At 38.6% G+C, this 61,979-nt stretch overlaps 3 protein-coding genes across 3 annotated transcripts; 2 read left to right on the top strand and 1 right to left on the bottom strand.

The window, feature by feature from the left end:
• The first annotated feature begins 1,708 nt into the window (after positions 1-1,708).
• LOC134203569 (uncharacterized) lies at positions 1,709-29,515 on the top strand. The gene is made up of 4 exons (XM_062678425.1): positions 1,709-2,947; positions 28,202-28,484; positions 28,567-28,809; positions 28,883-29,515. The coding sequence occupies exons 1-4, from the start codon at positions 2,007-2,009 to the stop codon at positions 28,961-28,963; spliced, it is 1,548 nt and encodes a 515-aa protein (XP_062534409.1). The 5' UTR covers positions 1,709-2,006; the 3' UTR covers positions 28,964-29,515.
• A 1,235-nt stretch (positions 29,516-30,750) lies between these two features.
• Positions 30,751-40,764, bottom strand: LOC134201879 (ADP-ribosylation factor-like protein 3). Its single transcript, XM_062677155.1, has 5 exons — positions 40,639-40,764; positions 33,417-33,545; positions 31,900-32,031; positions 31,598-31,834; positions 30,751-31,505 (listed from the first exon to the last, which is right to left on the bottom strand). The coding sequence occupies exons 1-5, from the start codon at positions 40,639-40,641 to the stop codon at positions 31,467-31,469; spliced, it is 540 nt and encodes a 179-aa protein (XP_062533139.1). The 5' UTR covers positions 40,642-40,764; the 3' UTR covers positions 30,751-31,466.
• Positions 40,765-40,788: 24 nt separating this feature from the next.
• On the top strand, positions 40,789-42,254 carry LOC134228185 (E3 ubiquitin-protein ligase HERC2). Its single transcript, XM_062709994.1, has 3 exons — positions 40,789-40,929; positions 40,986-41,469; positions 41,533-42,254. Exons 1-3 carry the CDS (start codon positions 40,863-40,865, stop codon positions 42,041-42,043), a joined length of 1,062 nt encoding a protein of 353 aa, XP_062565978.1. The 5' UTR covers positions 40,789-40,862; the 3' UTR covers positions 42,044-42,254.
• Positions 42,255-61,979: the final 19,725 nt, after the last annotated feature.

Below are 61,979 nucleotides of genomic sequence, written 5' to 3'. Positions count from 1 at the left end.
CGGAAAAGTTCCATAAACATGTCGGCTGAATGAATTTACTTTATGTGGTGCTAGCAGCATGTTGCAGAACTTGTTCAAATTGATTAAACAGCGTAAAATCAACTGGACAGTATCAGTTTCATCGAATGATATAAAATTCTCTCAGGGAACTTTGAAACATTTTATCTCGACTTTCGGCTTTTGGTGAAAACGGCTCGAAAGTTCAACTCAAGCACCATGCCAAATTTTCAAGCAGTTACGTCTGTTTGTCTGTAGTTTAATGTTTGAGTGCCAAAATTAACACTGTTCATCACATCGAACTCGCATCAAATGAGTTTATATGCCGAGTTCGTGCATTAGATCAGTGACCTATATATGAGTGGAAACTAGCCACTGGTGCTCCTCAGTCGCATGGAACGTTTCTTTGTGCGAATTTAGTTGCGTTACGTTACGAATTTAGTTGCGTTAGAACGGTCAACTATGATCAGCTAATTTTACATTTCTATTAGACAATCTCTAAAATAAAATAATGTTTTTGTACAATTAGATTTTTATGCAAGTCAGCTATCAAACATTTGCAAAATTATTGAAACTGGTGATGTGCCAAGTATCTCAGACTTTTCCTTCAGTTTTATCACCTATTTTTTATCACGTCTAGAAGATACAGGAAACGGCTATCCGATAGATGCTGCACTCAATCCATATGTTTAGTAGAGCGTACGCCCTAGTCACGAAGATCGGTGCTAATCACCGGACCCAAACCAGCAGAACCGGTGTCGTGGTGTAGTTCACCTCTTTTCTAATGCCCCCTATATGGGATGTTCGACAGCAGAATGCCAAACACTGGAACTGATTATATGTAGGCACCTACCTTTTTCCTATCTACCGTCAGAGAGCGGAGGTAGCTGGATGGTTTTCCTCTTCGGCAGCGTGTGCAGTGATTTGTGTGCGCTTTGGACGACGTAAGCAACGAACCCTCATCGCACCACATCACACCAGGAGAGAACAAATTCAGCTATAGTCGTCGAGCAAGGGTGGTCGAAAAATCTGGTTTACATGAATATTTCTTTAGCACTCAGAACGTTTAGAAAAGACCACGTGGCATTCTGTGTTATGGACGAAGCAATTTTCTGCGGAGAAGATTCTCTACGTTTGATTTGATTATTGGAACAGGTTGCAATTCTTCAAGGGCCCTCCTTCCCTTAGCCGTGCGGTAAGATGCGCGGCTACAAAGCAAGACCATGCTGAGGATGGCTGGGTTCGATTCCCGGTGCCGGTCTAGACAATTTTCGGATTGGAAATTGTCTCGACTTCCTTGGGCATAAAAGTATCATCGTGTTAGCCTCATGATATACGAATGCAGAAATGGTAACTTGGCTTAGAAACCTCGCAGTTAATAACTGTGGAAGTGCTAATTGAACACTAAGCTGCGAGGCGGCAATGTCCCAGTGGGGGATGTAATGCCAATGAAGATGAAGAAGTTGCAATTCTTCGTAGTTGAAAAATAAAATTGACGACGCTCGCTGGATTTTTTTGACCCACCCTAACACCCAGCCATCTAAGACTAAGACCGGGTAGACGGGAAGAGAAAGAATTACTGTTATAAAGTTGCTTTTTCTTGTCTTCACCTCGCGGTTCCATCCGCCAACCTGTTTCGTCGGGATGGGCACGGGATGGGATAGGAAGAGCGCACTAACCATGCCACCGAGAGCGAGACTTCTTGAACGTCTTACGTATCCCGGACGGCTCAGTGCTGTGCTAGATCTTGATCGGTTCGAATCGTACGTGAGCGAGCGGCGGAGTTTCAACTCCCTCTGGTTTGCCTTCGTCATCAGAAGGGAAGTAGGGCTACTTTTGAGGGCGTGACAAAGTTGGATTATTTTTACTTTCGGGGGGAAAAGAAAACGATTCCAGAGGTTTGGAATAGCAGTGACAGAAGTGTGAAATACTCAGCAAACAGATTCGATTAGCGATCACGTTCCAACCCATTTCTTAGCTAGTGACCTACTTTTAGTATAGAAGAAAGCATGATGAAGATTAACGGTAAATACCTAAGCGTGATATCGTTGGTGATATTTTCGATTAGTGGCAGTGCTTATACGACGCAACGATCGCACATGCGGGAAGATGAGGGAAGTCCGTTCTTGGATATGGCCTCGGAGTTCTTGCAGTCTCTCGGAAACCAAAATGGAGGGGGTGGAAACGCGGCAGCAGGACTTTCGGGAATCGCTTCCATGCTGTTGCCATTGATGGCTAATGCCAATGCAGGAGGTGGTGGCGGTGCTAAGTCCAACAATGACGGCGTTGGAGCTATCCTGTCGGGAATTGGAAGTATGTTGGCGGGAGCCAATGGTGGTAATGCTGGAGGCGGTGGTGGTGGTGGGTTTGATCCCGCTCTGATTGGCAATGTGATCCAGATGTTCGCTGGAGCGAACGAGGAACAGCAGCCTCAAAGGCGGTCAAACAAACGCCAAAAGCGCCAACAGAAAGCTGACGAAGGTAATCCAATCCTGGATACCGTTTTGTCCGTTGCCCAAACCTGGTTGGCCAATCAGAACAGCGTAGACCATGATGAGGAGCGTGAGCCACAACATCCCGGTGTCAATGGAGACACAATCATTAATCTGCTTCCACTTGCCGTTCAAGCGTTCCAAGCTTTCTCGGGTCCTGACATGGAAAAGACCCAACAGAAACACAAGGACCACTCGTGGGTTCTGCCCCCATTCCTCGAGCACATCCACGTTATGTGGGACCAGTTCACTCAGTCTGAGCTGGCACAAGCTATTTGGACCAAAATCGGTTTGGATACGGTATTCAAAGGATTCGTAGGTCGTGATGGAAAGTTGGATTATGATAAACTATTCGTCACGCTGCAGAACCAGAGTTTCCGGCGCCGGTGGATCAAGGCCGCCACTATCTATTTAGCTGATTGGGCTAACTACATCGCCAACCCGGAGGTGTATCAGAGGTGAGTAATATAGCGGGATGGTGACGAAATTCGATTTCACTGGGTTAGTTTGCGTGGAATGGCACCACCTGACTTAAGAAAATTACTCATCGAATGGAGAATTGGGGGCGCAATTTAACCAGGGTTAAAGAGGGTTACCTGTTGAAATTGATTTTAATCAGCATTTTGTCGCATAATACGTTTTGAATAAACATTAATATATTTTCAGTCTTTCTTCAAATTTTAGAAATGATGAAAAGTCATCGTAGTAAAATAACTCAAAATTTAAAACTGAATGCTGCACTTTAGTGAACATTAAAATTTCGATCAATACTTATGATGAATTGCTTTCAAGTATAGTATCATTCTTAAGTTTGACTAATTTTAATCAGGTATTTATTAGAAACTAGTAGAACCCGCCCAATCTTGCTCGGGTTTGTATTTTGACGTAGAACTACGTCTGTCTTTTCTATATTGGGGTACACTTTAAAATTGCAAAAAATCAAAAAACGTCACGAAAATATGATAGACTTTGATCGTTAATATCTCAGCCGTTTCTCGATGGATTTTCCATTTTCTTGGACCATTCGGTTTTTTACACGAATCGCTTTTTATGCGATTTTTTTTCACTCGAATTTTGGGACTTCTGCAGTTTATTCAGACATATTTTGGAATATACGCGGGTTTTTTCGTTGTTTTAATTCACGCGGCACATATCCTCTGCGTAAAAAGTGACTCCAGTGTATTACAATATTTGTGTATGATAATATTTAGTATTGAAACTTGCTAACAGTTTAGGAATCGGTTTCGGTGAATCAGTCAATCTCATAAGTGCATTGCAAGCTTCTTCTTCCATAGCACTACATTCCAACTGGAACTTGGCCTGCTTTTCAAAGTAATCTATTAGTATTTCTTTATTTATGAATTGAAAGCTTTCCTTGCCGCCATAGCATTAGAATGTTTCCCACCTGAAACATCTTAGATCAAATCGAGAATCGATCTCGCCATCTCCGGATTCTGCGCTTTTGTTCTCAAGTTCCCCTCTAACTGGGGCCCTCTGGCCAGCATAGACGTCAAATTAATGCAACTTACAGGGCTTTTAGCTCGTTTCTGCTAACTTACACGCGCGTTTTCTCTCTAAAGCATGGGGGCATTTGACGATAGCTTCTCGCCTACGTCTATTGATGCCAGTAGAGAGTATCGGAATCTTCTTCGCTGCTGCAGTGGATGCGTTCTGGTATTTTTTTCGGCTCGTTTTCACTGATTCCTAGGTGTAAATGCAAAGATTCCGGAGTAAATCCAAAGTCCGGCGCAACTCACGTGAAGGAATGATAATTATTATCAATAAACTTTCAAACTGTCAAGCAGTGGTCAAGGCAGCGGCACACTATCAGCCAGATTATTGCAATCATCATTCAATGATAACTGATCAGGTGTGAAAAGTAGAAGAGTTGTCATCGGCGATAACTTTTCAAATCTTGCAATCTATTAATAATAAACACAAAATTATTATTTCAATGTAAACCTAACTAATTCCAATTGAATGTCAACAATGAAGCTCAATCGGATGTTTGACATTGTGTATTGGTGTTATGTAGGAAAATAAGTTCAAAAGTAGCATTTACCAATAATGCTTCGAATCGAGATACAATTATCGAACGATCGGTTGAGAGTGTTATTCATCCTCGTTTATTTGAAAATTTTATTTTTATCATCTTTTTTAAATGTTGGTCTAAAAATTATATACATCACTATGGTTCGTAATGTCCACTCAATCTCAGGAGAACAGGATAAACAACGAAAACAGATTCGCCATGGGCTTGAAAAACGCTTGCTTTAATTGGTCTCATCGAACGGAAAAGTAGAAAACCTGTACCATATAGCTACGTAGTTCAACGTCACCTATGCGTACAACCCGATTGGGCTGCACCTTTGAGTTTTTTGCTTTTAAACTGTCAATAGTTGAGATCTTTGTAGCGCCGCACTCTAGATCGACTTCAGTGCAAGCATGATTGTTTTGTTCACAACACATCAGACCGTTGCATTTTCATGATTATCCTGCTTTCCCTTTTCCAAATATACAAACACAGCGGATTCCAAGACGAATCGATAAGTGTGAAAACCGTTCAGATCGGTCAACCCGTTCGTGAGTTTTATTGTTCCAAAGGAAATGCAAACTCAATTTTTGCCCGATCTTGCTCGAGTTGTTTTTTTTTTGCTCTCGGTCTAACTGTCAATCGTTTAATTGATTGCAGCGTCGCACTCTAGATCGATTTCAGTTCGAACTTGATGGCTTTCTTCAGAACACATGATACCATTGCATTTTGACAATTTTCCAACTTTCCCCGTCAAATGTATCAACTCTTAGTATGTACAAACGCAGCACAGCCCAAGACGAATCTATTAGTGAGGAAATCTTGCAAATCGGTCCATCCGTTCGTGAGTTATATTGCCTCAAAGGAAATGTAAACTCATTTTTACATATAGAGAAGAAGATAGAAGTATTCATTTATTTGTTATCGAAAGTGAGCACATCGTCAATCCCTCTACGAATTGTGACAGACGAAGTATAACCCCTTTTTCAAAATAGCATTCAGAAGAAATGATTTTTGCCAACTATTAGTCGAATACTTGTCAGAGATGGATTTTCGTCGCTTGTTCAAAAGATTTTTTATGTATTGAAAAAACTTCAATAACCGCAATATGAATCGTGGTAGAGCTTATGTACTGATTGGAGAAAGGGTTCTCAATCGTTGTAATCACGTACCTTCGGGTAGGGACACAACAGGTATTTCTGTCCATCGTCGTAGGGGCTAAAACCAACGAAAGCAACGTACATTTGCTAGAACTCCACTATAGCAGAACGTTTCTCCTGAGCTTACGATTTGGTACGTAGGTATGAGTTTTACAAAAAAGCGTCTTTTTATTGGTTTTCGAGACTATGACGAACAGACGAAAATACCTGCCGTGTCCCTATAGGATGGTTACTTGAATCACAGATGAAACGTTCACGAGATTGAAGTCTTTCGGTGAAAATTCGGTGAAAATTTACTGGAATGCTAATATTGTGCGATACTTCTGTTCGTTGGGCATTATGGTCATTTTACATTCGAGTTATTGTTCCTTTTCCTTTCGAGTTGATGTTCCCATTTAATCCCCATTTGATCGGATTATTTAAGCAATGTTTGTAACGAATCGATGCTCAACGGTTTGAAACTATTTGTGCTAAAAACCTCCATGAAATGTAGGGTTTTCGATGCGAAAGCGTTTTACTACCCTTGATGCTAATTGGCAGTTGATAGATTTTTTGATGCAATTCGGCTATACTTACCTAGTACTTAATTCAACTTTCTTGATCGCACTTTCATTTTTGTTACTGTTACTGTTGCAGTACTGTTGCAATGTGTTCATGTACACTATATAGCCTCCGCAACTGAGGCCTTGTACAAATTCAATTCTTCATCCTATCGGCTTCTTCTTCTTCTTCTTCTTGGCATTACATCCCCACACTGGGACAGCGCCGCCTCGCAGCACTTTCACAGTTAAACCGTCTAAGACGAATTAAGTACTGTCCATTTAATTCCACTACCACAATTAGTGGAATTAAATGGACAGTACTTAATTCGTCTTAGACGGTTTAATACATTCCACTAAAAGAGCTTAATATATTTTTCTGACTTCCGAAGTTGTTCACAGCGAGGTTTCTAGGCCGGGTTACCATTTTTGCATTCGTATATCATGGGGCTGACACGATGATACTTTTATGCCCAGGGAAGTCGAGACAATTTCCAATCCGAAAATTGTCCAGACTAGCACCAGGAATCGAACCCAGCCACCCTCAGCATGGTCTTGCTTTGTAACCGCACGTCTTACCGCACGGCTAAGGAGGGCCCACATCCTATCGGCTACAGAACATGATTATGCTGAAGCTGGCTGAGTTCCATTCCCGGTTTTATCGTTTTTTGAATGCAAAATAATAAAATAGTTTAGAAATTGCGCTGTTGACAATTGGTTAATAAATACTAAGCTAAGCAATGTCCCAGTGAGTAGTTTAATGCCAAAACGAAATATATGAAGGTCAACTTTTTCTGTGAACCCTTACTTTTATATGATTCTAATCATTTAAATAATTTCAAAGTAGTAATGATTTCAGGAATAGAAAATTAAAAAATTATAAAAGAAAGTGAAAGTGAAAGAATCTGATGAATAGCCCAAATTGGAGTGTAGTGCTTGTTTGGTTTTTTGTTTTGATTTTTTTTTAAATAGGATGTCTGAGAAAATCACCATAAATAAATAAAAGAATAGAGATGATATTTACATTGACCAGATATAGGTCAATTGTCTAACATTTGTTGTGTACCTATATTCTTTAGGTGTTCTGTTATAGTGGACGCAGGTGGATCAGCCAATAAGAGCATCGTCACCTGCGCAGCACTGTTATTTTAGTTTAGTCACACTTTTTCGTATCGGTCACTGTTTTCGACAATTTTGTATTTTAGTTATGACCGTTAATTCTTTAAAAACCGACAGAAAACCAGAAAAATGCTAAGATACATCAATAAAGCATCCTTTTGAGCTAAGCTTAGCTTAGCTTAGACTGACTGTACATATCAATGGTTGCTACTCCGTGATTGATCAGAACTGGCGTAAATTGCACTTCGATCTAAGTGAGTAGAGCTTGGGATCCGAGAATACCTCTGCATATCCACAGCAACCACCGGAAAGGGGGTTTTATTAGTTGGAAAGTGATGTGATCTATGCAACTTCTACACTACTAATAAGAACGGATTTCGCAAAATAAGGATTAACAATCAATGGCACAAAGTGGGCGATTGCTCATTTTAACGCGAAGAAAGTTGATAAAGAAAGGGCGTCAATAGTAAGGCTTTGACGTTGTTACAATATCCTCTTGTATCGATTATTTGTGCCTAATCTGTGCCAATGGTTATTTGACTTGAACACAAACTTTCACTATTCTTATGTTTGAAATAATATAAAATTAATACGTCATATAACTTACCTCTCAAATTCAGTCTGTGTCCAGCACCATTTTTATCTTACCATAGAAACATCTTTTTTGTATGAGAACTCCGGTGTTATTGAAGGCGAGGCGCCGGCCGTTTGCGCTTTATCCACGTCTAATTGTGCAATACGTTCCATCAGCTCTTAAATGTTGATTAACAACGGTGCCATCCAAATCATCTGTATCTCTACAATTACCACGGGAAGGAAGTTGTGTTTGTTGGGTGTGGTATACCAAAACATAGATCGGGATTCACCATGTTTAGTGATGTGATCTATGCAATTTTTATTCTATTAATTAGTACAGATATTTAATTGTACAACAGTATTAGAGATTATTTGTACTGATATCCAAGGTTCAATAAAAACTTCCATAAGACCTTTGAGAGAATAATCGCAAGGCTCATGCAACCAATTCCTGCTCGTTAAGCAAGATCGATCCCTCCAGGGTCATCGAAAACATAACGCGTACAGATCAATTGTTCATATTTTTTTAATGTAGCTTTTTTATTATTATGCATTCACGTCCTCATCCGTTTACTTTACTGTTTGGTTAGTTTCAAAAATAATAAAAATAATTTTCATTGTATATCATTACTGCCAATTGTAAGTTATAAAGGCGCATCCCCCTATTAGCAAGTAGAAGATGCTATGATACATTATTAAAGCATCCTTTTGATATCAAAAACTAACAAACTAAACTAAATTCATTGAAATTAGGGTGGGTGTACCAATCGTCGCCATACTTAAGAAAAACTATTTTTAAATAAATAAATAAAAAGCATGTGGATGGTATGTCAAACGAAAGGTTTCCTCTCCTCCTAAACGCAAAGTCAAACGCAAACTTGTCCGCACTATTTGAACAATCTCAAACTTTGCGGACAGGTTTGCGTCAAAAAATAAACAAATCACGAGAAAATGATTATTCATTTTTTACTTCCACTGGAAAAACTCTAAGGAAATTCCCTAGGAAATTGAAAGAATGGTTCATGGGTTCATTGAAACTATTCAGGAAGTCCTCCGGAAGTTACTTCAAAAATTCCTGCAGAAGTTCCTCCAAGATTTTCTCCGGAAGTTCTTACAGGAATTCTTCCGAAAATTCCCCCAGGAATTCCTCCGGAAGTTCTTCCAGGAGTCCCTCCCCCCCCGAAGTTCCTCCAGGAATTCCTTTAAAAATTCCTCAAAAATTTCCTTCGGAAGTTTCTATAGGAAATCCTCCAGATATTTCACCAGGAATTCCTTCGGAAATTCCTCCAGGAGCTTCCTCCCAAGTTTCTCCAAGAACTCCCCTGGAAGTTCCTCCAGGAATTCCCCCGGAAGTTCCTTTAGGAATACCTCCAGAAATACCTCAAACATTTCCTTCGGAGGTTTCTATAGGGAATCCTCCAGAAATTTCTACAGGAATTCTTTCGGAAGTTACTACAAAAAAAAGTTAGGAAAATTCTCCGGAAGTTTCTCCAGTAATTCCTTTGAAAGTTCCTCTTCCGAAAGTTCTCCAGGAATTTCTCCGAAAGTTCCTTCAGGAAGTCCTCCGAAGATGCATCCAGAAAATTCCTTCGGAGGTCCCTCCAGAAGTTCCTCCAGGAATTCCGCTGGAAGTTCGTTCAGGAATTCCGCTGGAAATTCGAACAGGAATTCCGTTGGAAGTTCATTCAGGAATTCCGCTGGAAGTTCCTTCGGGAATTCCTCCGGAAGTTCCTCCAGGAATTCCTCCAAAAAATCCTCAAAAATTTCCTTCGGAATTTCTATAAGGAATACTCCAGAAATTTCTATAGGAATTTCTTCGGAAGTTTCTACAAAAAATCCTTTGGAAAATCCTCCAGAAATTCCTCCAGAAGTTCCTCCAGCAATTCCTCCGGAAGTTCCTCCGGCAGTTTCTCCAGGAATTCCTCAGGCAGTGCCACCAGGAATTCCTCCTGAAGTTCCTCCAGGAGTTCCCCCCGAAATTTCTCCAGGAATTCTCCTGGAAGTGTCTCGAGCAATTCCCCCACAAGTTCTTCCAGAAATTCCTCACACATTTCCTTCGGGAGTTTCTATAGGGAATCCTGCACAGAAGTTTCTCCGGAAGTTCTCCCAAGAATTCCTTCAGGAATTTCGGAAGAACTTCCGGAGTAATTCCTGGATGAACTTCTGGAGGAATTTCTGGGGGATTTTCTGAAGTTTTTTTTGTAGAAACTTCCGAAAGAATTCCTGTAGAAATTTCTGGAGGATTCTTTATACCCGAGCAGCACAAGTTAGACAAAAATGGTTTCAGCAACTTGAGTGTGACTGAATTTGATTACATTCGAGTTGCAGTAACCAATAAGAAACATGTGTGCTACTACGGTATTTTCTTCTGGATTTTCCAAAAGATTTTTAGTTGAAACTTCCGAAGGAATTTCTGTAGAATTTTCTGGAGGATTTCCTGCAGATTTTTTGAAGGGATTTCTGGAGAAACTTTCCGGGGAATTCATGGAAGAGCTTCCGAGGGAGCTCCTCCCGAGTAGCACACTTGTCATATACCAGTCATTGTGACTTATATGCAACTAAATCCAGTCAAATTGGAAATGCTGCAACAAAATCAATCGGAAATATGCTATTAGGACTGGAGGATCTTCCTAAAGAATTCCTGTAAGAACTTTCGAAGAAATTCCTCCATGAACTTCCGGAGGTATTCTTGAAGGAATTTCCTATGAAATTTTCGTATAAACTACAGAAGAAATTCCTATAGAATTGCTTTAAGGATATGCTGTAGAATTGCGGAGGAATTCTTGGAGGATTTCCTGGGATAATTTCCGGGGGAATTCCTGGAGGAACTTCCGGAAAAAATCCTGGAGGAACTGCCGCTATAATTCCCGGAGGAACTTCCAGAGGTAATCATGGACAAACTTTCGGAGGTTTTCCTGGAGAAATTTTTTGTTTAAACTTCCAAAGGAATTCCTGTAGGAATTTGTGAAGGATTCCCTATAGAAATTTTTTTCGAGGAATTTCTGGAGGAACTTGCGGAGAAATTCTTAGAGGAACTTCCAGAATTTTTTACGGAAAAAGCTTAAGAAGAGTATCTTGAGGTAGGTATTCTCGGAGGAAGTCTAGGATGATTTTAAAAAGGAATTTCTGGAGGAACTACCGGTAGATCTTTCGGAGGAATTTCGGAAGAAATGCCTGGAAGGATTTGTGGGGAAACTTGCGGAGGAACTTAAATAAAATGAATATTTTTTGATTTTAAAAGAATTGAAAAATCAAAGTATTTGGCCAATTCTCAGAAATCTCTTGAAATTTTCCAAACTTCATGTAAGAAAACACTAATTCCAAGTCATTGTTTATATTCCGTGATCTCCAGAGATCAAAAACAAAATCTCACACATTCCTAGTAAACAGCTGAATCAATCGCGATTTTTAATTAACCTTCAGTCTCCAATGAGCATGAGCATTAGCATTATGACAGCACAATTGGGTTGTTTAGCGGTATATATGTTTTTACATATTCTGAATCTGCATAAAAAACTGAAACTAACCCCAATTTTTCAAAATTTTTGGAACCCCGGAACAATTTTTAATTCGCATTTTAAATTTGTATGGGGTTAAAAATTTGTTCTTATGCTGCATGGGCCAACTGTCATTCTATGAATGTTAGTGTCATTCTATCGATTAAAATGGCTTATTGTTTGCTGTATAAAAATGTAAATAAAAGGTTTACAAACAAAATAAAAATATGTTGGAGATCAGGAGAGCATGCTCTTTATGTTAAACTATAAAAAACTCGATATTTTTCTGAGCTAAACAACCCAATTCGGAGTTGCTACTTCGTGATTGATTAGAACTTGCGAAATTGCACAGAGAGACTGGAGTTTGTTTTCTTCTTAAAATATCCTGAATACCGTCGTTCGGGGGACATTGGGCCTAGGGGGTAAGATTGGGCCCAAAACGAAAAATGTTTTAACTCCTAATATCTTAGAAACTGTTACGAATTTTGATGAAAACTTCAAACGGTTTGAAATTATACAGGGTGTTCAATAAGTTCGAATACAAATGTTTGTTCATAGTAATGCTGTCCAATGAGCAGCACGAAGTAGCCCGAAGTTGTTCCCGTCCTGCTCGTTCTTTTTTGTCAACAAACGGGCATGGGGGTGGCAGGAACAACTTCGTGCTACTTCGAGCTGCTCATTGGACAGCACTAGTGTTTGTAAGCCCAATGTACATATTCTGTATTAGTATTGGTGTCAGCGTTAGCGGTATATATACGCTATCGGATGTGTGTGGTGTTGACATTCTGTCACTTGTTGTTTGTTTATCACGCGCGTTGAAAATGGATTGGGGCATCATAAATAGCCGTTTTTGAATGTCAAAATCATTGCTGCGTAGTACAAAACTGAGGTTTTGGGGACCCCCCGTGGCCCGGTGCTAAGACGGAGTTGAGCCCTACGTGTTCCAATAGGACGATAACCCTTTATACACGGAAATTGCGATTTTAGCCTAATATGGGGACAATTTCATCGACTTTTTGGACAAAAGATTGCGACCTCCCAGCTTCCCGGATTTGAACCCTCTTAACTTTTTTGTTTGGTCTTTTATTATGTTAAAGCTGTACGAATACAAAGTAAGTAACTTGGACCAGTTCAAGACGTAATTCTCAAAATCTGGAACGAAATGCCCATGCAGATCGTGCGTGCCGCGTGCGATGGGTTTTAGAAACGTTTAAAGCTCATTAAGAAGTACAAAATAGAGGTCATTCCAAAAGAAATGTTACAAACGTTCCTTATAAACAATGCTTCCAATGAAATGCAACTGGGAAAAGAAATAATTTAATCTAAATTTTAAAACATTTTTTGAAAGTGTATTCGAACTTATTGAACACCCTGTAGTAAAATTCACGTCTCAGAAAAGAAATTTCAAGAACTAATTGTGCTCGTACCATAATGCTTGGAATTTGAATGTAAAACTATTGATCGAATAAACCCGTATTAAAATGGCGTCAGTAATACCCCACAAATCTATTACATACCTAGTTTTTAGATCGATGGATACCTGGTTATCATGTTACAATAATCTGTTGTTGTTTTATCGAATTTCATGAATATTTTTACACGCAGAAGAATCTTGCAAGATTGAAACAACTATTCCGATTGTTGCATCAAACAACGCGAATATTGTTGTTTCAATCTTCAATGTTGTTGTTTCAGCATGTTCACATGCTTTATTCAATTGAATATTATTGTTGTTTCAATCTTGCATCGCATGATTGAAACAATAATAATATCGTAATACCGTTCTTTTGACAACCATTTCTTGATTTGGAAAATATGTATAAACTGATCAACATAGATCATTCTGTTTACATGAAGTAAGCACGGTGCAGAGGTAAAGTGGATGACTCTCACTCCCCATGTAACTAGTTTGATTCTGCTTGTCACTTTTTCGTCTTTTGTTGTTAGCATTAGCATAAGCATTTAGCAGTTCGCACAAATTCGTAGGTGGTACAAGCCAAGACTATTGTATGAGACTAGTATCACCTTCATCCGTTACCACAGATATTGATTTGGGACTAATCACTAACTCTTAGATGGAAGCAATGCACTCTCCAATAGTCGAGATCTGTCCTGGCCACGTCCTTGAGAATGCTGAGGAAGGGGAAGGATAGTTTGTTGGACACTTGCTTAAGAAAGATGCAGAGAACTCTACAACCTCTCATAGGTGTCACGGGAGGTTTTGGGATTGTGTGGAAGGTTATAACAGTAGGAATCGTTTTGGTATAACGTGAAACACAGAAAGAACTAAGATAGAAATACAAAGTAGGAAAGGGACGAGCCTGGAATTGAACCCACGGCCTCCTGCTTATAAGGCACAAGCGATAGCCACTAGACCACCGAGCTCGTCCACTTTTTCCTCTTTTGTTGTTGTCATTATATTGTCGATAAAGTAGTTTCAGAGCTTTTTCGAATGTAAAAACAACTATGAATATTGTTATTTTCTGATGTATTATTTGACAGTGACAGCTGGAAAGCATGGTTGAAACAAATATATACGAGAATTGAATCAACTATCGCGTATGGTTGATTCAATCCTATATTTGTGGTTGTATCAACAATAAATATTGTTATTCATAAATCAATGCAAAAATATAGTTGATTTGAAGCAGAATCCGGTTGATTCTACCGTATTTTTTTCTCCGTGTATAGCGGTTCTGGTTTTTCGTAGCAACGAGCAATGCACGCTAAAAAGGGGTGAGATTGGGCCAAGCCTTTGGTTGATTTGCCTTACATATTTGGTAAGAGCCGTAATGTAGGCAATCATTTTTGATGAACGATTGAATCGTTGCATCGTCATCGCTGAAATTTATTTTACTTGGCTCAAACTTTCAGGAAATTTTTCTCCAATTTACTATAAATATCTTCTATACTTCCACGGATGGTCTTATAAATAAGATAAAATATATGAACTTTCTCAAAAATGTCTTATTAGAAACTCTTCTGAATTTCTCCAAAATTATATTTTCTTTTCAACGGTAAATTAATTGAGGCGAAGAATTATTGTCTGTACTTCCACAGGAAATTTGTTTTAATTGCCAAAGTAAATTTACACAGAAAATTTCCCTGAAACAAAAAAGCTACAAATTTTTAAGTTAATTTTCTGGGAATTTCCAATTTAATTTCCTAAACATCCAATGAAAATAGATTTTGAATGTTCAGAGTAAATTCTTCTGAATGCCCAAGAGAAATTCGTTTTAAGTGACAAGCCAGCCTCAGGGTGCAAGTCTCTTTAATAAAGATATAAGAGAATCGTTTGTATTTCTACAAAAACTTCAGAAAATTCCTTAGAACTTTTTTGGAATTTTGGAAGAATTTCTCAATGAAATTCAGAAGAATTTTCTCTGAATTGATAAAAGATCAGCGTGAGATTTTCCGTTTATAAAACTTGATACTAAATAGGTAATGTCGAATTGTAACGATTTCGTTGGGTTTTTTTTTCTATGGTTGCATTTTAGACCCCTGTACCAACAATATATGCATTGTTATGATCTTTGAAAACCATGAAGTTTGATTCCCATATTGATATATTAAAAAAAAAACTAGGTATAACATAACTATGGACAGTTCCAGTTTTCTCAGAACCGGCTTCACGGATTTCCCGGAAACTGACATATTTCAGGTGTTCGTCGACCGATCTTTGACAACAATATCTCAATCAACTCAGGAAAAACTCTGGTTGCTGTAAATGGCTAATTTCTCTGTCAAAAACCGTACGCATTGTGGGTTACTTCTCCGTTTTGCGAACGTAGAAGCATTTTAGTACAGAACGTATCAAACGGATTACAAAACGCAAACGCAACGTATCCATTGTGCGCCGGCCTTGAGCCATAGCTGTGATTAAATTATATCAGATGAGAAAAGGGGATAAAGTCTCCCCTACCATCGGTGTTCCGTCTATGGATGGATGCAGATAGAAATAGAGTTGTGTGCTGGTCCGGAAAACGACGGCAGCGGCATTTGTCGTAACATTGCTCAGCAGCGCATTCCCGGCTTCACGCGGAAAGCAATTTTAACCAGCACTTTAATCGGTGTGGTAATTTTCTCATTGTGTTTGTTTCCCCGAATTTGGTTTTTAATTTAATGGTTAACACAGAGGATTACTCATCTAAATGTCTCCATAAAATTCTACTGAATGTTTGCGGAAAATTATCTCAAATTACCATCAGAAATGTCAAAATCCCACAATCCTTAAGACCCACCAGGTACCAAATGCATTGATTCTTAGAAATAAGATAAAAATGAGTTTGAGTTAGATTAATCGAATCATAAAAAAATGCTGGCAAATGCTAGGTAAAGCGTACCATTGGTACTTCGCGTACCTGAAGGAATAAAATAGACCCCATCTCGCGGTCCTTAGCCGCTTACCCAACTACTCCTATCCCTATCTCCCCGTGGTGCTGGCCGGGATACGAGCAACCTTATGGAAGATCGGGTAACCAACCCCGGTGGGAACTATGGTGGTATGCTGACAGGGAAGGGGGGGTTTGCTCCTCTCCGGAGGTGCAAATCTTACTGAGCGTCTGTTCTCCATGTCAGGATCGGTTTAACAAACGATGTTGTTGTTCTCCATGTTAGGAGCGGCTGATCATCGTCCGAGTGGCAGCGAGGGGCTCTAAGTGAAACTGCGCACCATGGTCCTCCGGAAACTTAGGGGGTTTGATGCAAGCCAGCCAGCCAGCCAGGCGGATTGGATTTGGTTTTGGATCGAATTTGGATTGGATTTGGATTGGTTTTGGATTTGGATTGGATTTGGATTAGATTTGGATTGAATTGGATTTGGATTGAATTGGATTTAGATCGGATTTGGATTGGATTTGGATTGGATTTGGATTGTATTTTGTTTGGATTTGTATTGGATTTGGATCGAATTTGGATTGAATTTGGATTGGTTTTGGATTTGGATTGGATTTGGATTGGATTTGGATTAGATTTGGATTGAATTGGATTTGGATTGAATTGGATTTGGATTGAATTGGATTTGGATTGAATTGGATTTGGATTGAATTTGGATTGGATTTGGATTGAATTGGATTTGGGTTGGATTTGGATCGAATTTGGATTGGATTTGGATTGGTTTTGGATTTGGATTGGATTTGGATTAAATTGGATTTGGATTGAATTCGGATTGGCTTTGGATTGAATTGGATTTGGATCGGATTTGGATTGGATTTGGATTGGATTTCGATTGGATTTGGATTGGATTTGGATTGGATTTGGATTGGATTTGGATTGGATTTGGATTGGATTTGGATACAATTAGGTTTTGATTGGGTTTGGGTTGAATTTGGATTGGATTTAGATTGGATTTTAAATGGATTTGGTTTGGATTTTGATTGGATTTGACTGGATTTGGTTTGGATTTGGATTTGATTGGATTTGGATGAGATTTGGATTAGATTTAGATGTAGATTGGATTTGGAAGAAATTTAGATTGGATTAGGGTTGGCTTTGGATTTGGTTTGGATTTGGGTTGGATTCGGATTGGATCTGTATTAGATTTGGATTGGACTTGGATTAGATTTGGATTGGTTTTTGATTGGATTTGGATTAGATTTGGACTAGATTTGGATTGATTTTGGATTTGGATTGGATTTGGATTTAATTTGGATTGGATTTGGTTTGGACTTGGATTGGATTGGATTTAGATCGGATTTAGATTGGATTTAAATTAGGTTTTGATTGGATTTGGGTTGAATTTGGATTGGATTTGGATTGGATTTTGACTGGATTTGGATTGAATTTGGTTTGGATTTGGATTGGATTTGATTGGATTTCGATTGGATTTGGATTTAGATGGGATTTGGATGGGGTTTAGATTAAATTTGGATTTGGAAGAAATTTAGATTGGATTAGGGTTGGATTTGGATTTAGATTGGATTTAGTTTGGATTTGAATTAGATTTGGATTGGTTTTTGATTGGATTTGGATTAGACTTGGATTGGATTTTGATTGGATTTGGGTTGGATTTGGATTAAAATTAGATTGAATTTGGATTGGATTTAGATTTTACTTCGATTGGGTTTGGATATGATTTAGATTGTATTTGGATTAGATTTGAATTGGATTTGGATTGAATTTGTGTTGGATTGAATTTGGATGGGATTTTGATTGGATTTGGATTCTATTTGGATTGGATCAAAATGGAATTTGCATTGGATGTGGTTTGGATTTGGATGAATTGGTTTAGTAAATCAATAGTTTAAAACAGAGTTAACTGAGCTGTTTTTGGACAGCGTCAATGCTTTATAGCTACAAATAATAAATTCACATCTGTTATTGATATTTAAACAAATGGGCTGGTATAAAAAAAGAGTTCAAGTAAATTCATGTTTTTGTATAAACAGCTCCAAATAATTTGCTTAACAGAATAAACAGTGAAGGAGTAGAGACGGTGAATATTGTGGGGAATAAAGTTGGCCTGAAAAAAAGTAATCGCATTTTTTGGTTACATTGATGGATAAAGTTGAACTTATGTTTTATTTCATAATAAAAATAAGGAAATAAACTAAAATATTTTTAAATGACAATAACGAATAAAAAATTATAATGAACTTGACATTTAATCGTACTAGGCATTTGAAATTCCAGCATACTAAGAAGCTAATGAAAAGACATTTGAAATTCAATCTCAGTAGGCTGGCAGGGAATTCTAGATTGCTCGAAGAGTGACATAGAAAATAAATGAAGATGATTCAGTATTCGTTGCTTGAGGCGGAAGGACGCTGATTGTTTATCGGAGCCCAAAGCCTGTTTTCCTCGGAGAAAGTAGAAACATTGTTTGGCTACGACAAAGTGCAGCATACGTTTTCTTATTCTATTCATGGATGCTCTTTCTTTCATTTACTGTAATATTCATACAATAATAATTTCAGTATAAAATTCACTTTCAACTATAATTCGTAAATCATTGGCCGAAAACTTTATTTCGACCAAATGGCCATACGGCCTAATGTCAATTCGACGAAATGTCTTCTTGACAAAGTGTCATTTGACGAAACATCATGCGACTAAATGTCTTTTCTCCATGTGGTATAGATTCATCATAGTTGGTTAGAGCAGTTCGTCACAATCAGAAGCCTATCGGAAATATTTTCCGTTTTCTTATCATTTATTAATTTTATGAACCCACCATTCATTGGTCAATATTGGAGCAATAATTATATGACATTTTGAAACCTTCCCCTAGGATATGTTACCTTGCCGCGGTGGGTCGGCTTACGCCATTAGCACTGATATGGCAACCAAAGACATATCCTGTCGTGGTGGTATCACATGTTGACTATTTTTGTTTGGTGCCGCGTTACATATCTGGCATTGACGCACTAATTTACGGCATTTGCATGTGATCCAACGGATCTCGTGTCTTGGAGCCTTGAATGGTAGTGCAGTCAGGCAGAGGCCTTTTTCATCAGTGATAATGATGTGAGTTCTCTTCTTTTCGGCAATACTTGTCTGATGCGTTCCCTGTGACGATGAGTCGTAGCCACGCTTACATTTAGCTAGTTAGGCATTTATTAAAAAGAAAAAAAAAACAAAGTATTCAAGACATTCGTAGGGAATCGACTGCTGGATTCACTGAGTAGAAGTTTTTTCAAAACTAGGAACGTGGTGCCAGTTTTATTTTGTTATGCCTCACTTCGAAGAGCAATAATAAAAAATACCACACATTATAATGATGGTATATGAACAATCTTATAACGGCTTCATTCTCGATAATTTTTACTAATAGTAGGGAATAGGCGTGATGAAGCTTTACTTTGCCACCGAAAAGTGAATCCTATAGCTGACTCATAACTGATCATTAGTACATGATACATAATGACAGTTAGTTTGGAAACGATCAAGCTACTTATTAGGACATAATAATAGTAATGCCTTGACAAAGGAATAACAATAAAATAGACTAAATGCACGAACAGTTTCCACTTTCTACAAGACATAACTTACATTGTGTTTGATAGTATTGACACAGGATGAACCAATAACTTAGGCAAACAAAGTGATTCAAGGAACGCATACTTCATACCTTCTGACCATAAAGACAAGAATGACATCATACAGATCAATCTATATGATTCGGAAATTGAGCCTCCAAAATAAACGAAAGATTAAAAAAATCTATATGATTAGGAATGAGATAATGGGAGAGAGTATCTATTAGAGTTGTAAATGTAATGTCTTTTGAGCCAGTTCAACAGTGTCTTAATGGACGACATGATCCTTGTACGGCTGGAAAACTGCTTCAAAAGTTATCAACTTGTCATTTTTTATAAATCGGGGATTGAACACTTTCTTATACTTGATAAAAAAAAACTTCCGACTCAGTTTCTTCGATGAAGCATTGGGCAACATGTTCCATGTGAGTTGAAAAAACTGTTTCGGTCGATTTCGAGCGCGTACAATGACAATAAACGTCCAAATAGCATAAAAACTGACAAAATAGTTTGACTCTGACAAGAAAATGACAAAAATGACTTTAAACTAAACGATGTTAGTTAGCATAAGACCTGTCTGACTTTTAATGAACGTAATTCCCTCTGATTCAGTTGCAACAGCGTCTTCTTGGGCGACATGTTCCGTGTACGGCTGGCAAACTGCTTCGAAAGGAATTATGCTACGGTATCATCAAAGGCCTGGTGCAGAGGTTTCTACTCTATTCAGAGTCCCGCCAGTAAACCTTCATAAAAAAAAATAAAAAAAAATAATTATGTGACATTTTGAAACAGCATTGAATCATTTTATTTTATTATTATAAACTAAAGTTTCTTTCTTTCAAACATACATTCGACGAAAAGTCATTTCGATTAAACGTTATTAGGGCAAACAACCTGCGTCTCTAGTGATGATGATGATGATGATACTACCATCTATTGTAGCAAGGCACCTGCCGATAGCACTGGCCATATCTGACAAACGATTTGATCATGATTATATTATTGTTTGTATTTCATCAAACTCCTGTATGAAGGGCCAAAAATGGGTGGGGTGGTTCCATAAGCAGAGACACTTATGCGAATCCACGGGATGAATAGAGAATCTCCAGAAGAAAGTTAGTACATACAATAATATAACCTAGCCCTCGTTTCCCAGATTGACCCAATAGATGGGGAGAAGAGCCCGCCCTTTATCCACGAGATGTTAACAATAGGAAGTTGGCGATTCCACTCTTCCTATCCAAATCGCTTCAATCGGGTGCCCTGATGGTTTTTTTGGTTTGGTAATAATCATATGGTTTCAATATAATTTGGTAAATATATATAATATATATAATGGAATTCTCTCACCAAGTTTCAATTCGCATGTCCTGGATGAAGGAGGACCTTTCTTCAACACCAGCTAGTTTTGGATTTATGCTGTAGAGATAGAAAACCGATAGTTCGGAATATTCTTCATTCTGGTTCAAAGATCGATAAATAGACTTCTTGGTTTCTGAAAAGATGTAATGAAAAGACGGATGGCAGTATCATAGATAATAACATGAGCGTTTTGATTAAAATGAATGTGTATATTAACGATGAAGGATTATTTCCATACTTAAAAATAAGTTCCTGGCTTTTTGGCAGCACGGTGCGGCTAGAAGTTTTTCGGCCGACGTGATTTTTTGTTCGGTTTGAGGATACATTTCTAACTTGGAATGGATTAGAATTGGATTTAAAATAAATCTGGATTGAACTTGCATTAGGTGTGGATTGGGTTTCGAACGGATTTGGATTCAATTTTGGATTTTGTTTGAATTAGATTAGGAATGAATTGAAATTGGATTGGATTTAAAATGAATTCGCAATGCATGTGGATTGAATTTAAAAAGGATTTGGATTAGGTTTCGATTGTATTTTTAAAGATTTCAAAATAGAACTGGGATAGATTAAAATTGGCTTCGGATTGGATTTGGAATGGATTATAATTGGATTTGGAATGGATTTCATTGCATTTGGATTGACTTTGGATTAGTTTTGGATTGAATTTGGTTTAGGTTTAATCTGGAGTATATTAGGAATGGTTTTGGGTTGGAATTGGTTTGGACTGGAATTGGGTTTGGTTTGGAATTTAATTAAACTTTGAATTGACTTCGTATTGCATTTGAATTGGATTGACTTTGGAATGAATGATTGGATAAGAATTGGATTTGACTTTGAATTTGAATTGGATTTGGAACAGGTTTGAATAGGATTTGGATCGAATTTGAAAAGGATTTGGATTATATTTGAATTGGATTGGAATGGGTCTAGCCAACTCTAAAATCAGGTATTACGATGCTAAAAATGAACTGAGAAACAAAAAACGGTAGAATGACTCACTACTAGCCCTGCGGTAACTATTTTACATGTTTTATATTGGGAAGCGAAATGAGGTCTCACTAATCTACATGTATGCAGAATTGTCGTGTTTGCTCTGGCCTGAATTGGATTGACTTGGGAAAAAAAATCATTCACTGCTTTTGAACTGGATTCAAGCTCTGATTCATGACGGAGGAGGATCATCCATCCTCCGAATAAAATAAAACATGTGTAAATGGAATGGTCATTACTTACACTCTTGTCCTGGCCTCTCGGAAAAGTCTCCGCTGCGCAATTGACGGGATTACTTCCAGACACTTCCAGTCTTCGAGTTCCCCGGTCGGGGCGGTCTCTTCCCTCGGCGGTGAGATCTGCTAGATCTGCTGGTCTTCCCTTTACTTCTGCTTTCGCACACAGGCGCGCGAGAACCGTCCGCGGACACACACACTCGGGGAGCCAACCAGAGATGCCAGATTTGAAGACATGTCTTCAATTTGAAGACATTTGAATCTCCGTGAAGACATTTATTTCGTGAAGACATTTTGAAGACTTTTCATAATATTTGAAGACTTATCTACTTATTTGAAGATATTTGAAGACAATTAATAAGCCAGCGAATATAAAATACAATTTTATTGCTTACTTATAAATTCTGCGACTGCGACGACTTATAATAGTCTTTGTCCCGGGAATAAAATCTCAAAAATACATTTACACAGATTTGCACTAGCCAGTTCCCAAGCAGCACAACTTGTTTCGCTACTGAACATTTCACTGTGTAGCAACTATTCGGAAAGAAACAATCTTTGCGTATGTGCCATCAAACATAACTCTCTTGCAATCTAAAAAGCACAAGAGGTGGAGCCTACGGAAACATCCTTATTCGATTGCAGTAAAATTTCGATAATGTTGCAAAATACTACAGCGGAAAAAAAAAATAAAACTGAAATATAAAACTGGATACGATTTATGGATCTTGTGATTGATAGTCCTTCACTCTACCGCAACACCATTCAACGCTTCGAAGGGATTGCATGCTGACTCACCTCAAAAACTATACGATTATGAAGTTTTGTACTCGGGTTTTCTGTTACTTTATTGCACCATCCCCGGAAAAAATGTTAGTTGTCAAAACGTTGAACGATGCTAAATTAAACATGAAGACACACTCAACTTATCTGCAACTTAATTTAAACAAACAAACAAATTTTGAAAGACGCATTGAAGTTACATGGTAAAAAATATGCAACTTGATGATTTTGTTTCGTGTTTGCAACATAAAGTGCAGTATTCTTTGGTTGTTTGTTTCCAAATGTCAAACACGTACTGCACTGCAATGTTAATGAAACATTGATCACAACTCGAACGTTTTTGACATCTTGATGCAACTTTTTCGTGCTTTGATGTTTTTCCAATGCATTTAATGAAACTGAATAGAAACAAGGTGCTTTTTGGAAGATGTTGCGTGTGCTACTTGGGTTGATAACTGCAACGCATTTTAAACGTTAAACGCACTTAATTTTGAGTTGTTTTTTTTATCTTTTTATTTATTTGAGAGGCTCATTTGCCGTAAAGCGCTACGGAGCCGAAATCATGTTTCTAGTAGGGGAGACTGGGTAGACTTGATCCCCCTTTCTAATATGCGATGTATCACAGCTAAAAATAAATAAACATACGCGATTTCCACACAGACGCTCTAAGAAATATAGTATTTAACTTTACTGATGTATGACAGTCCTTAAATTATTGTTGTTATTGATACACAATTGTTTTTTTAGAGTGCTGTCAAAAATCTACTTTTAAAATATTGGGGGGAAATTGATTCCTCTCCAAGAACTTGCTTTGATAAAATTAGAAAGGTGCCCTCAGATTTTTTATATATTTTACCTTCAAAATACGTGCAATTTTCGAATTGCTGTGCGTATACATGAACGATTTTTGTTATTGAATTCTACAGCACATGTAATTTTAAAATTTGGGGAGACTTGATCCGCTTTCTATGATATTTATGCAATAAATATTTTTCCTGACAGCCCTTCATCAAATCTGTCAAATCTACAAAAAATTAGAAGCCTGAGAACAAATTTATATTTTTTTGATTTTTTTCGCCAAATTTTTGTATGGGTGACTAATGGGGGATCAAATGTCCCCATATTGAGGCAATAACTTCAAATCCAAATATCCTAAAACTTTGATGGAATGTTGACATTTTCATCAGTACAAATCATTAAGCACATTTATGGCTTTGTGCTGTGAAAAAACGAAAGCATTTGGTCATTGTTATGAAAAGTTATTCAAATTTTGTCTGGCCAATAAAAAAATCTTTAGGAAGGTCAAAACATACAAACCGCCCTGCAGAATAAATATGGTTGTCAATCCAAAAAATAACTCACCACATAAAGTTCATTTGTCTAGAGAATCTATACTAAAAAATACGCTAGAACAAAACTACTTTAGTTCTAGATAAAACAGGGGGTGATCAAGTCTCCCCGGGGATCAAGTCTACCCACCTTCCCCTACAATTTTAATCTTGATTCTTATAAATAATGTTAGATTCGGGGAACCGAAAAACTCGCGGTTTGGTCGAGGTTACGGCATTCAATAATACAAAGGGAAAGGAAAGGGATTTAATGTATTGACTAATTACGATTCTAATGGTTATGGTTTAGATGCTTAACGATGTTTCATCTGTGAAAAAATAAACAAATATTTTCTCGGGAGACAACAAGAAGAAGAAATACGAGAGGGAATAACGACAGACATTGATGAGCAACAAGAAGAAGACATTCGTGATGGGGTACGTCAAGGGGACAATGGTTACAGCCTAACATCTGCTACTTTCAAGAATTGGTGGACAAAGGACATGACTTCCCTAATAGGTTTTCGTTGTTTTCCTCGGACCCGGAGATGTTCATTTAGCGTAGATCTGGGGCCACGATGCTCATCGCACGCCCACATGACATGGTCAATGTCCTGATAATCTGCACCGCAAACACAAAGGTTGCCTTCTGAGAGCCCCACACTGAAAAGATGTGCGTTTAAACCCAAGTAACATTTTAACTTTTATAACGCTCTTGAAGACCATAATTTACTCTTCAAGAGTGTTATAAAACCAGCATGAACCCAAAATGTTACTAGGGAAGTGTAGTGATTGGACATTAGACGATACATGGTTCGAATGAGTTCTCGACCCATATTCAATTTTTTGAACCATGGACGCTTCGACACCTGCGGGCGAATTGAATACAGCCATCTACCCAACTCCCCATTTGTCCATTTCTTTTGCCAGCTGTTCAAGGTTTCCTGACGAACTAATGTGAAAAATTCATCGAAGGTGATTTGTCGATCGTAAATATCACCTCCCATAGCACCCACCTTAGCCAATGAGTCCGGTTTCTCATTTCCCGGAATCGAGCAATGAGAAGCGACCCAAGCCATGGTGATTGTGTAAGATCGTTTTGATAAAACGAATCTTTGAGTTGTGTGCTATTGAGAAAACTCCTGAAGGCAGCATTCGTTCAGCGGTGGTGGCGTTATAATGTGTCTTTAAAAAGGTATTTCGATCATTACTTCGGAACGCAATGACCGACCTAATTTATTTCAAGCGGCAAAGATAGACTGAATTCTTCTATCAATCGATTTAATCTATTCTACGGTTGAGCTAGATCCATTTTTTTAGATTTCTTCTGAATTCATGTGATCTATTCGACATTTCCATATGACATTCCTCTGAATACCCATAGAGAATGGGGATCTCCAGTAGCCTTGCGAGCAAAGACGTAGAATTGCCAATCCGAAGATGGCGAGCTCGCTGGTCTAGGATATTTTCGGGTTGGCCAAGTTTCAGTTGGAATGTAGAGCCATTGAAGAAGACCCATAGCGAATGAACACAGATTTCGTGAAACTCTTTGAATTTTTCGTGGATTTTAAAAAGAATTTTCCGTATAAAATAAGGATGATTTATGATGAAAATGATGAGGAACTTCTCGTCCAAATTAAAGAGAAAAGAAATTGAAAATTCAGTACAATCGTGGAAATTTAAAATAATTTCGAATGTTGACAACCAATTGAAATTGTTCTTAAACGAATATTTCTCAGAATTTCCACGGTAAATTTTTACAATCTTCTTAAAAGAAATTTAAAAAATCCACAAAAAATCCGGTGGAATTTTAATTAAAGACTCAGTAGAAAATTCAGAGGAAACTTGTTACACACTATAGTTAAATTCTTCCTTGGATTTCTTTGGTAATTCTTTTAGAAATATCTTTGAACTTTCGAGGATTTTCTGTAAGAGGCTGCCTCATTTGAAGAATTAAACTGAAATTAAACTTAAACTGACATTTCAATAATTATCGAATAACCCTGCTAGCAGAGCCAGATTGCTTCTGACAGATATCGAAAAAAAATCATCGATTTCTCATTGGAATTGGCCATTCTTATAACCGAGTGATTTTTTTATTTTTGAACTGTCACTTTTAATTTTAATTCTCCAAATAAGACAAATCCTGAGAATTCCTCTATGAATTTCTCAAAGAAAAATCGTTCTGGAATTCTTTTTTTACCTCCTGAAGTTCCTCCAGGAATTTGTCCGGAAGTTTCAAGGATTTCTCCAAAAATCATCCAGGAATTCCTTAAGAATTTCCTCCAGGCTCTTCTCTGTTAGTTCGTCCAGAGATTCCTGCGAAACTTCATCCAAGAATTCCTTTGGAATTTCAACCAATCCTCCAGAAATTCTTCTGGTAGTTCCTTCACGAATTTCTCCAGAAGTTCTACCAGGAATTCTTCCGAACGTTCCTCAATAAATTTCTTTGGAAGATTCTCCAAGAATATTGCCAAAAGTTTGACCAAGAATGACTCTTGAAGTATACTCTGGAATTCCTCTGTTATTTCCTCCTGCATTTCTTCCGGAAGTTTCTGCAGCAATACCTGAGGAAGTTACATGTTCTAAGGTTTTCATTCAATTCCTTAGAATCCATCCTGAACTTCCTGTAGGATTTCCTCCAGATGTTTCTTCAGATTTTTTTTTTCAGGAATTCCACAGAAAATTCATTCAGTAATTACTCAGGAATATCATACAGGAATTCACCAGGAAAATCTTTTAGGAATTTCTCCAGAAAATACCTCCGGAACTCATCCTGATGTTTCTATAGGAATTTCTTCTTAAGTTCATCCAGGATTTCCTGAAGTTCCTCTGTAAGTTCCGTCAGAAATTTATCCGGATGTTACTTCAGAAAATCCTTTGGAATTCCTCCGAAAAATACTCCAGAAGTCTTCCAGAAGGTCCTTCAGAATTCTCCAAAAGTTCCATTAGGATTTTATCCGAAAGTTCCTTCAGAAAACTTTTAGAAGTTTGTTCAAGTATTTCAAGGTAAATAAAATAAGTTCGGAAGTATTCCACGTGGAAATTCAGTTAAAAATTTGGTGGAAGCATGTTCTCTTAAATTCTAACAATTTGAATGTTAAAAAACTTTCCACATCTATAAAACAAGATGATTAAATTTACTTATTGAATTTTAAAATTTCGCGCTGATAATCATAATTTTAATATTGAAGACATTTGAAGACATTTTTACTCGACTGTGAAGACATTTAAAAAAATCACCTGGCATCCCTGGAGCCAACCAATAGTCTGGTGCTGCTGATCGCCAACCACCCGTCGTATTCTCTTTCGTCCGTCCAATGCAAGTAGATTCTCTTCTAGGTTGAATACTTTTCACTTTTTCTTCCTCGCTATTTATTACCTTTCTTCGCTCAACTTTACCTCTTTCCTTTAACGGACCACCCTTCCTTAACGACGGTGGGTTGCTAAGATAACTGCTTCTTGAACTACTGAAATACCTCTTGAGGCCACACTATCGGAAAAAACTGATCCCTTACTTAAAATTTTTCATAACCTTCGAAAGGTTCACACAATTTATCGACTCGTTTTTTTTCCTCGCGGAAAACTTACTTCCTTTACTTTTTCTGCACTTCACAATTTTCACTGCGAACGATTTTTTTCTTTTCTCGGCACACACGGCCAACTTCAGGCACACGAACAGGCTACTTCCGTCGTCGTCGGGAACTAAACTATACCTCAATGACCCTTGGAAAAGTCCAAAAATCAGCGAATAACTTCCACCACACTAGGGAACTGGGGAAAACTGGCAATCAACCTGCGTCTCTAGTGGACTAAAAATTAATTATCCACCAAAATGTCCATTCGAAGTAATGTAATTTCTACCAAATGTCATTCGACTGAATGTCTTACGACGATATGGTAGATTTCTTCTAGTTCCACCAGGGGTTGGTTACCCGATCTTCTCTAAGGTTGATCGTACCCCGGTCTGTAAGAGACTAAGCTCAATTTTGTGATTTTGTCTTAAGTTTTAGTCACTACCATAAGAAAATTGAGAAAAACACCTATTTCCGAATGTTTTATCAATTAGAAAATATTTATCTTGTTTGACATTTTCTCTATTTCTCCCCAGGTATGTCGCCACTGGACAGATGATGGCCAACGGTTTCCTTCAATCGCAAGGCTATCCCAAGCAAGTGCTCCTGGACATCGACCGCCCAAGCGAAAGTATTTCCAATTTGATCGATCACGTTGCCAAGAAGCATCTGCAGGTCAAAATCACTTCGGTGACGTACGTGAAACCGGCAGTCAACTATGTCAAGGATCTGCTAAAACTGGGCAAAGCCAAACAGTTCCTCAAGCAGTACAACGTCACCGAAATGACCGACAAGCTGACCGACACGTTGAATTTGGAGGTCCGTTCGACGACGCACGCCGCAACTCGCACCTGATCTGATTGCTAATGATTGCGCTTCCCCTTTTCTCGCTTAATTCCAGGTAATTGAACCGGTGCTGAAAGTTCATCGGGCCTATCGGCATGCGGTACAGACACCTCACTGCGATAAGTACATTCTGTGCGAAATCAATTCCCACGATCCGAACGAGCAGCGCGCGCTCGGTGGCTTCAAGCAGGGAGTGACCCGAATCGGCAGCATGGCGGCGTCTTGGTTCATTAGTCAGGAAACTGGAACGCCCTTCTGGACGCTGTTCGCCATCATCAACGATCCTCATAATTGTGATGTAAGTTGAAAGTCTGGATTAATCATAGACTGTTATCACCCGATTTACTATTTCTTGATTTAATTAATTTCAGGTTAAGCACCCCGTTGAATGCACGGAATACCACGAGAATGAATATCGAGTGTCCACGGAATATCCACACAACGAACTGTAGATGAGGTGCAGCGAGCGGCGGAGGAGTTGTTCATAAAAAAATGTGATTGTTGAAGAAAAAGGCAGAAAACCAGGCGATTTTGTGAGGGTTCAGAGCTTTCCCGAGCATAAGGAAAAAAAGAGTACGGAAACGTGCGAATGCGTGCGCAAATTCAAGCCACCTATATTGAAATTTACATTTGATTGGCTATCCATATGCATATGCGGGCGTAGAAAATAAGAAAATTCAAAGCGAAACACCGATAGCGAATTAAACGAAGCGCAGTTCGAATGCGAAAATCGCTTCGCGATGGGGAGGCCAAGACGGAAGAGAAAATTAGCTTTAAGGCAAGTCCATTTCGCGTAACGGGAACATTAAAAACAATTAACTGTTAATCTAGGTGTAGGTGTATGCAAAAAAGTAATAGAAATTGTGCCTTCTCGATTTTAAATGTAAATTTCAAATACGGTTTTTGGCGCCAGGGAGTTCGGATCAAGGAAATGCTGTAAGACTCGGGAATCGCACTCAAAAACAATAAAAACCCCAAAAAATAAATTAATTTATAAAAATCTACGCTACGAGTTTGTTTGCTTCCATTTATTCGGTAATCCATTTTTTATTGCACTTTTATTGAACAGCAAATAAAATTAGGGCAACTCCACCGGGTGGTTCGATTTCACAATTTGGTTGGTTCAATATTTGATTAGGTTTGATGCATTGCTGTCTGGATTTGAAACGGAATTTTTCGGGAACCGGAATCTTCCTAAATTTGTTTAAATGAAATATTTTCAGTTGATTTTTTGTTAAAACCCGAACCGGAGAAATTACTCAATAATACTGCATTATGTTTTTGATACCTAACACTGGTGTGAACTAGGTGTGCATAAGAGGTAAAATATCAAAGCAATAATACCAAAAAATAACAGGCAAAATACTTTATTCATAACATAATCTGTTATTATAATCAATTAATTGCATATTATTCGGCAACTCGGCCGTATGAAAACCATTTTTTTGTTAAATATCTTGGCTGTGCATATGCACAGCATATGTTTCGAAATGGACAAATTGATATGAAATTTGCGAAAAAGAATCCACGTGTCTTGGAGGGACTCGAACCCTCAACCTCCTACTCTCTAGATAGGCGTGATAACCCCTACACAACAAGACCACTTAAAGGTCACGTTTGCGGAAAAGCCATCAGAATCCGAGTACCAACCTCCACCGCGGTTAGCTCTCTTTTTTGCAAATTGAATATCTTTCGGATGCTTGATTTGTCCAATCTCCACATGCGCTTTACTATTGTTATTAGATATTTAACAAAAAAATGATTGATGAAAATGACGATTGAATTCGCATTCTATACCGTCCTGCCCAGACAGTTACTGGGGGGGCATGGAGTGCGATCCTCTCGTTTAATAAACAATGTGCACTCGCTTGGCTGTGGATATACAATAGTAAAGCGCATGTGGAGATTGGACAAATCAAGCATCCGAAAGATATTCAATTTGCAAAAAAAGAGAGCTAACCGCGGTGGAGGTTGGTACTCGGATTCTGATGGCTTTTCCGCAAACGTGACCTTTAAGTGGTCTTGTTGTGTAGGGGTTATCACGCCTATCTAGAGAGTAGGAGGTTGAGGGTTCGAGTCCCTCCAAGACACGTGGATTCTTTTTCGCAAATTTCATATCAATTTGTCCATTTCGAAACATATGCTGTGCATATGCACAGCCAAGATATTTAACAAAAAATGTTATTATAATACCAAAAGCATAACAATTATTCGTTTGGTATTGGAATACCTGAGCATTTTGCGTATTAATTTTTGGTATTATTATTTTGATATTTTCCCTCTTAAGCATTCAGTTAGCGAGGTCGTTGCTCATGCTTATACTAGGGGAACAATGACCAAGTTTTATTTGAATAATTTCAAACTTATGATTGAGTATGCTATGCATTCAAATATTGTGTATTCAATACTGTGAAGTATTTTACCGTGTTCATTGTCAAAAATATAGGTGGATATCGTGAGCATCATATGACGATCAAAGTGGACGCCATATGATAATCATGGCCTTGGAATGACCTTTTCGGTCTACCAAAACTTGATTGAAGTCCTTTCCCCGACGATCAACAACTACATCTATGTAGGCTTCGGGAACTTCTACCCTCTATACCCACCGATTCAACTTGCGTGATTCCAAGTCAACACCGCGCGATGACCGGCATCAGTTTTCTCCGGGTGACAAGATTACAATCAAATGGAGTGAAGAGCTCTTCATCAAGAAAGCATCATTTTGACGGCCGAGGTTTGTTACTAAATTCTTTGGGCTAGCAGCATATGACGAACACTTCAACACAAAGTTCTGCTTAGACTTGACGAGCACCGATGAAGTTGCCCTAAATAGTTGAGGCTTCTAAACATTAACCTAAACAGATAAACATTACATGGTCAGTGAAAGACGCACATACATAAAATGGTCAAGATAGCGATAGAGAAGTACTTATTCTAAATCCGTACACAAAGTTACTTCTTGATGCTCTTACAAACCCAATCCATTCCGTCCTGCGGATTCGTCATTCGTCGATAAATCATGCAAGTATTTTAAACATCATGAACTCTGGTTTTCAACATTCAACTTTACCGAAAAGTTTTACCTTAATTCCGGTGCCCTCGAGTGCCGAGCAGGCCTGGATCTGCCAGGTTCGATCTTTCAGTTTAACCAACTTGAGGCACTCAGCAATCTCCGACGCTTTAAGCGATCCGGCTATGTCTTGCTTGTTGGCAAACACTAACATCGGGACCTGCCGAAGCTTGTCGTCAAGTAATAATTCTGCCAATTCGTCGCCGGTTTCTTCCAGGCGTTTGCGATCACTCGAATCGATAACGTAGATCTGGAAGGTGTAAAAATTTCGTTGGAAGTTATTAATGACATTTTCGACATTTTCAAGGGACTCACAAGAACATCGGTGTTTTCGAAATAGTTCTTCCAATAGGGGCGAATTTTACTCTGGCCGCCTATGTCCCACACGTTCAGCTTGAAACCATCGGAGACTACGGATTTTATGTTGAAGCCTGCGGTAGGGGTTATCTAAATTTAGAGAAAAAAATATTTTTCACAAAATTGTTTTTAATTCTACGCGTCAGCTTTCATCTATTCAATTACTAAATAAAATTAACGGCAGAATTAACTTGCAACATCCAATGTCCATCGTACCCTTCCGGCTTTAGCTACCTTCTGGTAACTGGGTTCGCTGAAGAGCTGGACGAGCTCGTAATTCATTCTTCGCCGCCACACACCGTCTTCTTGCACACCGCCAGAGATGGTCCTAAGCACCCGTCTCTCGAATATTCCGAGTGCTAGCAGGTCCTCCTCGACCATTGTCCATGTTTTATGTCCGTAGATGAGTACATCCGAGGGGTCCGTGGATCCCTGTCAGGTCCATGGGTAGAGAAGCACTTCGACAGCTAAGTTTTCACCGCGGTCCTGGGACTGGAAGCCAACACTGAAGGTCTAAGCGGGGATGCATTGGTAGTTGTCCTATCACGCGCGTGTGATGCCACCAAGCGGAGGAAAGCCCTGCTGAGAAATGACAGACGATCAACCTGCCTCAAGGCTAGACAAAGGATGCAACGTGCTTGCACCGAGGATGACAGAGCGGACCGCCGTGAAGTGTTTCGAGTTGCGAAACTGGCCTTTAACAAGGCCATCAATAGCAGTAAGAGAGTGTGTTCCGACAAGCCAACGCAAATCCGTGGGGTGACGCCTACAGGATAGTGATGGCAAAGACCAAAGGGAGCTCTTCACCCCCCGAACGGTCCCCGGATAGGTTGGCGAGGATTATCGAGGTACTCTTCTCGGTGCAATCGCTAGTACCTTTTCGTCACAGTGGTCTTCGCCGATGGCTCCGGTCCGTACTCCCTTGTTGATTGTTCGTTGCGTGAGTTTTTTTTAAGCTGGCTTGCAAGGCCTGACACCAAACTCCTCAAATTTCCTTAGGACCATTCCTCCTTATTTCCGGTAGACCATGGTGCACAGTTCCAGTTAGAGTCCGTCCGTTATGATCAGCCGCTCATAACACAGATAACAGACGCTCAGTAAGATTTGCACTTCCGGAGAGGAGCAAATCTTCCTTCCCTGTCAGCATACGACCAAGGTTACTCGTATCCTGGCAAAGCGCCACGAGGGATAGGGATAGGAGTTGCTGGATAAGATGCTGAGGACCGTGAGATGGGGTCTATTTCATTCCTTCAGGTACACGAAGTACCAATGGAACGCTTCTCTCAGCATTTGCCAACCATTTAATGATTAATGAGTGATTAACTAAGAAATTATGATAAAATTTACCACAAATCTTTGAAATTGAAAAGTTGTTTTCTTTACTCATTTCACTTTTTAAAGAATGTTACTTACGTTCCATTGTGCTTAGTGATTAAAATCGATATCTTTCACGAAATTAGAAAAAAAAAACTCACCTGTGTAACCTCCTCGGAAGCCAACTGTTTGAGCAGCGTCGTCTTGCCGGCATTATCTAACCCTAACAGCAAAATCCTTAGTTCCTTCTCCGGTGTAGATCGTAGCTTCCTCAACAGTGATAGCAGTCCCTTAGCGTGCCGTATGTTTGAAATGTGAAATTGTAGAAAGAATCATTAGAAATGGCTTTACTGAATTTGAGCAGGAATGTTTTTTGTTGGTGTTAGTTCAAAACTAATATCCTGAAGTATACAAAAATATCTGATTCATATTTGGATGTTTAGCACAGAGTAAAAACTTTCTTTTGGGATATCCCAACAAGAGTTTATGTTTCAATAACATGAGAAAAATAATGATAAGTATGTAGGATGCTCAAGTACCGGTCTCCCAGATAGGATCCATTTGTAGCTTTGTGTATGGCAACTTGTATTAGGGAAACCTGAGTCATATTTAGTGTTGGAAATCGTAAGTATGTTCTTTTGGTTAGTTTTTCCATGTGATTGAGTAAAACTTTATTTGGCTAATACTTTAGTTTGCTACTTTTATTGTTCAATTCTCGATAAATTTGTTAATTCGAAGATTTGTTTATTTAATTCTATTCGTCAAATTCTTATTTGATTCTTTTTAAAAAAAAATTAAATTCATCGATTTTTCAATTCGATTTTTATTTTGTAAATCATTTCTTCATGCAAGTGAAGTACATCATAATTTTAACCGTCGACCAGTGTAGTAGGGAAAATCGCGGCTTTGGCTGGTCAGAGTCTATATATAGAGTTGCGCAAAGAGGATCTGCTTACACTGATGCTGAATGATGCTCATGTTATTATGATGGCAACTTGCATTTTTGTTCAACCCTCCAAGTGACTTCATGGGAGTGTTCACTTCTAAGGCTTTCAAATTCGAAAATCAGGCTTCCTACAGAGTGCAAAGAAGTTAGTTTCTTGTTGCTACTTTATTAGGGGGTGTATTGAAGTGTTTTTACGCTGCTTCTAAAACAAACCTAATACATTTTACTTCTTGTGTTTTAATTTGCCATAATAATCATTAGGCGATAACAATACTTCCGCCTTACCAACTAGCATTTGTTTACTTTGCACCTGGGAGCTGCGGATAGAGTCAAAACGAGTGTCAAAGAATCTCCAAAGTAAGCTGTCAAAAAGTATCCATCGCATCGAGAGAGGTTTTGTGCATTCTGAGCGCAGACGAGAGATTACACGTATAAATCAACTCATACTAAATATAGGTCATTTTTAACAAATTTCAGTTTTACGTCGTCATTTTAAATATGTCGACGGACTCAACATAAGTGGAGGGTATGAATTAATTCAACATTTGACACGTTTGTTTATACGATGCGGTAAATTGATGAAATCTTTGTAATTATTTTTTAAAGATAAACATATTGATAATTCCATGTGAGAAAATCGTAACGTGTACAGTGAACACTGAGAGGAAATTTGTGAGTTTCAAGCAAAATATCTTGAAAATTGGATTCGATCGAGTCCGCAGCTCCCAGCTTTGCTCGATAGGTAGACGGTTTGACAGTTCAATAGGTAGATTTGGCTTCACTCTTTGCGCAACTCTATATAATAGACTCTGTGGCTGGTTTGGACCTATAGGGCACTGCACGGAAATATCTCTTTCTCTTTCATTCCTCAATAATTTTGACGTTTACTGGCCTTGTTGTTTTCTGATTTCTTTACAGCGAGAAAGAGACAAGCAGTCCGTGCAGTGCCCTATTATTAAAATGTGTCTCAAAATATGTGTCTTATGTGTTTTGTTTGCTTATCTAATCAATTAATTTGAATTTTTTATTTAGTTTTTTTGTTGTTTTTAACAAATGATAGTTATGTTTTCGATCACGTTCTGCACTAGAGAGTCCATTTACCTTATATCCCGGGATTCGGGATAAAAAATGCCCATGCTCCGGGAAATACCGGGATACCGGAATTCATTCATAATCTTCTTCATCTTCTTCTATATACATAAAAATGAATTTCTGTCTGTCTGACCCTTATAGACTCGGAAACTACTGAACCGATCGGCGTGAAAATTTGTATGCAGAGGTTTTTGGGACCGGGGAAGGTTCTTAAGATGGTTCGAGACCCCGCCCCCCTTTGGAAAGGGTGGCTCTCATACAAATGGAACCCCAATTTCTGCATAACTTGAAAACTAAACAGAGAATAAATCAATTTTAGGCGAAACGAAGTGCGTCGGGTCTGCTAGTATTAAAATAAATCTCACACAAGTTCAATTCGGCTGTTTTCGAAACTTATAGTAAGGGTTTTGATGAATTAGGATTCCTTTTATTTCAGTTGATTAAACCGGCATTCGGGGGAATTCCCAGTCGGTAAATCCGGTTGTCTTTGAATATCAGCCAACGGGAATACACCCGGTCTGAAATTTTCTTCGACCGGAGGAAACGAGGAGTTCGTGTTTTCGCCTTATGGAACGTACACACGGTCAAGCAGTTCGACCAACATTGACTCCACCTCCCGTTTATTCAAACATTCATCAAGTTTTATCAACAGCGACACGAACAATCAACTTATTCGACCAACAATATCACACACGAACGACCGAAGCACCAACCATCAAAAAATATATGGGGGTTTGTGCAACTTCACTACAAATGCTCAAACATGTTCGGCGAACCTTGACTCCACCGCTGACAACTCAAACCAAAATCAAACCGTTTTAATTTTTTCCAACCGAGCCGCCAACTGTCAAATGGTTGTTCGAACAACTTCACACACGTTCAAACAAAGCAGCAACCGAAGCAATTTCGTCAAACTGCTTGACTGGTGTGTACGTTGCATTATTTTTTTTTTTGAGGGGACACTGTTAGTGGCGCATTGTGAAAAGAAAATCGGTTCTTCTCAGGACCAAAATTTTATGAGAAGAAAGGGTTGATTGCAAATATGGCGTCGATTACGGTCCTCGGATACCAGTGGCGTCTTTGAAAATGTTTCCTTGATAGTGGCTACTTAACAGAAAATTATCGAATGACTGTCCGACAGCAGCAGCAGTCAAGTGAATTTTTTACACAAGGTACGGACTATTGTTTGTTTGCTATGAGGCGCATTGCGGATCAAAATCGATTCTTGTCAAATCTACCATTTTACGCAAGGTAGGTAAAGCCGAAATATTTTCTTCAAAGTGCTAATCATTACTGCTTGGTGACGGTAGAAAGTTGGAATAGGTAGCAGAGCATGGGAAGTAAACGCCACACATTTATTTGCAATGGTGACGTCTCATATCATTAAGTTGCGTTAGTAGCTAGTAGCAGTCAAATGAAATTTTCCCAAGATTCTGATTTCGGTATTCTTGCTGTTTATTATTGGTAAGGCGCGTCATTGGAAACAGAATCATCATTTTACACGAGAGAAGGTTGAGCCGAGACAAATATTTTATCAAAATGCAAATCATAATCACTTGATGACGGGCGAAATTCTTTGTCGGTAGCTGCCCATGCGCTCCTTGCAGGGAGAGGCTGCAAAACAATGCATCAGAATGGATGACAGTGGCATCAGTAGCAGTGAAGTGAAAATTTATTTCAAAATTTTGATTTCCTGCGTGCGCGATACGAAAACTCCTTTCCTCTTTGAGTGGGACTGGGGCCCTGAAAAGAGCCGTTTTAAGTGGAGCTATGTCCTCGTTCATTCACTAGGAGCTGACTTACTTGGTGACGATTTTGGAACTCTTCGATACGGCGGGCTTGGCCAGCTCGATACGCACGAAGATGTCGCATTTTAACCCAAGATCCTATCCAGTTTTCCGCGAGCGGTAATGGCCGCCAGCATGCCTGCGCCGCCAGCATGGCGACGCTGATTTGACGTTTCTGGAGGTCAACCGCATCCACCATTCGAGCATTTTGATCAATGTGGTATATAAGAAGGCTTGAATTCACTGAATCAGCACCTTCTTATATGCCACATTGGTCAGAATGATCGAAGCGGTGGGTGCAGTTGACTTCCACAAACGTCAAATCAGAGACTAACCCACGGCAAGCTGACGGTTATTACCGATCGCTGAAAACTGGATTAAACAAGCTTCAACCTATCTGAATAATGGTACACATAAGTTTGATATATCAACATGCTGGCATTTTCGGCAGCATTGCAGAGTAATTTAGCAAGAAAAACTGAAATATGATTATTTTCAAATGACTTAACCATCGCAACGTTGAGCAATAGACAACTGATTGTATATTATATAAGACACCTACTAGACTAGCGGAGATTATTATATGAACTCCAATAAGTTCATGGCATGTGAATGCATCTAGACGGCTAACACCATAATCACGAGGCTTTCAATAGTTTTTTTTGTGAAAATTCGAAAATGTGTAACCATTGCTTGGTTCCAATAATTGTTTGTTGGCCCTGCCACAAGTCCGACATCCCTTTTCCCTCAAATACTAACCACTACGCCCTTTATAAAAAATACACACCCACTAATACGACTATGGGACAGTGTCGGCACTCAGTGGCTTGATGAGTGTGAGAGCTCTGCCCCACTCACTATATACACATAGCTTGGGAGATCATTTTTGAGCATTGTTAACGACACTCTTAAGGCGTAACATAACTCGCTTGGAGTTTAATTGTGTTACTCACTCATAGGTGGAGTCACCTGACTAAAATGGCGTAAGCACCAATGTCGCGAGCATAGCTGTCAAAAATCGGTCATGATTAAATCATAAACGATTTTTGATGCTTTGGCTCCATCGAGGATCTTGAAAATCCTTTAAAAGGCTTGATCCTGAAAGGAAAAAGTCTCTTCTTGCCTGGAAATTCAAAGTGAACAGTAGTGCGCGTTTATTATCGAGTATTTTGTAAAAGTTAATTAAAAGACCCATTGTTTAAAGGGTTAGTTGAAAAGCATGCAGTGTTAGGCGTTAAAAGAAGTGTTAATTGGCAAATTAAAAACCAATTAAAGCCAGACTACGTGAAAGCAGAAAATTCCAATCACCACCATCGGTGAATTAGAAAAGAAGTGAAGAAAAAGGTCCACGAAGCGGACCTTTTTCTGTTTCTTTATTGGCAGTTTCTGGCGAAGTGGACAACAGCGGAAGATTCGGGGGAGTGGAAGCAAGAGCGCATCCAGGCCGGGACTCGGATAGTCGCCATTGGAATTCCCGAGTGTTAGCCATCGGCGTCATCCAGTCGCCATTGGTCGGAAATCGAATCCGACGCCATCTTTCCAGCCACTCCGAGGTCATAGCCACCGTCTCCGCATCCGTCCGTCGCAGCAATACCGCCATCGTTTCCGTTACCGGCTGCCAAACCGCCGGGAAACCGTCTTCTTTATTCCCATCGTCGGGATTACGAGGCATCAAGCTCACCACGACACGCCCGCCCGTCATAGCCAGGCCTGCCGCCGAATCGGATTGTGATCCAACAGTTACCAGCCACGCAAGTACCCCTGATTGACGTCATGTCCTCAATAAATTGTAATTTGAGTAGAAAAGCCTCGAGTAGCTAATTTCAGAGAGCATTGCCCTGGTTTATTTAGCATTTCCACGACTTTTCGAGTTATTCGCTTTTTAGTAGGTTCAAAAGGAACCAATAGTTTCCGCTTTGAGTTCCCATATCAGCCATGAAGCCAGTGGGTAGGTAATTTCATTCTCGGTTGTTCCTGTGAATTGAGAACCCTTGCGTACGTGAGTTATAGCGAGCGCAAGCCAATAAGCGACCCTCAGACTAATAACCCTTTGCCAGCCGGCAAGTAATAAATGTTTTCAGGATGGATACAACTACGTAGATTTTCATGGCGATTTTGAAGCTTTGCGGGGTATTATTTTCAGATGATTATAGAATGATGAATCCAAGAAAGATTACAATTAATTTTTAGAATATTGTTGAGTATGGAATATATTTTTCACCCGTCTTAGCAATGGGGTCATAAGTTTAAGTCCCATGTTTCCTCCAACACATTTTTAAAACAAGTTGCATTGTCCACAAGTTATGACCAAAATACTATTTTTATAACGCAGGAGAAAGGTTCCATCACCGTTAGGTGGATTAATCTGGGTTTTTCTATCACCATCCGAAAAAGTCCATTTTTATTATTGCAAACCAGCGCAAACTGAAGAACAGCTTATCTGCTACTGATTTCCGATGACAGTTATCTAATTTATCATTTTATTGCACATAAATTTGATTTTTTTAAAGTACCCGCAAAAGAATGATTTTGAAACCATGCGGGGTGAGATGCGCCAGTGGATGGGTTAAAATGCGCATGTGCCCATCGTACTGATTTTCATTTTAATAGCCTACATTAAAGCAATAAAGCGAATGTTTCAGCTGTTTCGGTCATACAAAATGAGCGTACTGCACACACCGACTTCAGAAGTTTGAGGGCCCATAAAATCGTATTAATACCAATTTTGACGACGATTTCGTGTGAAACATAAAGAATACGATTAAGCAGCATGGCTCATGGCTTAATTTTTAATGTATGAATGTATAACAGTGATAGAAAGATTAAATACCACCAAGCCAAAATTGCATCAAAACATGCAAAAATCGTTTTTTCGAGTTTTTCATGTATGTATCATTAGAGTAAAATCATAAAATGTATGTATCCAATAACAATATTTTCCATTGCTTTATCGTATAGACTATTGAAAATAATCACAATGGGGATATTTAGCCTTATTCAAGGGTGGCGCGGGGGCCCTCACTAGCCGTGCGGTAAAACGCGCGGCTCCAAAGCAAGACCATGCTGAGGGTTGTTGGGTTCGATTCCCGGTGCCGGTCTAGCCAATTTTCGGATTCCCTGGGCATAAAAGTATCATCATGATATACGAATGCAAAAATGGTAACCTGGCTTAGAAACCTCGCAGTTAATAACTGTGGAAATGCTTAATGATCACTAAGCTGCGAGTCAACTCTGTCCCAGTGTGGGGATGTAATGTGGCGCGTTTTGACCCCTATGGGCGTGCTACCCGCACTTCCCCTAAGCTCTCAGCTCTCATGTTGTTGCTCTCCGATCTTGGATGAACGTCATGTCATTGAGCGGTTTGTTTTGTTCGAATCAGGTTCGAATGTTTTCGAACTTTATTATTTCATTAGCCGGGGGCAATCAGTCGGTTGCTTGGCGACTGTTACCAAACAAATTTAATCATTTTTCGTCCTGCTGCATGGTGTAAAACTTTCTGTAGATATCCTTCTAATTACCGCGTGAAGGTAAGTACATTCATGTTGTTGTGAATCTTACCATGTTAAGTGAAAATTGCTACCAATTTTCCGTAACGAATACTGCAGATTTACCACTGAATTGATGGAATCAGCGGAACGAAAACAAAACAGATAACCGCACGCACACCAGTTCCTGATACTTTTTGAGGTGCGTTCGCGAAGTGTTGGAGGTGGATTCTCATAATTTCGACCGGGTGAATATCGAGAACGTGCCCCGGCGATCGCTCAAATCGACCGTTTAAAATGCCGCCAACCATTTGGGTGTACGGTTTCAACCCTTTTGATATAGACAGTGGAGGAAACCTGAAAGGTAAATGTACGTATAGTTTGTATGCAGTTTCTTTAATTATATTTAGAACATTGTAGAGTTAGATCTCACGAAATTTGTCAACGATGATCAGCCTAATATCCTCATCGAACTCACCGCCACCCACGCTCTAGTGGCGGCCGGAAGCGCGCTTGTGTCACACTCTTGCATCACCGAAAAATCACACACCGTTGATTGTGGTAGTCCGATTGTCCAATTATCGGCAAACAACTGGTACTGTTTGGCGCTTTTGGAGGATGGAATCCTCCTCAAATATGACATCTACTCGCAACAAATGAGCAAACTCGATTTCCTGTCTGTCGAAAATTCCACTGAAACAAAGAGTGCGGAAAGTATCACTCACATTGCATGTGATGACAAAGTTTCAGTGGCCGTTACTAGCCCAGGGAACTTCGTATTTAACATTCCGAATAAGACGTACACCTTCCCGAAACACGTGCGTATAAAAAAGGTGGCAGTTGGATTGGAGCATTGTCTACTGTTGACCGGAAACGGAGATGTGTACAGCTGGGGCTGTGGACTGTTAGTTTGTCTGCAAACGAAATACGAATTTCATGATATTTATGGACGTTTTTTTAATTTCAGTCGCGGTCAGTTGGGCAATGGAGAGATTACAGCTCATCAGGAGCAACCGCAGCTGGTGGAAGCCCTGGCGGGGGTCAAAATCGTGGATGTCGCTGCCGGTGGTTGGCATTCGGCGGCCATCTCCGCGTTTGGGGATGTGTACTGTTGGGGTTGGAACAGTAAAGGTCAGCTGGGACTGGTGGATGAGAAACGGCTAAAAGGGGCCGTGTTTGCTTTACCTCAAGTGATCGAATTCACTGAGCAAGATGAAAATCAACTAGCGCAGGATGTTTCGTTTGAAAAGGTGCACTGTGGAAGTGGTCACACAGTGGTGGTTAGTTCCAAAGGAGAGTTGTACTTTGCGGGTCATGACCTTCGACAAAGGCTAGATTTTTGTAAAGTGGAACGAAATCCAAATCTGTGTGGATTTAAAAAGTTCGAAAATGGGCCGAAAGTTGACGGAGCAAAGCTTTTAAAAAGTGGACCAAATTCGCTCGTTTTTGTGAGCCAACCGAGCGAATGTACGATATGAGAGGCGAGCTTATACGTAACACTTGCGCTATTGGCCGATAGGTGGTTTGAATGAAGTGTTCTATGTTATCTATTAAAGTATTTAAATGTTTACTTTGCTTATCATTATTGTTTGTTATGTGATTCAAAAACATTTCCCTATGCCTCAGTGATAGTAACTACGCATGATTGTTAAGTTGGAAATATAATACATATCTGCTGATATATTTAAAGATTTGTCGTCTGTAGGATGTTCTTCCATTTGTGGAGTAATACTTCTTGTTCAAATATTTTCTTCGTGTGGGTTACATTTCTTTCGCCGGTTCTTCATTGAATATGAAGATGAATGATTATGAGATAATATGATTATGGGATAAAGATTAATGAATACTGATTTTTAATCGATTTTTTTTAATACCAGGGGCGTAGGTGAGAGGTGATTTTGAAGGAATTCCGCATACTGAGCTGCTGGAGAAACTTTCGGAGGATCTCTTGGAGGAACTTCTGGAAGATTTCCTGGAGGAACTTCCGAGGACACTCCTATATAAACTTCCAGAGGAACTTCAAGAAGAGTTCCTGGAAGAACTTCCGGAAGAATACTCGGAGGAACTCTTACGAAACTCTTCCTGGACGAAATTTCGGTGAAACTTCCGAAGGAACTCCTTGAGGAACTTATGCAGAGGTTCCTGGAAGAACAACTGAAGGAGTAGGTTCTAAAGGAACTAGTGGAGGAACTTTCGCAGGAATTCTTGGAAAAACTTCCGGAGGAACACCTTTAGGAACACTCGGAGGAATAACTGGAGGATTTTCCATTGCTCTTGGAGATCTTCCAGCGGATCTCTTGGAGGATTTTCTGGAGGAACTTTCGGAGGAATTCCTGGAGGAACTTCCGGGGGAATTCCTGGAGGAACTTCCGAAGGAAATCCTGGAGAAACTTCCGGAGGAATTCCTGGAGAAACTTCCGGAGGAATTCCTGGATGAACTTCCGGAGGAACTCCTGGAGGAACTTACGGAGGATTTCCTGGATGAACTTCCGGAGGAATTCCTGGAGGAACTTCCGGAGGAATTCCTGGATGAACTTCCGTAGGATTTCCTGGATGAACTTCTGGAGGAATTCCTGGAGGAACTTCCGGAGGAATTCCTGGAGGAACTTCCGGAGGAATTCCTGAAGAAACTTCCGGAGGAATTCCTGGAGGAACTTCCGGAGGAATTCCTGGAGGAACTTCCGGAGGAATTCCTGGAGGAACTTCCGGAGGAATTCCTGGAGGAACTTCCGGAGGAATTCCTGGAGGAACTTCCGGAGGAATTCCTGGAGGAACTTCCGGAGGAATTCCTGGAGAAACTTCTGGAGGAATTCCTGGAGGAACTTCCGGAGGAATTCCTGGAGGAACTTCCGGAGGAATTCCTGGAGGAACTTCCGGAGTCTTGATTCTTGATTTCTGATTCTCGATTCTTGATTCTTGATTCATGAATTTTGATTCTTGATACTTGATTCTTGATTCTTGATTCTTGATTCTTGATTCTTGATTCTTGATTCTTGATTCTTGATTCTTGATTCTTGATTCTTGATTCTTGATTCTTGATTCTTGATTCTTGATTCTTGATTCTTGATTCTTGATTCTTGATTCTTGATTCTTGATTCTTGATTCTTGATTCTTGATTCTTGATTCTTGATTCTTGATTCTTGATTCTTGATTCTTGATTCTTGATTCTTGATTCTTGATTCTTGATTCTTGATTCTTGATTCTTGATTCTTGATTCTTGATTCTTGATTCTTGATTCTTGATTCTTGATTCTTGATTCTTGATTCTTGATTCTTGATTCTTGATTCTTGATTCTTGATTCTTGATTCTTGATTCTTGATTCTTGATTCTTGATTCTTGATTCTTGATTCTTGATTCTTGATTCTTTACTCTCGATTCTTGATTCTTGATTCTTGATATTTGATTTTTGACTCTTGATTCTTGATTCTTGATTTTTGAATCTTGATTCTTGATTGATGATCCTTGATTCTTGATTCTTTGATACTTGATACTTGACACTTGATTCTTGATTCTTGATTCTGATTCTTGATTCTTGATTATTTATTTTTGATTCTTGTTTCTTGTTTCTTGATTCTTGATTCTTGATTCTTGATTCTTGATTCTTGATTCTTGATTCTTGATTCTTGATTCTTGATTCTTGATTCTTGATTCTTGATTCTTGATTCTTGATTCTTGATTCTTGATTCTTGATTCTTGATTCTTGATTCTTGATTCTTGATTCTTGATTCTTGATTCTTGATTCTTGATTCTTGATTCTTGATTCTTGATTCTTGATTCTTGATTCTTGATTCTTGATTCTTGATTCTTGATTCTTGATTCTTGATTCTTGATTCTTGATTCTTGATTCTTGATTCTTGATTCTTGATTCTTGATTCTTGATTCTTGATTCTTGATTCTTGATTCTTGATTCTTGATTCTTGATTCTTGATTCTTGATTCTTGATTCTTGATTCTTGATTCTTGATTCTTGATTCTTGATTCTTGATTCTTGATTCTTGATTCTTGATTCTTGATTCTTGATTCTTGATTCTTGATTCTTGATTCTTGATTCTTGATTCTTGATTCTTGATTCTTGATTCTTGATTCTTGATTCTTGATTCTTGATTCTTGATTCTTGATTCTTGATTCTTGATTCTTGATTCTTGATTCTTGATTCTTGATTCTTGATTCTTGATTCTTGATTCTTGATTCTTGATTCTTGATTCTTGATTCTTGATTCTTGATTCTTGATTCTTGATTCTTGATTCTTGATTCTTGATTCTTGATTCTTGATTCTTGATTCTTGATTCTTGATTCTTGATTCTTGATTCTTGATTCTTGATTCTTGATTCTTGATTCTTGATTCTTGATTCTTGATTCTTGATTCTTGATTCTTGATTCTTGATTCTTGATTCTTGATTCTTGATTCTTGATTCTTGATTCTTGATTCTTGATTCTTGATTCTTGATTCTTGATTCTTGATTCTTGATTCTTGATTCTTGATTCTTGATTCTTGATTCTTGATTCTTGATTCTTGATTCTTGATTCTTGATTCTTGATTCTTGATTCTTGATTCTTGATTCTTGATTCTTGATTCTTGATTCTTGATTCTTGATTCTTGATTCTTGATTCTTGATTCTTGATTCTTGATTCTTGATTCTTGATTCTTGATTCTTGATTCTTGATTCTTGATTCTTGATTCTTGATTCTTTATTCTTGATTCTTGATTCTTGATTCTTGATTCTTGATTCTTGATTCTTGATTCTTGATTCTTGATTCTTGATTCTTGATTCTTGATTCTTGATTCTTGATTCTTGATTCTTGATTCTTGATTCTTGATTCTTGATTCTTGATTCTTGATTCTTGATTCTTGATTCTTGATTCTTGATTCTTGATTCTTGATTCTTGATTCTTGATTCTTGATTCTTGATTCTGATTCTTGATTCTTGATTCTTGATTCTTGATTCTTGATTCTTGATTCTTGATTCTTGATTCTTGATTCTTGATTCTTGATTCTTGATTCTTGATTCTTGATTCTTGATTCTTGATTCTTGATTCTTGATTCTTGATTCTTGATTCTTGATTCTTGATTCTTGATTCTTGATTCTTGATTCTTGATTCTTGATTCTTGATTCTTGATTCTTGATTCTTGATTCTTGATTCTTGATTCTTGATTCTTGATTCTTGATTCTTGATTCTTGATTCTTGATTCTTGATTCTTGATTCTTGATTCTTGATTCTTGATTCTTGATTCTTGATTCTTGATTCTTGATTCTTGATTCTTGATTCTTGATTCTTGATTCTTGATTCTTGATTCTTGATTCTTGATTCTTGATTCTTGATTCTTGATTCTTGATTCTGATTCTTGATTCTTGATTCTTGATTCTTGATTCTTGATTCTTGATTCTTGATTCTTGATTCTTGATTCTTGATTCTTGATTCTTGATTCTTGATTCTTGATTCTTGATTCTTGATTCTTGATTCTTGATTCTTGATTCTTGATTCTTGATTCTTGATTCTTGATTCTTGATTCTTGATTCTTGATTCTTGATTCTTGATTCTTGATTCTTGATTCTTGATTCTTGATTCTTGATTCTTGATTCTTGATTCTTGATTCTTGATTCTTGATTCTTGATTCTTGATTCTTGATTCTTGATTCTTGATTCTTGATTCTTGATTCTTGATTCTTGATTCTTGATTCTTGATTCTTGATTCTTAATTCTTAATTCTTGATTCTTGATTCTTGATTCTTGATTCTTGATTCTTGGTTCTTGATTCTTGATTCTTGATTCATGATTCTTGATTCTTGATTCTTGATTCATGATTCTTGATTCTTGATTCTTGATTCTTGATTCTTGATTCTTGATTCTTGATTCTTGGATTCTTGATTCTTGATTCTTGATTCTTGATTCTTCATTCTTGATTCTTGATACTTGATTCTTGATTCTTGATTCTTGAATCTTGTGCTTTCACGAATGGGTTCAAAACCTCCTTATCTTTTCGTATCAACATAATTAGTCCTATAGAGGTATTTATTCGAGAACGTATAGACTTTCCCCTGTTTATTAACATCTCTTGCAGTTCGAGATTATACAAAAATTTCCGAATCCAGGATATTTGCATTGTGTTTGAATACATGCAGCGTATTAAATAATTATTAGCTTTCTGTGTGATCATAACAGTGGCATTCACTGAGTACATCAAGTCCCTAACCATACAAAGAGGAAGCAATATGCAATTGCAAGTGTAATTAAAATCGCAGACTTATTCGGTTGGGCAGTTTTTCGTTCTCACCCGGCTTGAAAGCGAATCTTGTCTTTGCCAGACACTGACTGCTGGAGCCGCACTTTTAATTTCATCCGTAAAAATCCCTGACCCAATTTCCCAAATAACATCCGAGACGGCGAAGACGGTCGCAGAACCAGCTTTAACAACCCCTCTTCAGTGTTCTTTTTTTGTCCGCGCCGGCTCGAGTCGATATCTTCATATCGGGTTTTGTTGGCGTTCGTTGTTCGTTTTTGGGGAGCTGCATTTACGGCCATTACAGCATTGTTATTGCCTTCGTTTGTTTGGCCTGTTCCACGGGGTCTTCCGAATAGGGTTCCACGCCACTTTCGATGGCTTACGGTGAATCGTGAAGATGTTCTTAATTTCGACAGTAATCCATTATTGAAATCAATTAAATTGAACAAATATATATCAAAAAATTGTTGGAAGATTTCAAATCTCGGTTTTAAAAGAACTGAATTTTTACAAGCCCATAATTTGGAGATTCAAGAGTATGCAGGATTCTACATATTCTGAATCTGCAGGACAAACTTATCCGGTCCCCAATTTCACAGAATTTTAAAAGCTCTGGAACTTTCTTCAATCTGCATTTAAAATTATTTTTGACTTATGATTTACTCTTATGCTGCTATGAATGTTAGTTATCCTTTCGATAAAAATGTTTTTAATCATTAAAAATATTAAAATATTCAATAATTTTCGTTGCTAATCATCTAAATTCTACAAAAATAATTTAATCTATAACCGAATTTCAAGTTGTATAGAATTTCCTCATGGGACAAAATATAACCCCAAACCCTGCGTCGACATGTCGATATGGTTTTCTCCAAAAAAACCCGTCCATGTTCGGGACGACAGCCGTAAATCATCCAAACTGCGCGCGCGCTCACAAAAGAATAAAGATCGACATTGAACGCATTAAACGACACGGCCTGCATGGCCATGCGGTTTTGCTCGTTGTTCGGTGTCTTGCAATTGCACTTTTTGTACCGCGTTTGGGGCTCAGTGCAATTCACAGTGCGCAATCGTTTATCCTATACCCAAACGAGGCAGGGAAGATATTCATTGCCACAAGGAAAAACGACGTACGATGACGCAGAAAAGCTCCAAACTGATTCAGGGTACAGACAAACAAAAAAAAGCAGACAGCCATAAGTCGTCAGTGGATTGTTGATTTGTGGACGACCTTGAAGAATTGTTTACTAATTAATTTTGAGGCAGGATCGATCACTGTTCGCTCAACGCAATTTTTAAAAATGCTTGTAATAGACAGCGCTCTGGAATTGTATGCATGTACAGTACACTATTACTTTGGCAACGAAGCCAACGGAAGAAAAGTCTTTGGCTTCAGGTATCTGGCACCCCAATCCTACCCACTTCGTTTGACAATAGCCAACATCGTTGAGTTTCCCATTGTTTGATTGAAATTGGATTTCCCACTGACAATTCTATTTTGTAAACCACTATTCCGAATTGATTTTTTGCCTTTCTCGTATACAAAGTATACGTAAAGGCTATAGGATCACTCCAAAACCGAACTTTTGATAGAAGGCTCGGAGACCCATATTGTTATATACCAATCGACTCAGCTCGACGAATTTAGGTGTTGTCTGTATGTGTGTGTGTGTACAAAAATGAGAGACACACTTTTTGGTACTTAGCATTATTCGATTTGCTCGCAACAAGCTGCAGTCCACGTAGATTGCGGTCTAGTTGTTTCCTATTAAAAATTGGCCCGATCGGTCATTGCGTTCCAAAGTTATTAAAAAAACATTGTTTTTCTGCCAAGGGTCCCCCCTTGGGAATTTTTTTTTCAAAAACGAATTTTTTTTTCAAGGTTTGCAGCAATGCATTCAAATGACCGCAAATGCATATGAATTGATTAAAAAAGTAAAATCTATCCCCCTAAAGTGCTATTTCTACCTCTCTCGTGTGTTTTTCTTATTTTTTAATGCGAGAGAAAGGCACCACCAACGCTAGGTGGATTCATTTGGGTTTTTTTTCCAAATAGACGTAATTATTTTTCACCATTTTTCGGAAACTTATGCGATAGTATGAAAGCGAGGTGTGTTTCAACAAGAATATTGATGCTTTTAATTAATTTTCATATTTCGATCAGCACCAAGCGCATCACGCCAAAATATCACGGTATTTGAAACATATTTCAAATAGGAGGTTTTCGGTGACTATAACTACGCCTTCGTGTTAAATTAATCGATGATTTTGATGCTAGCATCAAAAACATGGTCGCTTCGCAGACCTCTGGTTGGCTTGCTAATTTATATCGTTGTTGAAAAGTTAATTTCTATTAGGGTGGGTGTACCAATTGTCGCCATACAGAAGAACAACCATTTTTTAAAAAATAAGTAAAATGCATTTGGGTGATCTATATATATATATCAAGCGAATAGTTTTACTTCCTGCTCTTTAGAACAGCTGTGAAAACCACAATAAAATTTGTCATTATCCTCAAAATCAATCAACCCACATTAGGAACGCATGCAGTATGCACCAGTTGTGGCACTATTCTTAATTTTGGTTCCTTATTTGGAAAATCTTATTGTTTTCTTATGGGATTGGCCTAATTGAGACCACTAGTGCGACAACTGGTGTAAAGTACGTCAAAAATTAAGCAAAATCAATTTTTACAATTATGCTTTGCTTGTTTTGGAGAAGATCAAAGGTGTTATCGTATCATATGAATATGCTTTATCGATATGAACTTGGTTTGCGATGATTTGATTGGCCATTTGGCATATAAAGCACTAGTGCGATAACTGGTGCTATAGCCACGACTGGTACATCTAGCCTACATTCATTTTTTATTAGCTTCCAATTTCAGCAGGATCTTCTAGAACAGCGGTTCTCACCGTTTTTCTTGGGAGGTACATTTTTGAACTGTTACATTCATTGAGGTACCCACCTTTTTTCGTTGTAAATGAAAACAAGCATAACTCATTAGATACAGGTAATCTTCGATATAACGTACCCCCGATATAACGTACACTCGATATAACGTCACTCAATATAGCGTACATTTTTCCTCGTTATAACGTTTATTACAAAATAATTTACTAAATTGGTATGATCATTAATGTAGGGATAACATTACTGTATGGAGTCTAATTTCATCAGCTAGAGGTATTAATTACTGTTTTCTCAGTTTGCACTATCCTCAGAATTCTCCCGAGGTGTTGGATGATATTGAGTCAATGAGGTCTTAGGCATATTTTATGAACAAATGACTAGTTGATATTAGTCAAAGTCAGAATTGATGATGGGTTGTTTTCAGGTCTAACTCAGCCAATGTCGAGTAAAGTATTGGTATTGTAGATCCAAGTTTAAAATGTGTACTAGATTATATTTATAATAATCCTCGAGGAAATTCCTGGAGGAGCTCCCATAATAATTTCTGGCGAATTTTGTGAAGGAATTTCTGTAGGAAATTCTAAAAGAGTTACAAAAAGAATTTCCGAATCAATTCTTGAAAAATCTGATTGAATTAATGAAGGAATTTAAAAAAAACTGAAGAAATTTTCGAAACGAGTTTGTATAGAAATTTCTGGAGGAATTCCTAAAGTAATTTCCGAAGGAGTTTCCTGAATGCATTTTTAAGCAATTCCCAAAAGAATTTAGGAAGGAACTCCAAATAAAATTTGCGAAGCAATTCCTAGATTTCTACTGAAATTTCTTCACAAATTTCTTCAGGCTCTCCTTCCAGAATCCCTTCTGGAATTGATCCATCAGGAATTTTTCTTGGATTTCCTTCAAAAATAGCCCCAGGTAGTCGCTTTTATTTCTCCAAAAAATCCTTTGAAGATTACTCCAGGAAATTCCTCGGCGATTCCCGGAGATTTCTCCTAAACTTCTTCCAGAAATGAATCCAGTAATTCCTTCGAAAATTCTTCCAGTAATTCCTTCGTAATTTCCCTTGGTATTATGTCAATACTTCCACATCGAATTATTTCTTTAATTTCTTTCAAGAAAATGCTAAGACCTCCGCAAATTCCTGCAAGAATTCCTTTGGAAACTCCTTGAGCAATACTTTTAGAAACTATCCCAGGAGAATCTAAAAAAAATTGAATAAAATTCAACAATTTCACAATTTCAAAACGAATTTGGGAGTGTTGATTATGTTCTGTGACGAGTGTTGCCGAGAACTTCATGAAAATGTAGTCTAATGCGTGATTTGTTTGTGAATGGCAGGTAAAATTCGTCTCTATGTACAGGGTTTCCCAGTACTTTAGCAACTGCAGTAGAGCAGGACATGGTTAGCCTCTACCACCCTATAAGACCGCATCCAACCACTCATCATAGTCCTCCAACCCAACACCAGAGGGCCAGAAGCACCTTCGTTAAGTAGCCATTGGCGTAATTGGGTCGATGCTGTGAGAAGAGGTGACTGACCTGGAAATACTGACCCTGAGATGCGGTCACTATTCCAAAGTATTTCGAAGCGAACGGATGTTATAAAGTTACAAAGCGATCAAAGTTGGAAGTTGAAGAGTAGAGAAGAAAGTGTGTGGAACAAGAGAAGGTTGAGGACAACCCCACTGTTTTTGGGTTGAAAACCCCAGCAAGAACCGCCTTCCCTGGTTCCGTAGTCGGCCTAATCCGGCATTGTTTCCGCCGATAGCCGATTGGCCTTCTTATTGGTCGAGTTGCAACGAAGCAAGAAGCGAGCAAGATCCTCAAGCCACTCCGGCGATACCACCGGTAAGCCCACAGCGAACAGAGTTGCTCGCTGCCGGGTTGTCGGCCACATAAGGAAAGAAGGAAGGAAGAAGAGGAAGGAAAGAAATGGAGTGGTGCAGTGCTGCCAGGAAGAGGGGCTCTAAAGACAGGTTAACTAGCTTTAAGAGAGAGTGAAGACAGAAGTGAATAAAGTGTCGCAAAGTGAAGCTCTGTGGTTTTCCCTGCATTTGATTGCGAGAGTTCCCTGTCCGCGAGTTGCTTGAGGTGAGCGTGCCGATCCTGGTTCAGGGAGTCTCAGCATAGCGCTGGGCATATTTACCCGTTAATTACAAATTCCTGATTTTTTTTAAATTGAACTCCTGAAGGAACTTCCGACATTCTTAGATTTCTCCAAGAATTTCTTTGGACATTGCTTCAAGATTTCCTTCAGAAATATCCCAGGGATTTATTTGGTAAATCCTCTGGAAACAACGTCGGAAATACATCTAAAAATCATTTTTTAATTCTTCCTAAATGTTTCTTCGAAAATTGAAAGAATGAATTTTAAGAATTACTTCGGAATCTACCTCAGGATTTCCCTTGGTATTCAAAACTTCCTACGGGAATTTTTCGAATCATTCATTTTGATATATATTCCCGGATTTCTTTTAAAAATTCTTCGGAAATACCTTCCGAAACTGCTTTAGAAATATCTACGAAAAATATTGTGGTAATTCCTTTTGATATTCCTTTGGGGTTTAGTTCTGGAATTCCTTTACAAATTCCTTCGGGAAAATATTAAGGTTTTGAAAATTCGCGTAGGAATTTGCTTTAGATTTTTTTAATAATTCATATACCACGGTGATAGGTTTTGATCAGTTTCAGATACCCCCCTCCCCCAGCGTGGACAGTTGTTCATATAAATTTTCAAAAAATTGTATGAACCGTGGACATTCGCCATTACACGCTCCCTCCCCCAAAACTGTCCTCGTGGTATATGGACAGCCCCTTGAGAGTTCCATCAGGAATTTCACCGGAAATCCTTTCACAAATACCTTAAGAAATTTCTTCAGAAATTCTACCTGAAATTCCTGTTAGCGTTGAACGTTATTTATAAAATTTAATTAAATTTAAAAAAGACGTTAAGAAAAAAAAAGATAAAAAAAAATCAGGATCAGGTCCTTCAGAAATTCCTTTAGAACTTTCTCCAGCAAATCTTTCAGATTTCCTGCTGGAAATTAGTTAGGATATTCCTCAATTTTTTCAGCACCTCTATCATAAATTTGTTTGGAAATTCCTCTGGAATTTTCATCAGATTTCCCTTAATTTCTTTAAACATTTCTGAGGAAATTCCTTTAGAATGTTTTTCGGTAATACCAGCGGAAAATCCTTCGGAGAATTCTTTCGATTTTTTAGGAATTCCTTTGGGAAATAGTTTGGAAATACCATTTGGAATTTCTTGGGAAATCCCTTTAGGAAATCTTTGACTATTTCGTTGAAAATTCCTTCAAACATTCTGTTGGAAATATCTTCAAGGAAGTATTAGGATTTCTGGAAGAATACATACAAAAATATCGGAAAGCATTTAGGTATTTTGCACGGTTTTATTGAAGAAAAGAATTCCTAAGTGAATCTCTGAAAAAATATCAAAGGAATTTCCGATGAAAAATCCTACACTTCTCTAGACTTTTATTCAGAAACTTCTCTAGAAATTCCATCGGAAATTTCGAATAAAATTGATCAAAATTGGCGTGAAACCAGATTTTTTTTTCGGAATGATATCAGTGAAAATATTTAATTTGGCGAGCACGTGCCCCATCGTGCCATAGTTTAAATCCTCTAAGGGGCCATCCATAAAGTACGTCACGCCTGTAGGGGGAAAGGGCAGCGTGATGCTTTATACAAAAATTTTAGAGGTTTAATACAAAAAGTGTGACAAAGGGGGGAGAGGGGGTTGAAAATCGCCAATTTTTGCGTGACGTATGGATCTTCCCTAAAGATCACGGATACTCAATAAATGAATATTCATGTAAAAGAAAGCCTTGTTTCCTGTGCCTCTTGTCATGTTATTTCCTGTGCTTTATATAGATATAAAATGAAGAATTCAATTCTTCGGGTCATTTTGTAGAAATTGTTCACAAGAAAAGCTGTTTCACACTGCTAGCTGAGCCTTATATTAAAAATAATATTCGCCCATAAAGTACATGATACTATGAAATCCATATGTGCGTTCTATCGAAGTTAACCTGTATATGAAAATCTGACCTGAAAACTAACGGGATACAGGCAATCCAAAAAGTACACCCAAAAAACAAATCTGACAATTATTGTATAAAATCTGGGCATATACAATTCTGTAAGCTTTTTATACAAATATTGTATTAAAATAATACAAATCTGTATTATTTTAATACAATATTTGTATAAAAAGCTTATAGAATTGTATATGCCCAATTATTATACAGTTTCTGTAAGGTTCTTATGCAGAACTGTATTAAAATCTGCCATTCCCTGGTTGGGTGTATTTTTTCTGTTTTTCCTATACTGCCCATGATCGCATATTTGTAACATTCGCATTTTTGTTCATTTTGTAGAAAGTCTGTGAATCGTTCAGAAAGCTCAATTTACTGCATGTAATCCCACAACAGTATAATAGGCTTTACTATCTTGCTTATCTTTGCTAAGCTGGAAATGATTGAGTTTGTGGGGACGATTAATAAACGATTTACAAAATCTATCAAATATGCGATCATTGGCAGTATAAGACTTTCAGGACTTTTAGAGGCTTTCGAGCGTCTTGAAAAAAGGCTTCCGAGCGTCTTGAAAGGATGCTTCCGAGCCTCTTGAAAGGAGCATTCCGCGCCCCTTGAAAAAAGCTTTCGAGCATCTTGAAAGGAAGCTTCTGAACCTCTTGAAAGTAGGAGTCCGAGCGTATTGAACGGAGCCTCTTGAAATGAGGCTTCCGAGCCTCTTGAAAAAAGGCTTCCGAGCGTCTTGAAAGGATGCTTCCGAGCCTCTTGGAAGGAGGCTTTCGAGCATCTTGAAAAGAAGCTTCCGAACCTCTTGAAAAAAGGCTTCCATGCCTTTTGAAAGGATGCTTCTGAGCCTCTTGAAAGGAGGCTTATGAGGCTCTTGAAAGGAGGCTTTCGAGCCTCTTTAAAGAAGTATTCCAAGCCTCTTGAAAGAAGGCTTTTGAGCCTCTTGAAAATAGGCTTCCATGCCTTTTGAAAGGATGCTCCGGAGACGCTTATAAGAGGCTTCCAAGCCTCTTACAACGAACCTAACGAGCTTTTTCGGAAAAAGCCTTCATGCATTTCATGGGGAGGCTTCTCAACCCTTAGATTCTAGATTTTAGTTACTCGACGTTTTGTCCTTCTTATCTTTTGTTTCATAGCCCTTTATACATTGTGCTGGTTGTGGTGGGTAGATTTCAATAGGCTTTCATTACTGTTCGCCATGCATATTATGTACAATACAAAGTACCTTACCTTTACCGGTGTGTTACCTAATTTTTTTTAAGCAATTTGATTCGCTTTCAGAGGTTTTTGACGTTGGACAACGTCTTACCCGAAGGTACTGAGTGTCAAATTAGAATCTAAAATTGGAGACCGTAATGAAATCATGTAAGATTTTAAACGTTAATAGAGCCTTTGTCTATCGATGGATTTTAGAGATTTATATATCAATCGGCTCGGAAACTCTCCAGAAATTTGTCAATTTCATTGAAACTTTTGATTATTTACAATAAACTATTGAAAATTTCAATTCTTGTTCTAACCAGTAAAAATATCAGAACCAACCAATTCAATCCGTTCATGCATTCCCAACACGGACATCAGAATGATGTAAGCTGCGGGCCTTTTGACCCACCGTTTCATTTTCTCCGGGTATAAAAAAGCCCATGTTTCGCGCTCGCGCGTTATTTCTGTTCGATGATCCACGGTGAGTGGTCACGGAGAACGATGGCGTTGGAAGCGGTCCCAGTATCGATGACGGTGGTTTCTGTATCTGTAGCGGTTTAGCGCCAAACTATCGAGGGGCTATCGTCGGCGTCAGCGGCATTCCAGTGGAATTTTCTTGCATGGTTCAGGATCTGTTGCAGTTAATCGGGAAGGCGCATTATTGAAAATAAATCGATTCTTGTCAGATCCTCAATTTTATAAAAGAGAAGATTGAGCCGAATCAAATTTTCATCACAGTGCAAATCATCATCGCTTGGCGATAGCAGAAATTTGACTTCAGCAGAACCACAAGCGCGCGTCGGACTATTGAATGGTAGCTGTTGGTGATTCGGAAGGCGCATCCCAAGTAGCACCTGCAACTTAACGCAAATAGAAAAACTCAAATAAAAGTTGTATATAGATCATAAACAAGTTTTGATCGTCACATTGTGTTTTTATATGGTTGGACTTTGGTTTCCTTCGTTTCTGGATTCATAAGTCGCGATAGTTAGATTCTTCTTATCAAAAACTTATGTAAAACATGTTTAAAACTGAATCTCAGAAGTTTAGCTTATTAGTTATATACATGTTCTTTTGATACTTATATATAACTAACAAAACGACACCCAAAAATGGCCCTCCAGGTATGAGCAATCAATATATTTTTATCGTTTAATACTGCAATGATTTAATTTTCAATCACTTTAGAAATATGTTCTAATCACTTTCTCCAATCCTACGCATTTTTTGATGTCCCATTAGATGATACGCATGATTTATACGTTAGTCTGCGATCGTTTCGTACGATTCTGTGTCAAATTTTGGATAACTTCCAGGGCTGCACCTTACGCGAATCAGAATTTGCCTCTGTTACAATAAGCCGCACGTATTCTATATAGATAATATATTTTAACATCTCCTCCAAATAGTAAAAGGAAAATCAAAAAGTTCGCGATATTTCGTTGTTATTGTTTTTGTTCGTAACCTTTGAAACTCTTTTATAATTGATGTTATTTTAAAAACTTTATTATGACTACCTTATAGCAAACTGGTCCCGGATCGTGTTACATATAGGGTTACTGCTCCTGGACTTCATCTCATAGCTCCGATATTGGTCCTACGAAAAACAAAGCAACGAAAAGGAATTTGATTTGTTTCTATTTTTTGTGATTTTTTCAAAAGTGTGCACGCATGTTAGCAAAAAGACGAAATTGGTGCCGTATTTCTTTGTTTCGCGATGAGATGAATATATGTACAGTGAGATTGAAAACGGAACAGTTCCCCTAGATTTTTATGAGATCTCGAATAACAAAGTTATTTTTTGACAGATGTAGATTACACTGCCGGTCAAAAGTACTTTGTATAAATAAAATAAAATTGGATAATCAAAAAATGATGAAGAAAATTTAATTCAAAAGAAAATTTCTTGGAATGTTTTGTAAGTGTGCCTAATTCCTAATAATTAATTTGATTTGCTAATGGAAAAACGAACATAAGATAATAAGGTGAAATAAAGAACTGGAATAGTTATTCTACGTCAGAGAGAATTGGAATAGAAACAAAACTAAGATGTGGTTTATTGTTCACATGTTTTTGGACATGCAGCTTTTCCAACAGAGGTAATAACTTGATGAGGTAATAAACTATACGTAAAATTGTAGCTACAGTTCTTTTAGCTTATTCCCAAACATGTATATATGGGTATATAACTTCCCAAACGTTTTGGTTTTTAGGTGACATTTAGTTTCTAGCCCATCTCTGCGAGCAAAAATTGTTTCGCTATTGACGACAGTGACAATCTTGCTCTATAATTTATTAACTCAATTTTCTCGTAAGCTTTTCCTCGGTAACACAATTGTTTCAAAGATAATGTTGAAAATATCTTATATCTATGTATCCGAATTAAGGTTACTTCCGTTTAAGGTTTTACATTTTGGTATTTTATAATACCAAATATTAATCACAAAATGTTCAACTAGGATGATTTATTTGAGATGAGAGATAACTCTCTTAGTTCTCTCAAAACATTTTTCATTTCGCACAGGTTTCGAAAATTATGGCAACTGATGTAATGCTGAACGATAGATATGGCGAATCGGTTTGGTCTGGAGCTACAAAATTTATGATTTCAATTTTCATTTTTTGATGAACTTGGTTTCAATTTTGCCGTGTATTCATGGCGCATGGAATTTCAAGAAGTAGCAATATAAGTTTCACCATAAATCCAGAATGGCATGTCGAGGAACATTATGAAGCTAGTGGTTTATCACCTTTAATAATAACAAAGTATTTTCTTTAATTACTTCCACCTTAAACTCTTCATGGTAATTTCATGAACATATTTTATGGAGAAAAAGATAAATAAACTGAAATCAAAATTGACAGCTAGATTTTTATTAGCTAAATCAGGTGTTATAAAAACGTTCTTTTTTTGTTTCAGCAACAGATCGAATGAAACATAGAAGATGTTATATAATGACTCCACCTCTTGCGCTTTTTTCGTTCTATTGTAGTCGGATATATGATGTTGACAACAATATTGTGCCTCTTTGAAAAGTTATAAATAAATTACTGCTGCTGAATAACGACAAGTAGTGTTACTTGGGATTATTGGAAATTAATTGGTTCTTCTCTCGAACTGGCTGATTTCCTCGAGGAGAAGGAGTTCGGAGAAGGTCACTGAAACGCACCTAAAACCGGAGGTGAACGTCCACATCCCGGACTTCCGCATCGTTCGACTCGACCGGCCGTCCAGGGGAGGCCGATATAACATCAACTGTCGCCTGCTGCCAAGCTTCCAGCTGAGCATCATCGAAGCCATCGGTGTCGAAGTGACTACCGCCCTTCGGAGGGACATCGTCAAGTTAAGACGGAGATAAATCCAGTACATCAATGCCGGCGACCTGAATGCCAAGCATCAAGCCTGGGGCAACAGTCGCGGCAATCGAGAGGAAGGCCACTACACGATCCTGAGCCCGGATTCCCCCACTCGGCTGAGTTGGTCCGGCGTCTATTCGACAATCGACTTGTACATCACCAACATGAATGACCACATCTCGCAGCCGGTCGTCTACCAGGAGCTCAGCTCGGATCACTATCCGATGGTGGTGGAAGTAGGCTCCTCAATTAATCGGCATCAGCTGTCCCGACGAAGTTATCATCGAGTCGACTGGGGCCGGTTCCAAAGGTGCGTGAACGCCAACGTCGACTACGAGGCGCGGCCGGTAACGCCTGAAGCTATTGATCGTCAGCTGCGTTCCATCGAGGAGGCGATCTCGGTGGCCCGTGATCAACATGTACCGACGGCTAGGCAGGTAAGCTGCACCCTAACAATCGATACACTCACCAAAGATGTGATTCGATTGCAGAATGTCACTCGCAGGCAGTTTCAGCGTACTGGACTTTTACTTATGGATCCTGTACACCTCCGGTGGTGCAAAGGGCCGACTTAAAAGATCTCCATCCTGAGCGTTGCCCGGCTATCGCTTTAACCTGTTGCCAGGTTAGATTTCGGTCGACTTCTTTTATTTCTTTATTGAGGCTTCGCCGCCATGAGCCTCTGGGTCTGCCTCTGCTGCGATGTCCCGCTGGGTTCCAGTCTAATGCTTGTTTACAGATTTCGTTTCCGCCCCTACGTAGAGTTTGGCCGACCCAGCTCCACTTGCGATCCTGAATTTCTGTTGCTGTCGGCCTCTGGTGACAACGACGATGGAGTTCGTTGTTTGAGATCCAGTTGTGAGGCCACCAGGCCCGAATTATATACCGCAGGCATCTGTTGATGAACACCTGCAGCCGTTGAGTGTTTTCCACTGATACACACCATGTTTCGCTAGCGTATAACAGCACAGATTTCACGTTAGAGTTAAAAAATCGTATTTTGGTGCGTTCACTTATCTGTCTGTTTTTCCAGCGTACTTGACTGTCTGAGCTTAAGGCAGGCTGCAATCGAATCACAAAAATTATCCAGGCCAGAATGGACTTCAAAAATAACGATTTCTCAAATAAGATCCGCACTCTTCCAGACTATGCAAAGCCGTTCTGAAAAATTACCAAAATACTAAAATCCAACCCTCGGCTCATTCCACCTTTGATCCCATTGGACAACAATGGCTCTAAGTATCGCTTGATAACTTCTGCAGAGAAGATCGCTGAAATAGGTCGTCTCTTCGTCAGCTCACTCAATCTTGGGCAGAACATCATCAGCCCACACGAAGCAGCTGTTAACGAGTATGCACACAACATTCATCTGACTCTCAACGACTTCTCGGAAGAGTTGGAGATCTCAGCTGACGAATTGACGGCCTATATCAAATCATCGAAAAACATGCAGGCCCCAGGCTTCGACAGCATCCTGAATCTCGAACTCAAGCATTTGAGTGCCCCATTCGTTGAGCACCTTTCGCCGATCTTTATTCAGTGTCTCCGGCTGAGCTACTTTACATAGTCCTGGAAGTCCAATACGCACAACATCGTCGCAGGCTCGGGCCCCTGCTTTTCAATCTGTTCACCTCTGACATACCAGAACCTCCAGAAGGCGGCATTCTGTCTCTGTTCGCAGATAACGCTTCCATCGTCTATAACGGTAGAGTGATTAGAGCGCTTGTGGCAAAACTCCTACGAGGCCTAGATGCCTTGACAGAGTATCCCACCAGCTGGAAGATATGTATCAACGCCGCGAAGACACAGGCCATCATTTCCCCCCACTCTAAATTCCCTAAACATGTTCCACCTGGGGCTGTAAAATCATTCTCAATGGCACGACTGTGGAATGGGCCAATGAGGCCGACTACCTTGGCTTGACCCTCGACAGCAAGCTTATTTTCAGGCAACAGGTTGACAAGACAGTAACGACGTTTAACGTAGTGTTAAAACTGCTGTACCCTTTGATCAAATGTCGGTTGTCATTGTCCCTGGACAATAAGCTTGCTGGTCTGGGAGAGCTGAAGAAAGGAAATTCTTCAGGAAATCCTTTCGTATACATAGGGTAAGACGGTATAATATGCCCCCCTAAGGCAACTGCTTGATAACTTTTTACTTTTCAACGCAATTTATGCAAACTTTGTGTTATTTGGTAGTGCAGGAAGTCACAAATGCATTGCCCGTGAGCAGTCACATAAAATATTGCAGATAACACGTAATAAAGCTTTTTTCAAAAGTCGTGAAAAATGAAATTTAAAAAGTGCCTGGGCAATACGCCCCACCTCAACCAAAATCATTTAAAAGCCCTTCATTAGTATTTTATCAATCCCATAATAAAAGGCTACAAATCCTTATGCGCTTGACATTAAAAACCAACATAGGTCCATCCAAGCAGGTGTCAATTACATTTCAATATTTTCCATACAATTTGCAAGCAACTGCTGCAGGCTCGCTGCGCTTGTGTCCAGTTGGTAAGGGCATATCGTCCTGCCTACACTGGGGCGTTTTGGCCAGTGAAACATATTTTCGAAAATCGTTACATTTTTGAAGATGGAGACAATTTTATATCATATTAACCACTGAGAAAAGTAATTTTGTTGCCCGACTGAGTGTTCCAGTGCAAGTTTTGCGGACAGTATGACAGCGTCGCTCCAGAACGTTCAGCAAACAAACATTAAAAGTTACATCAAAACTGTGACTTTTTGTATTTTTCATATATTTTCATTAAGTAATACAAAAATATTCCCATATTCACATAGGATGATGCTTTTACAAATATTTATGGGTACCAACTGAGTTTGACCCTTAGTTAGTTATAGTTTTCTAGAAATCAAAGGGGGGCGTTTTGGCCAGGTGGGGCGCATTATACCGTCTTACCCTACTCCTATTCTTCCTGAAAAGGAACTTCCCGGAGCAGTTCTTGAAGGAATTTTCTGCAGAATAATATGAGAATATTCTATGGGAATTCCGAAACGAATTCCCAGATAATTGTTGAAGAACTTTCCGGGGAACTTTAAAAGAGATTTCTGAAGAAGTTTTTGAAGTAATTTCCGGGGAAATTATTGGTGGATTTTTTGGGAGAATACATGGAGGAATTTCTGGAATAAAAAGTGGGAGAGTTTTTCGAAAATTTTTCGGGGTTATTGTTTTTAGATATTGCTGCGAATTTCTGGAAAAAAATCTCGGAGAATACTGAAGGGCTGATTTTTTATAGAAATTTTAAGCGAAGTACCGTTGAAATTTTGAGAATGGCTGCAGGATATTCCGGGAGAATCCCTTAAATAATTTCCAGAGGAATTTCAAGGGGATTTTTTGTAGGTAATTCCGAATCAGTTTTGACCAGTGGTAGAAATCTGTGAACCTTGTTCACAAAACAAGAAGTGGGCCATGCAAAATACTCGCGAACACTTGTTTTGCCTTTTCTTGCTTACCTACTACTCGCAGAGAAAACAGAAAAGCGAAAAATGTTCACGAGTCATTCGGGTTAATTTGCAAAATGTCATAAACCAACCTCGGAACATGATTCTCACGGATGTTCGAGCAAGAACACATTTGTCCATTGTTATTGTGTTTATGTTTTAAGTGAAATTTATCCATTTTATTCGAAGTAACCA

This window comes from Armigeres subalbatus, chromosome 1 (genome assembly GCF_024139115.2).
Source record: "Armigeres subalbatus isolate Guangzhou_Male chromosome 1, GZ_Asu_2, whole genome shotgun sequence".
In the NCBI taxonomy this organism is placed as follows: Eukaryota; Metazoa; Arthropoda; class Insecta; order Diptera; family Culicidae; genus Armigeres; species Armigeres subalbatus.
The sequence above is the reverse complement of the archived record's forward strand: the minus strand, read 5'-3'. Positions and strand labels throughout refer to the sequence as shown.

Bases quoted from the DNA above. Each gene is read 5' to 3' on its own strand.
- LOC134203569 (XM_062678425.1), top strand. From the start codon at position 2,007: ATGATGAAGATTAACGGTAAATACCTAAGCGTGATATCGTTGGTGATA. The intron at 28,485-28,566 runs GTCCGTTCGACG...GCTTAATTCCAG, and splicing joins CCGACACGTTGAATTTGGAG to GTAATTGAACCGGTGCTGAA. The intron at 28,810-28,882 runs GTAAGTTGAAAG...AATTAATTTCAG, and splicing joins ACGATCCTCATAATTGTGAT to GTTAAGCACCCCGTTGAATG.
- LOC134201879 (XM_062677155.1), bottom strand. The intron at 32,032-33,416 runs GTGAGTTTTTTT...CTCTAAATTTAG, and splicing joins CTTCCGAGGAGGTTACACAG to ATAACCCCTACCGCAGGCTT. The intron at 31,506-31,597 runs GTAAAACTTTTC...ACGAATCCGCAG, and splicing joins TCGAGGGCACCGGAATTAAG to GACGGAATGGATTGGGTTTG.
- LOC134228185 (XM_062709994.1), top strand. From the start codon at position 40,863: ATGCCGCCAACCATTTGGGTGTACGGTTTCAACCCTTTTGATATAGAC. The intron at 40,930-40,985 runs GTAAATGTACGT...AGAACATTGTAG, and splicing joins CAGTGGAGGAAACCTGAAAG to AGTTAGATCTCACGAAATTT. The intron at 41,470-41,532 runs GTTAGTTTGTCT...TTTTAATTTCAG, and splicing joins TACAGCTGGGGCTGTGGACT to TCGCGGTCAGTTGGGCAATG.